Genomic DNA, 68,538 nt, shown 5'->3' with positions numbered 1-68,538 from the left:
CCCAATGGCTGTGGAGGGCACAACCCATTGGCCACGGGCTGGGTTGTCCCAATGGCCATGCCTGGACTGCCCCATGGGTGTTGTCACCCCCATGGCCATGGCTGGGCCCATTGGCCGTGCCCAGGCCTCTCTGTGTCATGGTGTCCCCGCAGTGGTGGAGTGGATCCCCACGTCCCACCGCGCCATCACCGTGGCCATCACCGGCTTCGCCTACACCCTGGGGCAGATCCTGCTGGCAGGGGTGGCCTTTGCCGTGCCCCACTGGCGCAGCCTCCAGCTCACCGTGTCCCTGCCCTTCTTCGGCTTCCTCCTCTATTCCTGGTAGGACACTGGTGGTCACAGGGATGAGGTGGGGTGAGGTGGGATGAGGTGGGATCTGGTGAGACGTGGTGGGATGCGGTGGGATGAGGTGGGATGAAGTGGGATGAAGTGGGATGTGGTGGGATCAGGTGATGCTGTAGGATGAGGTGGGATGAAGTGGGATGTGGTGGGATGGGGTGATGCTGTGGGATGAGGTGGGATGGGGTGGAATGTGATGGGATGAGGTGGGATGGGGTGGGATGCGGTGGGATGGGGTGGGATGGGGTGGAATGTGATGGGATGCAGTGGGACGCGGTGATGCTGTGGGATGAGGTGGGATGCAGTGGTGATGCTGTGGGATGGGGTGGAATGTGGTGGAATGTGGTGGAATGTGGTGGGATGAGGTGGGATGTGGTGGGATGAGGTGGGATTTGATGGGATGAGGTGGGATGTGGTGGGACGTGATGCTGTGGGATGAGGTGGGATGTGGTGGAATGTGGTGGGATGTGATGGGATGAGGTGGGATGCAGTGGGATGAGGTGGGATGCAGTGGGATGAGGTGGGATGTGGGAATGTGGTGGGATGCAGTGGGATGTGGTGGGATGAGGTGCGATGCAGTGGGATGAGGTGGGATGTGGTGGGATGTGATGGGATGTGATGGGATGAGGTGGGATGGGGTGGGATCCAGTGGGATGTGATGGGATGTGATGGGATGAGGTGGGACATGGTGGAATGGGATGGGATTAGGTGGGATGCAGTGGGATGAGGTGGGATGTAGGAGGTGGTGGGATGAGGTGGGATGGCATGGGATGAGGTGGGATGCAGTGGGATGAGGTGGGATGTGGTGGGAGGCCATGGGATGGGTGAGGTGTGGTGGTATGAGGCAGGATGCAATTGGATGAGGTGGGATGTGGTGGGATACAGTGGAATGTGGTGGGATGCACTGGGATGCGCTGGGCTGCAGTAGGGTGCGGTGGGCTGCAGTGGGCTGCAGTAGGGATGCAGTGCGATGCAGTAGGGACGCAGTGGGATGCGCTGGGATGCAGTAGGGATGCAGTGGGATGCAGTAGGGATGCAGTGGGGACGCAGTGACGGCTCCAGGGCCCCATCATCCCCTCCCACTGCAGGTGGCTGGCGGAGTCCGCGCGCTGGTTGGTGCTCTCGGGCAAGGCTGAGGCGGCCGTGAAGGTCCTGCAGCGCGTGGCCGGGATCAACGGGAGGAAGGAGGAAGGGGAGAAGATCACGGTGGAGGTTTGGTGGCCCCATGGTGGGGGGGGGGGGGGGGGGGGCGGTTTCCCACCCCTGTCCCCACCAATGTGTCCCATTGTGCAACCCCCACCTCCAGATCCTGAGGTCCCACATGAAGGAGGAGCTGGCTGGGCTCAAGGCCTCCTACACCATCTCTGACCTGGTCCGGACGCCCGTCATCCGCCGCATCTTCTTCTGCCTCTCCATCGTGTGGTGGGGCTGGGGAAGGAGGAGGAGGGAGGGATGGGGTCGCGAGGGAAGATGGGTGATGGATGGTGGATGATGGATGGATGGATGGATGGATGGATGGATGGATGGATGGATGGATAGATGATTGATGTATGATAAATTGGATGGATGGATGGATGGATGGATGGATGGATGGATGGATGGATGATGGATGGATGATGGATGGGTGATGGATGGATGGATGGTGGATACATGATTGATGTATGATAGATTGGATGGATGGATGGATGGATGGATGGTTGGATGGATGGATGGATGGATGGATGGATGGATGGTGGATGGATGGATGGAGGGTGGATGATGGATGGAGATGGATGGATGGATGGATGGATGGATGATGGATGGATGGATGATGATGGATGATGATGGATGGATGGATGGATGGATGGATGGATGGATGGATGGATGGGTGATGGATGGATGGATGATGGATAGATGATGGATGATAGATGGATGGATGGATGGATGGGATGGTTGGAAGGATGGATGGATGGATGATGGATGGATGATGGATGGTTGGAAGGATGGATGGATGATAGATGGATGATGGATGATGGATGGCAGATGATGGATGGATGATGGATGGATGATGGATAGATGATGGATGGTGTATGATAGATAGATTGGATGGATGGATGGTTGGAAGGATGGATGATGGATGGATGGATGGATGATGGATGAATGATGGATGGATGGGTGATGGATGGATGAATGGATGATGGATGAATGGATGGATGGATGGATGATGGATGATGGATAGATGATTGATGAATGATGGATAGATGATGAATGGATGATGGATGGCAGAAGATAGATGGATGGTTGGATGGATGGATGGATGATGGATAATGAATGATGGATGGATGATGGATAGATGATGGATGGATGATGATGGATAGATGATTCATGAATGATGGATAGATGATGGATAGTTGATGAATGGATGATGGATGGCAGAGGATGGATGGATGGATTGATGGATGGATGGATGGATGATGGATAAAGGATGATGGATAATGGATGATGGATGGATGAACAGTTGGACAATCAGTGAATCCAGCCATCCAATGGCACCACCACCCTCATCTCCCCCACCTCAGCTCCCACCCCACAGTAACACCCCAGGTTGGTGCTACCAGCTCAAGGTCCATCCCACTGCCCCGCTCCAGGTTCTCCATCAGTTTCTCCTATTATGGGCTGGCCATGGACCTGCAGAACTTCGGGGTCAGCATTTACCTCATCCAGGTGATCTTCGGCGCCGTGGACTTCCCAGCCAAGGTGGTGGTGACCATCTCACTGAGCTACGTGGGCCGGCGCCTGTCCCTTGCCGTCGCGCTCTTCCTGGCAGGCTTGGCCATCATTGCCAACATCTTCGTGCCCACAGGTGAGTGCTGGGGCCAATGGGACCTTCTGCAGGGCCTGGTCCAGCCCCTGATGTCCCCACCTGTGGGTCACACAACTGTCGTATGCTCCTCACCCATCGCTCCCTTCTCCAGCCATTGGATTAAGCACCATCTCCATCCAGCCATCCACCCATCCATCATCCTTCCATCATTCGTTCGTCCATCATCCATCCTCCATCCATCCATCCATCATCCATCCATCATCCATCATCCATCATCCGTCAATCCATCATCCATCATCCATCCATCCATCATCCATCATTCATCCATTCATCCATCATCCATCATCCACAATCAATTTTCCATCCATCATCCATCATCCATCCATTCATCATCCATCCATCATCCATCATCCATCCATCATCCATACATCCATCATCCATCCATCCTCCATACATTCATCATCCATCCATCATCCATCATCCATCCATCATCCATACATTCATCATCCATCCATCATCCATCCATTCATCATCCATCCATCATCCATCATCCATCATCCATCCATCCTCCATACATTCATCATCCATCCATCCATCATCCATCATCCATCCATCCTCCATACATCCATCATCCATCCATCATCCATCCATTCATCATCCATCCATCACCCATCATCCATCCATCACCCATCATCCATCCATCACCCATCCATCCTCCATCCACTATCCATCCATGTCCGTGTCCCACAGAGCTGCAGACGCTGCGCACGGCGCTGGCAGTGCTGGGCAAGGGCTGCCTCTCAGCCTCCTTCAACTGCGTGTTCCTCTACACCACCGAGCTCTACCCCACCCCTATCAGGTACCAGCACCCATGGGTGACACCGGGCGTCCCTGTCCCATCTCCTATGGGTGACCCTGGTGTCCTTGTCCCATGGTGGCTGCAGGCAGACGGGGCTGGGCTTTGGCAGCACCATGGCGCGCGTCGGTGGCATAGTGGCACCGCTGGTGAAGATGCTGGATGAGTCCTACCCCCTCCTGCCCCCTGCGGTCTATGGGGTGTTCCCAGTGGTGGCAGCCGTGGTGGCCGCGTTCCTTCCGGAGACACTCAACATGCCCCTTCCAGACACCATCCAGGAGGTGGAGAGCAGGTGAGGGGGGATGAGGGGTGGATGGATGGTGGATAGGTGATGGATGGATGATGGATGGAAGAATAGGTGATGGATGGATGGATGATGGATGATGATGAATGATGGATAGATGATGGATAGATGGATGATGGATGGATGATGGATAGATGATGGATAGATGGATGATGGATGGATGATGATGGATGATAGATGATGCATGGATGATGATGGATGATGGATGATGCATGGATGGATAGGTGATTGATGGATGGATGGATGGATGATGGATAGATGGATGATGATGAATGATGGATGATGGATGATGATGAATGATTGATAGATGATGGATAGATGGATGATGGATGGATGATAATGGATAATGGATGATGCATGAATGGATAGGTGATGGATGGATGATGGATGATGTATAGATGGATAGGTGATGGATGGATGGTGGATGGATGGTGGATGGATGATGGATGAATGATGGATGGATGGATGATGACAGATGATGAATGATGGATAGATGATGGGTAGATGGATGATGGATGGATGATGATAGATGATGAATGATGGTTGATGGATGGATGATGATGGATGAATGATGGGTGATGGATTGATGGTTGATGGATGATGGATGGATGGTGATGGATGATGAATGTATGGATGACGGATGATGGATGGATGATGAGTGGATGGATGATGGATGGATGATGGATGATGAATGGATGGATGATGGATGAATGATGGATGATGGGTTGATGAATGAATGGATGATGGATGGATGATGAATGGATGGATGACAGATGGATAGATGGATGATGGACTGATGATGAAAGTATGGATGACAGATGGATGGATGATGGATGAATGATGGATGGTGGGTTGATGAATGTATGGATGATGGATGGAAGGATGGATGGAAGGATGGATGGATAGATGGATGATGGATGGACGGATGATGGATGGAAGGATGGATGGATAAATGGATGATGGATTGATGATGAATGTAGGGATAATGGATGGATGATGGATGGAAGGATGGATGGATGGATAGATGGATGATGGATGGATGATGGATGGAAGGATGGATGGATAGATGGATGATGGATGGATGATGGATGGAAGGATGGATGGATAGATGGATGATGGATTGATGATGAATGTAGGGATGATGGATGGATGATGGATGGCAGGATGGATGGATAGACGGATGATGGATTGCTGATGAATGTATGGATGATTGATGGATGCACGGATGACGGATGGACACACATCTGTGTTGATGCTCACTGGATGGCTGAATTGGCAGAAGCCCCAGTGCCAGGAGCTCCTGATGGGCAGGCACTGGACTTGGCCCCTGTCATGTCCATGGAGCCTCCTCCTCCCCCAGGGCCAAGCGGAAGCCCAAGGAAGACCCCAAGGAAAAGATCCCACTGGAGCCGCAGGAGAAGACACCGCAGAAGGAGCCCTGAGGGCCCATGGTGGGTGGTGGGACACAGTGCCCTGCACCCCCCAATGGGCCCCCCCATCCTCACCTGGGGACGGGGACGGAGGAGTCCTGGGAGTAATAAAGCAGCTCTGGTGGGGACAATGGCTCGGGGTGTTTCTGAGGTCACCTCCACTTGGATGACACCTGGTGACCCTCTTTGAGGTCACCTCCAATGGGACAGTGCCCAAGAGCTGTGTCCCTGAGGTCACCTCCAAGAAGATGGTGCCCCAGAACCCTCTTGTTGGGGGTCACCTTCCACAGCACCTCGTCATCTTCTCCCTGAAGTCACCTCCGACTGGCCAATGATGAAGAACCGTGTCCCTGAGGCCACCTCCAACAGGACAATGCCCAAGAACCACGTCCCTCCTGCTAACCACCACCACATTGGAGATCACCTCCATCAATTCAACACCCAAGAGCCCCAAACCCCCCCAACTCTTGTCCCATTCGAGGGTCCCCAACCCCTTGAGAAGTTCTCAGACCTCTCGAGTGCCACCACCCCCCTCCAGCCACCCCCATGGTGCCCCTTCCCCTATTGCCCCCCACTGGCCCTTGCTCCCATCTCCAATGTGTCCCTTGGCCCCACCAAAGCCTTGCTTGGGTTGAGCCCATCAAAGATTAACCCAGTGCCCACGCGCTGACCCATGCCGGGGCCACCTCCTGCCCACAGCCCTGGCTGAACATTAACCCAATGGAGGTCACCCCATGGCCAACACAAGCAGCTCCCCCCCCCCCCCCCCCCCCATCTCCTTCAAGGCACCCACTTGAAGGTTGGGTCTTCTCCAAAAGCTGCTTCTCCCCCTCCACAACGCGACCCTGCAGAAGAACAAACCCAACAAAGGTTTGCCCCAATCCTGCCCCATTTTGGGTGGTTCTTTGGGGTCCTCATGAGTGGTGGGATGTTCTGCCGATGGATTAGGTTCTAGATACCCTTTTGGTGGTGCTTGGTGGCCCCAGTGTCCCCCTCGACCACCTTTGTCCTCTCCCTGCCTGCACTTTGTCCTCTGGAGTCTTCTGGAAGCCATCCCAAAACCCCACTCCAGATGTCAACCATTGAACCCACCCATTGACCCAACCATTAACCCACCCATTGACCCAACCATTAACCTACCCATTGACCCACCCATTGACCCACCCGTTAACCCACCCATTGACGCACCCATTAACCCACCCATTGACCCACCCATTGACCCACCCACTGACCCACCCGTTAACCCACCCATTAACCCACCCGTTGACCCACCCATTAACCCACCCGTTAACCCACCCATTGACCCACCCATTAACCCACCATTGACCCACCCATTGACCCACCCATTAACCCACCCGTTGACCCATCCGTTGACCCACCCATTGACCCACCCGTTAACCCACCCATTGTCCCACCCATTGACCCGCCCCTTAACCCACCCATTGACCCACGCATTGACACACCCATTGACCTACCCATTGACACACCCATTGACCCAACCATTGACCCACCCATTGACACACCCATAGACCCACCCATTAACCCAACCATTGATCCACCCATTAACCCATCCATTCACCCACCCACTGACTCACCCATTAACCCAACCGTTAACCCACCCATTGACCCGAGCATTGACCCAGCCATAGACCCAATCATTAACGCAACCATAGACCCAACCATTAACCCAATCATCAACCCACCCATTGACCCAACCATTAACCCAACCATTGACCTACCCATTAACCCAACCATAGACCCAGCCATTAACCCAATCATCAACCCACCCATTGACCCACCCATTAACCCACCCATTGACCAAACCATAGACCCAATAATTGACCCAACCATTGACTCAAACATTAACTCCAACCCAGAGGTGGCTGGGCTACGTGCCGCTGGGGTGAGAAGCCTGAGGGGATGGTGAGGAGCAGTTTTGGGGTGGGATCCATCCCCTCCATGGTTCTCCTGGTGGCATTGTGGCCTCTGGATCATGTGGGGACCTCGTGATGGGTGGATGGACGGACGGATGGATGGATGGATGGATGGATGATGGAGGATGGATGGGTGGATGGGTGATGGATGATGGATGCAAAATAGACGGATGGATGATGTATGGATGAATGGATGGATGGATGATGGATGGATGATGGATGGATGGGTGATGGATGATGGATGGATAATGGATGGATGATGGATGGATGGGTGATGGATGATAGATGGATAATAGATGGATGGATGATGGATGGATGGGTGATGGATGATGGATGGATAATGGATGGATGATGGATGGATAATGGATGGATAAATGGATGGATGATGGATGGATGAATGGATAGATGGATGATGGATGGATGATGGATGGATAAGTGGATGGATGATGGATGGATGGGTGGATGGATGGATGATGGATGATGGATGGATGGATGATGGATGGATGATGGGTCGATGGATGGATGATGGATCGATGGATCGATGAATGGATGGAAGGATGGATGGATGGATGGATGGATGGATGGATGGATGGATGGATAGATGGATGGATGATGGATGGATGATGGATCGATGGATGGATGATGGATCGATGGATCGATGAATGGATGGAAGGATGGATGGATGGATGGATGGATGGATGGATGGATGGATGGATGGATGATGCTCAGGAATCCAGGCACTGGGATGCCCAGATGTCCCAAGAACCCAGGAATCCAGGTGCCCAGCGATCCCAGGAATCCAGATGGTGTCCAGACATCCCAAAGACCCAGGAATCCAGATGTCTAAGGACCAAAGGATCCCAAGGACCTAAGCATCTGGACCCCCAGACATCCTGATACCCTGATGTCCTGGTGCCAGGCATTTGGGTATCCCAAGGACCCAGGTTTCCAGAAATCCATGTGACCAGGATCCAGGCATCCCAAGCACCACCCATCCCAGCTCCTCTCCTGGCTCGTTTCCCTGCTCACTGACCCATACCGTTACGTTCCACTGCTTCCCACTGCCTCCGGTCCAAGGGGCTCCCAGGATCTGGTTCAGGAATGTGGCCCTATCAATCACCCCCCACCCTGGATGGTGACAGCAACCAGAGGGGCCGGGGGGGGGGGGGTCCCATCCATCTGGGATCAGAGGGAGAGGATGGTGATGCCCCAGGGAGCCGCTGGACATGCCTGGATGATGGTTTCCAGTGACCCATAGCGGGGTCTGATCCTGACGGAGTCAAACGTTAACCAGGAATGGAGGTGGATTTAAATAGGAGCAGGGAGAAGGGCAGGGGCAGGGACGGGCCATGGGGCAGTAGGGGCCAGCAGACGGCTCCGGGAAGTGGGATCAGGTGCTGGGAGAAGGTCAGGGATAGTGGGAGCAACGGAAAGGTGAGTGGTGGCTGGGAGAGAGGCCAATGGGGATCAATAGATCAAGCAGTGGAGGGAAAGGCTGATCAATGGGAGGTTAAACCTCAGCTGATCAATCAATGGGAGGTTAAACCTCAGCTGATCGATCAATGGAAGGATTAAACCTCAGCTGATCGATCAATGGGAGGTTAAACCTCAGCTGATCGATCAATGGAAGGATTAAACCTCAGCTGATCGATCAATGGAAGGATTAAACTTCAGCTGATCGATCAATGGAAGGATTAAACCTCAGCTGATCGATCAATGGCAGGATTAAACTTCAGCTGATCGATCAATGGAAGGATTAAACCTCATCTGATCGATCAATAGCAGGATTAAACCTCAACTGATCAATCAATAAAGACACTAAAGAGATTGTTCAATCAAGAGACGAAGGGTGATACATGGATCAATAGAGACCAATAGGGCTGGCAATAGATAGAGGAAGGTCACTGATCAATAGATTCTCTTGATCAATACAGAGAGGATGAGAGATGGATCAGCAGATTAAAGGTCAATCAATCAATTGATTAAAGGCCAATAGCCTGCTCAATGAGCGATACATGCTGATCCATTGATCAATAGGCAGATGATAAAGCAATAAATGGATGAATGGATGATTGATCAACGGAAAGGTTATTGATCAGTTTGTCAGTTATAGATACCTGGATGGATCAATAGAGATGCTGGAGAATGATTGATGGGGAAAAATAGAAGAAAGAGTCACTAAGAGGTGATGGAGCAATTGAGGAGTCAATGAGGGGGGTGTGAAACATTGATCCATTGATCCATTCACTGATCCGTTGATTGATCCATTGATCCATTGATTGATCCATTGATTGACCGGGGGGGAAGGATGGAGGAGTAAAGGGAAGGACATGGGGACACAGGGACAGGGATGGAGCCAGACACTAGGAGAGGGCAGAGATGGGAGCCCAGTGCCAGGGGGGTGTGATTGATGGAGAGGGGATGGGAGATGGGATGGGGAGGGGATGGATCGATTGATGATTGATGATAGATGATTGATGATTAATGATTGGTTGGTGATTGGTGATTGATTGATGATCGATTGATGATGAATGATTGGTTGGTGATTGGTTGATGATTGGTTGCTAATGGGAGGAGCAGCAAGGGCCTGAACTGATAGCAAGCAATAGCCAGGGATGGATTGGTCAACAGAAGCTGGGATTGACCAATTGGATTCATTGATAGACCGATAGATGGACAGACACCCCAACAGATCAATAGTGACCGATAGAGTGAGGAATCGATCGATTGATTGACAGATCCACCCCTTGGGCCCTCTTCATCCACCCCTTGGTCCTTCCTCAGATCCATCCCTCACTTCTTCCTCCAACACCACCTCAGCCATTCCTTGCCAACCCCTCGGCCATTCCTTGACCACCCTTTGGCCATCCCTCAGCCATCCTTTCACCATCCCTTGACCATTCCAAGCCCACCCTTTGACCATCAGTTGACCATTCCAAACCCATCCCTTGACCACCCCAAACCCATCCCTTGACCATCCCAAACCCATTCCTTGACCATCCCAAACCCATCCCTTGACCACCCCAAACCCATCCCTTGACCATCCCAAACCCATTCCTTGACCACCCCAAACCCATTCCTTGACCATCCCAAACCCATCCCTTGACCACCCCAAGCCCATCCCTTGACCATCCCAAACCCATTCCTTGACCATACCAAACCCATCCTTTGACCATCCCAAACCCATCCCTTGACCATCCCAAACCCATTCCTTGACCATCCCAAACCCATCCCTTGACCACCCCAAACCCATCCCTTGACCATCCCAAACCCATTCCTTGACCATCCCAAACCCATCCCTTGACCACCCCAAACCCATCCCTTGACCATCCCAAACCCATTCCTTGACCATACCAAACCCATCCCTTGACCATCCCAAACCCATCCCTTGAACCCCCTCCACCTCTCCCCCCCCTACCTCCACCTGACCCGGCCTCCCCCCGTTATCCCAGCGCATCCCACCATGTCCTTCGCCGCGCTGCTGGCCCGCCTGGGCGGGATGGGTCGCTTCCAGGTGAGCTACGTGGCGGCGTTGGCCGTGCCGCTGCTCCTCTTGGCCAGCCACAACCTGCTGCAGAACTTCACCGCCGGCGTCCCCGACCACCACTGCAGCACCGGGGGCCTCCCCGTCCTCGTCTCCATCCCCACCGACGGCCACCGGCAGCCCCAGCGCTGCCGCCGCTACGTGGAGCCCCAATGGCACCTCCTGGAGGCCAACGGCACGGCCAACGGCAGCGCGGCGCCCACCGAGCCCTGTCGCGACGGTTGGACCTATCGCGACGGGGCCTTCGCTCACACCATCGTGACTGAGGTGACGCCCCCATCCCCCCCCACTTCCCCCTCCACCCACTCAAGGGGATGGGGAGGTGGGGAGGAGCCATGGGGCTGGGTGGTGACCCCCGTGTCCTCTCCTGGTGGCAGTGGGACCTGGTGTGTGAGTCCAAGACCTTGAAGCAAGTGGCTCAATCCATTTACATGGCCGGGATCCTCTTGGGCTCCTGCCTCTTTGGGATCCTCTCTGATAAGTAGGTGGCCACCACTGGGCTGTACTGGGAGGAACTGGGAGGAACTGGGATGTGCATTCTCAGGGGTGTCCTCTCCTCCCTTTGGCCCTGGTGTCCCCCTCTGTCCTCCTGTCAATAAGACCCTCATGCCCGTATTCCCAGTGCCCACATTCCCCATCCCAGTGTTCCAAATGCCTCGTGTCACCTTCCCAGTGGTCCCACCAGTCCGCAAACGCCATCCCAGCACCTCCAGTGCCCCATGTCCCCCATCCCAGTGTCCTCATCACCCTATGTCCCCCATCCCAGTGTCCTCATCACCCCATGTCCCCCATCCCCGTATCTCCACCACCCCACAAACTCCATCCAAACATCTCCAGTGCCCCATGTCCCCATGTCAGTATCCCCATCACTGATGTCCCATCCTGGTGTTCCCATCACCTGTGTCCCCATCACCCATGTCTCCATACTTGTGTCCTCATCCCAGTGTCCCCATCACCCCTGTCCACATCCTGGTGTCCCCATCACCCATGTCCCCATACTCGCATCCCCATCCTGGTGTCCCCATCACCCATGTCCCCATCTCGGTGTCCCCATCTCGGTGTCCCCATCACCCATGTCCCCATCTCAGTGTCCCCATCCCGGTGCCCGCATCCCCAGTGTCCCTGTCACCCATGTCCCCATCTCAGTGTCCCTGTCACCCATGTCCCCATCTTGGTGTCCCCATCACCCATGTCCCCATACTCACGTCCCCATCCCAACATCCCCATCACCCATGTCCCCATCTCGGTGTCCCCATCTCGGTGTCCCCATCACCCATGTCTCCATCTCGATGTCCCCATCACCCATGTCCCCATCCTGGTGCCCCCATCCCAGTGTCCCCAACCCGGTGTCCCTGTCACCCATGTCCCCATCCTGGTGTCCCCATCCCGGCACCCCCATCACCCATGTCTCCATCTCAATGTCCCCATCACCCGTGTCCCCATCCTGGTGCCCCCATCCCAGTGTCCCCATCACCCATGTCCCCATCACCCATGTCCCCATCCTGGTGCACCCATCCCAGTGTCCCCATCACCCATTTCCCCATCTCGGTGTCCCCATCACCCATGTCCCCATCCCAGTGTACCCATCACCCATGTCCCCATACTCACGTCCCCATCCCCATGTCCCCATCACCCACGTCCACACCGGTGTCCGGCAGGTTCGGGCGCCGGGCGGTGCTGACCTGGTGCTACCTGCAGCTGGGGGTGACGGGTGCCGGCACCGCGGCTGCCCCGACGCTGCTCCTCTACTGCCTGGGCCGGTTCCTGACGGGCCTGGCCATGGCCGGGGTGTCCCTCAACTCCTCCTCACTCTGTGAGCAGGGACATGGGCTGGGATGGAGCCACCGGGGACGGAGGGGACCCAGCTCCAACCCGACCCCATTGACCCAACCCTACTCCCATTGACCAGGGCCTCAAGCTCCAACCCAACCCCATTGACCCAACCCCATTGACCGAAACCTACCCCCATTGACCCAACCCTATTGACCAGTGGGAGGGTCCCAAGATCCAGCCCAGCCTCCATTGACCCAACCCTACCCCCATTGACTACCGGGAGGGCCTCAAGCTCCAACCCAACCCCATTGACCCACCTCAAGCCCTGTTGACTCAACCCAAACCACATTGACCCTTGGGAGGGCCCCAAGCTCCAACCCAACCCCATTGACCCTTGGGAAGGCTCCAAGCTCCAACCCAACCCCATTGACCCACCTCAAGCTCTATTGACTCAACCCAACCCCATTGACCCTTGGGAGGGCCCCAAGCTCCAACCCAACCCCATTGACCCACCTCAAGCTCTATTGACTCAACCCAACCCCATTGACCCTTGGGAGGGCCCCAAGCTCCAACCCAACCCCATTGACCCCAACCCCACTGACCCTTGGGAGGTCCCCAAGCTCCAACCCAACCCCATTGACCCACCTCAAGCTCTATTGACTCAACCCAACCCTATTGACCCTTGGGAGGGCCCCAAGCTCCAACCCAACCCTATTTACCCAACCCAACCCCACTGACCCTTAGGAGGGTCCCAAGCTCCAACCCAACCCCATTGACCCACCTCAAGCTTTATTGACTCAACCCAAACCCCATTAACCCTTGGGAGGGCCCCGTCTCTCCCACTCTGGTGCTATCCCATGGGATAGAGCCCTCTGCTGCCCGTAGGCATGGAGTGGATCCCGACGGAGGCGCGGGCCGTGGTGGGCACCATCAATGGTTACTGCTACACCTTGGGGCAGTTCCTGCTGGCGGCCGTGGCCTTCGCACTCCCACACTGGCGCTGGCTGCAGCTCGCTGTGTCCCTGCCCTTCGGCCTCTTCTTCCTCTACTCCTGGTATGGAGCTTCCCAGTGTCCCTGTGTCCCGGTGTCCTGTTCTCCTGGTGTCCTGGTGTCCCGTTATCCTGGTGTCCCAGTGTCCCGTTATCCTGGTGTCCCAGTGTCCCGTTATCCTGGTGTCCCAGTGTCCCCGTGTCCCGGTGTCCCGTTATCCTGGTGTCCCAGTGTCCTGTTATCCTGGTATCCCAGTATCCCGTTACCCTGGTGTCCCAGTGTCCCGTTATCCTGGTGTCCTGGTGTCCCGTTATCCTGGTGTCCCAGTGTCCCATATCCTGCTGTCCCGGTGTCCCGTTATCCTGTTATCCTGGTGTCCCATTATCAGTGTCCCGTTATCCTGGTGTCCCAGTGTCCCGTTATCCTGGTGTCCCAGTGTCCCTGTGTCCCAGTGTCCCGTGTCCCAGTATCCCGTGGTGTCCCAGTGTCCCGTTATCCTGTGTCCCGTTATCCTGGTGTCCCAGTGTCCCATTAGTCCCGTGGTGTCCCAGTGTCCCTGTGTCCCAGTCCCGTTATCCTGGTGTCCTGGTGTCCCATCCTGGTGTCCGAGTGTCCCATCCTGGTGTCCCAGTGTCCCTGTGTCCCATCCTGGTGTCCCAGTATCCCGTTATGGTGTCCCAGGGTGTCCCAGTGTCCCTGTGTCCCAGTGTCCCATTATCCTGGTGTCCCGGTGTCCCGTTATCCTGGTGTCCCAGTGTCCCTATGTCCCAGTGTCCCGTTATCCTGGTGCCCCAGTGTCCCGTTATCCTGGTGTCCCAGTGTCCCTGTGTCCTAGTGTCCCGTTATCCTGGTGCCCCAGTGTCCCGTTATCCTGTCCAAGTGTCCCGTTCTCCTGGTGTCCCAGTGTCCCATTATCCTGGTGTCCCAGTATCCCGTTATCCTGGTGTCCTGGTATCCTGTTATCCTGGTGTCCCAGTGTCCCGTCATCCTGGTGTCCCGGTATCCCGTTATCCTGGTGTCCTGGTGTCCCGTTATCCTGGTGTCCCAGTGTCCCAGTGTCTCTGTGTCCCTGTTTCCCATTATCCTGCTGTCCTTGCTTCCCTGTGTCCCATTATCCCAGTGTCCCATGTCCCATTATCCCTGTGTCCTGTTATCCCGTTATTCAATTATCCCAGTGTCCCATGTCCCATTATCCTTGTGTCCGGTTATTCCAATGTCCCATTATGCTGTTATCCAACTGTTATCCCAGTGTCCCATGTCCCATTATCCCTGTGTCCCGTTATCCCACTGTTATCCCACTGTCCCCCGTCACATTATCCCATTATCCCATTGTTATCCCAGTGTCCCACGTCCCATTACCCCTGTGTCCCATTATCCCCATGTGCCTGTATCCCATTATCCCATTGTTATCCCGTTATCCCCATGTCTCTGTATCCCCTTTCCCATTGTTATCCCATTACCCCATTCTCCCTGTAGCCCGTTATCCCATTGTTATCCTGTTATCCCATAGTTATCCCGTTATCCCCATGTCTCTGTATCACATTATCCCATTGTTACCCCGTTATCCCATTGTTATCCTGTTACCCCATTGTTATCCTGTTATCCCCATGTCCCTGTATCCCATTATCCCGTTGTTATCCCGTTACCCCATTGTTACCCCATTGTTACCCCATTGTTACCCCATTGTTGCCCCGCTGTTACCCCATTGTTACCCCGTTGTTATCCCATTGTTACCCCATTACCCCATTGTTACCCCGTTACCCCATTGTTACCCAATTGTCCCAGTGTTACCCCATTGTTGTCCCATTGTTATCCCATTGTTACCCCATTGTTACCCCGTTGTTACCCCATTGTTACCCTGTTGTTATCCCATTGTTACCCCATTGTCCCAGTGTTACCCCATTGTTATCCCATTGTTACCCCGTTGTTACCCCATTGTAAACCCATTGTTACCCCATTGTCACCCCACTGTTACTTCATTGGCACCCCACTGTTACCCCACTGTTACCCCATTGTCCCAGTGTTACCCCATTGTTACCCCATTGTTATCCCATTGTTACCCCGTTGTAACCCCATTGTTACCCCATTGTGACCCCACTGTTACCCCATTTTTACCCCACTGTTACCCCATTGTTAATCCCACTGTTACCCCATTGTTACCCCATTCTCACCCCACTGTTACCCCATTGTTACCCCACTTCTACCCCATTGTTACCCTATTGTTACCCCATTGTTACCCCATTGTCCCAGTGTTACCCCATTGTTACCCCATTGTTACCCCATTGTTACCCCATTGTCCCCCTCCCAGGCTGCTGCCGGAGTCCGCTCGCTGGCAGCTCAGCGTGGGGCGGCCCCACCAGGCCCTGGCCGGGCTGCGCCGCGTCGCCCGCCTCAACGGCCGCAGGCAGGAGGGGGAGCGCCTGGAGCCGGAGGTGAGCTCCCATCTACATCCCTTTAATCCCATCTGGATCCCTTTAATCCCATCTACATCCCTTTAATCCCATCTGGATCCCTTTAATCCCATCTACATCCCTTTAATCCCATCTGGATCCCGTTAATCCCATCTAGATCCCTTTAATCCCATCTGGATCCCGTTAATCCCATCTAGATCCCTTTAATCCCATCTAGATCCCTTTAATCCCATCTACATCCCTTTAATCCCATCTAGATCCCTCTGATCCCACCTGGATCCCTCTGATCCCACCCAGATCCCTCTGATCCCATCTAGATCCCTCTGATCCCACCATGATCCTTCCCATCCCCTCCACATCACCTGGATCCATCCCCTAGGACCACTTACATCCCATCTAGATCTCTTTAATCCCATCTAGATCCCTCTGATCCCATCTGGATCCCTCTGATCCCACCTGGATCCTTTCCATCCCCATCACATCACCTGGATCCATCCCCTAGGGCCACTTACATCCCATCTAGATCTCTTTAATCCCATCTAGATCCCTCTGATCCCACCTGGATCCCTCTGATCCCACCTGGATCCTTTCCATCCCCTCCACATCACCTGGATCCATCCCCTAGGACCACTTACATCCCATCTAGATCTCTTTAATCCCATCTAGATCCCTCTGATCCCATCTGGATCCCTCTGATCCCACCTGGATCCTTTCCATCCCCATCACATCACCTGGATCCATCCCCTAGGACCACTTACATCCCATCTAGATCCCTTTAATCCCATCTAGATCCCTCTGATCCCACCTGGATCCCTCTGATCCCACCTGGATCCTTTCCATCCCCATCACATCCCATCCATCCCCTAGGACTCATCCCATCTAGATCTCTTTAATCCCATCTAGATCCCTCTGATCCCACCTGGATCCCTCTGATCCCACCTGGATCCTTTCCATCCCCATCACATCACCTGGATCCATCCCCTAGGACCACTTACATCCCATCTAGATCCCTTTAATCCCATCTAGATCCCTCTGATCCCACCTGGATCCCTCTGATCCCACCTGGATCCCCTTGATCCCACCATGACCCTTCCCATCCCCTCCACATCACCTGGATCCCCCCCCAGGACCCCTTTGATCCCACCTTGATCCCTCCGATCCCCCCTCCCGCTCCATCCAACCCTCTCCACATCACCTGGATCCCTCCCAAGATCCCCCCCCCCTCCAATATCCCGGTACCCAGCTCCCCATCAACTTCCGAGGCCCAGATCCCTGTGGATCCCTATGGATCCCTATGGATCCCCACAGGCACTGCAGGCTCTGGGGCTCCAGGAGCCGCCGGTGCCGGGGGGAGCCGTGGCCGCGCTGTTCCGGACGCCGGGAATGAGGACGGTGTCGTGCGGAGTCTCCTTTGTCTGGCAAGTTGGGGGGGGGGGGGGGGGGCAAAAAACCACCTCTTTGGGGCAAATTCCATCTTTTTGGGGGCAAAATCCTGCTTCTTGGAGCAAAACTCACATTTTGGGGGCAAATTCCATCTTTCTGGGGGCAAATTCCATTTTGGGGGGTCAAAATCCCACTTTTTGGAGCAAACCTCACGTTTTGGGGGTAAATTCCATCTTTTGGGGGGCAAAATCCATCTTTTCGGGGGCAGAATCCCCTTTCTTGGTGCAAACCTCACGTTTTGGGGGTAAATTCCATCTTTTTGGGGGCAGAATCCCCCCTTCTTGGAGCAAAACTCACATTTTGGGTAAATTCAATCTTTTTGGGGGGCAAAATCCCCATTCTTGGAGCAAACCCCACCTTCTGGGGGGCAAATTCCGTCTTTTTGGGGGCAAAATCCCCCTTCTCGGAGCAAACCCCACCTTTTGGGGGCAAATTACATGTTTTTGGGGGCAAATTCCATCTTTTTGGGGGGCAAAATCCCTCTTCTTGGAGCAAACCCCACCTTTTGGGGGCAAACCCCACGATTCTGGGGACAAACCCCATCTTTTTGGCATCAAACCCAATCTTCCTGGGGCAAAATCCACCTTCGAGGGATGAAATCCCCCTTTCCTGGGGGCAAATCCCACTTTTTTGGGGGGGGGGGGAACCCACCTTTTTGGGGGCAAACCTCCCCTTTTTGGGGCTATAAGCACCTTTTTGGGGTCGAACGCCACCTTTTTGAGGCCAAACCCAATGGTTTTGGTGGTCTTTTGTCCCACCCGGTGAGTTTCATGGTTAGGGTGGTTGGACACTGCCATGGAGAAGCTGCCGCATCCAGGTGCATCCAGGTACATCCATGCGCATCCACGTGCATCCATGTGCATCCATGCGCATCATGCGCATCCATGTGCATCCACGTGCATCCATGTGCATCCATGCACATCCACGTGCATCATGTGCATCCATGCACATCCACGTGCATCCACGTTCATCATGTGCATCCATGCACATCCATGTGCATCATGTGCATTCATGCACATCCATGTGCATCCACGTTCATCATGTGCATCCATGCACATCCATGTGCATCCATGTGCATCCATGCACATCCAGGTGCATCATGTGCATCCATGCACATCCACGTGCATCCACGTTCATCATGTGCATCCATGCACATCCATGTGCATCATGTGCATCCATGCACATCCATGTGCATCATGTGCATCCATGCACATCCACGTGCATCATGTGCATCCATGCACATCCACGTGCATCCACGTTCATCATGTGCATCCATGCACATCCACGTTCATCATGTGCATCCATGCATATCCATGTGTATCCACGTGCATCATGTGCATCCATGCACATCCACATGCATCCATGTGCATCCATGCACATCCACGTGCATCCATGCACATCCATGCATATCCACGCGCATCCACATGCATCATGTGCATCCATGCACATCCACATGCATCATGTGCATCCATGCACATCCTCGCGCATCCACGCGCATCCATGTGCATCCATGCAGTGCCCAAGGCCAGGTTGGATGTGTCTTGGAGCAGCCTGGTCTAATGGAACCCATCCCTGCCCATGGCAGGGCTCGGAGCTGGATGAGCTTTAAGGTTGCTCCCAACCCATCCCATTCCATGACGCTTCGGCCCATTGGGTTTGGGGCAGGTTCTCCACCAGCTTTGCCTATTATGGGCTGGCCATGGACCTGCAGGGCTTCGGGGTGGATGTGTACCTGAGCCAGCTGCTCTTCGGTGCCGTGGACATCCCGGCCAAGCTGGTGTCGGCCTTGGTCATCGGCGGCCTCGGGCGAAGGGTGGCCCAAGGAGGCTCCTTGGCGTTGGCTGGGGTCTGCATCCTGGCCAACAGCGCCGTGCCCGGCGGTGAGTGGGGAGGGAGGGAGGGAGGGATGGGGGCAATGGGATGGAGAGCAATGGGATGGAGGATGATGGGATGGGGGCAATGGGATGGGGGCACTGGGGCAGGGACAATGGGGTGGAGAACGATGGGATGGAGGATGATGGGATGGAGAGCAATGGGATGGAGGACAATGGGATGGGGGCAATGGGATGGAGGATGATGGGATGGGGGCAATGGGATGGGGGCAATGGGGCAGGGACAATGGGGTGGAGAACGATGGGATGGAGGATGATGGGATGGAGAGCAATGGGATGGAGGACAATGGGATGGGGACAATGGGATGGGAACAATGGGATGGAGAGCAATGGGATGGAGGACAATGGGATGGGGACAATGGGATGGGGACAATGGGATGAAGAGCAATGGGATGGAGAGCAATGGGGTGGGGACAACGGGATGGAGGATGATGGGATGGGGGCAATGGGGTGGGGACAATGGGATGAGAACAACGGGATGGAGAGCAATGGGATGGAGGACAATGGGATGGAGAGCAATGGGATGGAGTGCAATGGGGTGGGGACAACGGGATGGAGGATGATGGGATGGGGGCAATGGGGTGGGGACAATGGGATGAGAACAATGGGATGGAGGACGATGGGATGGAGAGCAATGGGATGGGGACAGTGGGATGGAGAGCAATGGGGTGGGGACAATGGGATGGAGAGCAATGGGATGGAGAGCAAGGGGATGGAGAGCAATGGGATGGGGGCAATGGGATGGAGAGCAATGGGGTGGGGACAATGGGATGGGGACAATGGGATGGATGATGATGGTATGGGGGCAATGGGATGGAGGATGATGGGATGGGGGCAATGGGATGGAGGATAATGGGATGGGGTTAGAAGGGCAGAGAGAGAAGCTGGAGGACCAGAGGCTGCCGAGATGGAGGTGGGATGATGGGATGCAGGGATAGAGGGTGATGTGTGGATGCTGGCGCTGCAGGGGAGGTGAAGGAAGGATGGGGGGTGCTGGGGGCAGCAGAGGCAGGACCAGGGTGAACTCCCCATGGTGGAGGCTGAGACCTTCCCCCCCGTGCAGAGCTGCGGGTGCTGAGAATGGCCTTGGCTGTGCTGGGGAAGGGCTCCTTGGCCGCGTCCTTCAACTGCGCCTACATCTACACCGGAGAGCTCTTCCCCACCGTCATCAGGTGGGTGCGGACACCTGCAGGGCTGGGGGCACCGTAGACCGACCGCCAGTGGTCAGGCAGCAGCCATCATCTGTCATGCATCCATCTATCATTCATCATCCATCCATCCATCATCTGTCATCCATCCATCCATTATCCATCATCCATCCATCCATCCATCCATCCATCCATCCATCCATCCAACATCCATCCATCCATCCATTCAACATCCATCCATTATCCATCATCTGTCATCCATCCATCCAACATCCACCCATTATCTGTCATCCATCCATCCGTCATCCATCATCCCATCCACCCATCATCTGTCATCCATCCATCCATCCATCCATCCATCCATCCATCCATCCATCATCCATCCATTATCCATCATCCATCCTTCATCCATCATCCCTTATCCATCATCCATCCATCCATCCATCCATCCATCCATCCATCCATCCATCCATCACCCCTTATTCATCATCTATCCATCCATCCATCCATCCATCCATCCATCCATCCATCCATCCATCATCCATCATCTGTCCATCCATCCTTCATCCATCATCCCTTATCCATCATCCATCCATCCATCCATCCATCCATCCATCCATCCATCCATCCATCCATCCATCATCATCTATCCATCCATCCATCCATCCATCCATCCATCCATCCATCCATCCATCCATCATCCATCATCATCCATCCTTCATCCATCATCAATCCATCCATCCATCATACATCCATCATCCATCATCCATCCATCCATTCATCCATCCATCCATCCATCCATCCATCCATCCATCCATCCATCCATCCATCCATCATCATCCATCATCCATCCATCCATCCATCCATCCATCCATCCATCCATCCATCCATCCATTCATCCATCCATCCATTATCCATCATCCATCCTTCATCCATCATCCCTTATCCATCATCCATCCATCCATCCATCCATCATCCATCCATTATCCATCATCCATCCTTCATCCATCCATCATCCCTTATCCATCATCCATCCATCCATCCATCCATCCATCCATCCATCCATCCATCCATCCATCCACCCAACCACCTCTCCATCCATCCATCCACCTCTTCATCCACCCATCCACCTCTCCATCGATCACTCAACTGCTCCATCCAACCACTTCTTCATCCAACCCCCAATCCTTCCATCCATCCAACCCCAATCAACCCCTCCATCCCTCCCTCCTCCATCACTGACCCCCATCCTCCATCCCCCTGTCTCCTGGTGGCACAGGCAGACTGGGCTGGGCCTGGGGGGCACCATGGCTCGTGTCGGGGGCATGGTGGCCCCTCTCGTGCGCATGGCGGCTGACGTGAGCCCGCTCCTGCCCCTGCTCATCTATGGGGCTGCCCCCATCGTGTCGGCCGTGGCCACTCACTTCCTACCCGAGACCCGGAGCCTGCCCCTACCAGAGACCGTGGCGGATGTGGAGATGCGGTGAGGAACCACTGGGGCCTGGTCACCACCATGGGGCTGTGAGGAGGGAACCCCCCCAAGATGGGGGCAAAGAGGTTGGGGAGTGGGGGGGGATGAGACCCCATTGACCCACTTAAGCCCCATTGACGCAACCCAAACCCCACTGAGCCTTGGGAGGACCCCAAGCTCCAACCCATCCATTACCCATCCATCCCTAAAGGTTTGGGGTTGGGAAGGACAAAGGGTTTAGGATGGGAAGGGACAAAGGTGTTGGGGTGAGGAAGGGTGGGAGGTCTCAGGGTTGGAAGGGATGAAGGTTTTGGGTTCAAACCCTGAAGGTTTGGGGGCTTTCTCTCCCTCTGGTACCCCAGAGCCGGACACCTCAAGGACAAGGAGGTCACCATCCCCCTGAGCAGCCCCAGCACCAAGGACAGCGCCTGAAGGGGACCAGGATGGGCCCTGGCACCCGGACCCCGGGTGCATCATCCCGCACCCGACGCTATTTATTCATCCCAATGCTGGGGTTTGACACCAAATGAGGCCAAAGCCCCCCCCCCCCCCCCCTTTTGGCCTTTGCCCTAATTCGGGTGATTTTGCTGCACAATAAAAGCCATGGAAGGGATTGAGCTTGCTCAGAATGGGGCTGACGGAGGGGGAAGGAAACCCCAAACTGGGTGGGTTGCACCCCAAAAACACAGCAGGGGAAGGGGGGGGCACAACCTCAGTATGAGCCCTCAGAGAAGCTGCACCCCAGCACCTAAATTGGACTTAATTCACCCCAAATACAGAGAGTGGCAGCGTAATCACTGTATAAACCCTCAGAGAAGCCCCATCCCAGCACTTAAGTGGGACTTATTTCCCCCCAAAATCAAGGGGGCACAACCCCAATACAAGCCCCTGGAGATGCCCCATCCAACCACCTAAATGGGACTTATTTCACCCCCAAATCAGGGGGCACAACCCCAGTACAAGCCCCTGGAGAAGCCCCATTAAAGCACCTAAATGGGACTTAATTCATCCCAAAATCGGGGTGGGGGGGACAACCTCAGTTTGAGCCCTTGGAGAAGCCCCATCCAAGCACCTAAATGGGACTCACTGACCTCCAAGCTTACAGGGGCACAACCCCAATACAAGCTCCCGGAGAAGCCCCATCCAAGCACCTAAATGGACTTATTCACCCCCAGATGCAGAAGGGCACAACCTCAGTATGAGCCCCCAGAGAAGCCCCATCCAAGCAACTAAATGGGACTTATTTCACCCCCTAAATCAGGGAGCACAAGCCCAATACAAGCCCCTGGAGAATCCCCATTCCAGCACCTAAATGGGACTGTATTCACCCCAAAACCAGGGGGCACAACCTCAGTATAAGCCCTTAGAGAAGCCCCACGCAAGCACCTACATGGGACTCACTGACCCCAAACCCCGGGTGTCACAACCTCAATACGAGCCCTTGGAGAAGCCCCCACCACTGTTTCTCTGGTTTTATTACAAAAGCAGCCGGTTTGGTGTCGCTTTGTGGAGTTTTCCGGATCAAACCCGAGTGGGAACGCCGGGAACAGCTCCGGTGGCACTGGGGGATGTGGTGGGTGTCACCGCAACGCCATTGGTTGTCACCAAAACGTCTTGGAGATGCCACCAAATCACTGCTGGATGTCACCGGACTGCATCAGATGTCACCAAAACGCTGTGGGCTGTCACCACAATGTCTTTGGTTGTCACCAAACCACGGTGGTTGTCACCAGCACATGTTGGCTGTCACCAGGATGCCGCTGGGATGTTGCCAGAATGTTGATGGGTGTCACCAAACCATGGTTGGACGTCACCGGAATGCTGTTGGATGTCACCAAACCATGTTTAGACGTCACTGGAACGCTGTTGGATGTCATCAAACCATGGTTGAACATCACTGAAACACTGCTGGATGTCCCCAAACCATAGTTGGACATCACCGGAGTGCGACTGGATGTCACCAAACCATGGTTGGACGTCACTGGGATGCTGCTGGATGTCACCAAACCATGGTTGGACATCACCGAAACACTGCTGGATGTCACCGGAACGCTGTTGGATGTCACCAAACCATGGTTGGACGTCACCGGAACGCTGTTGGATGTCACCAAACCATGGCTGGACGTCACCGGAACACTTGGATGTCACCAAGCCATGGTTGGACGTCACCAAGCCATGGTTGGACGTCACCAAGCCATGGTTGGACGTCACTGGGACGCTGTTGGATGTCACCAAACCATGGTTGGACGTCACTGGGATGCTGCTGGATGTCACCAAACCATGGCTGGACGTCACTGGGACACTGTTGGATGTCACCAGATCACCTTCAGACATCACCAAATGCGTTGGTTGTCACCAGGAGCTGCATCACGCGTGGGGTGGGGGGAGAGGAGCCACTGTCAGAGGATTTGAGTTAAATCTGAGCAGATTTGGGGCAATTTCACTCATTTTAAGGACAATTTCAGCCATCTGGGGGCTAGTTGTCTTTTTGGGGCCACTTCAGGGCTATTCTGGTCATTTTGGGCCTATTTCAGGAACTTTGGGGGCTATTTTACTCAATTTTGGGGCCATTTCAATCATTCCTCATACTATTTCAGTCCTTTTAGGGGTTATTTTGGGGCTATTTCAGTAATTTCAGGGACTATTTCAGTCATTTGGTGGCTATTTCAGTCATTTTGGGGGGCTACTTTGGTCAATCTAGGGGCTATTTTGCCCATTTCTTAGCTATTTCAGTCAATCCAGGGGCTATTTCAGTCATTTTTAGGTTATTTCAGTCAATTTTGGGGCTATTTTGCTCATTCTGGGGCTATTTCAGCCATTTCTAGGGCTATTTCAGTCATTTTGGGGGGCTATTTTCATCCCTTTGAGCCCCTTTTCCTGCTCCCGGGGCTGGTTCTGGGGGGTTCTCTCCCCCATCCCGACTGGCTCCTCTCTGCTGGGGGGTTCCAGGGGGGCTGGAATTGGGGTGTGGGCAGTGGGGGGGGGGTGGGGGGGTGTCGGAGGTAGGTGTTTTTAAGTTGATTCTTACAAAAACCAGGCACATTCAGTCAATGGGACCCTTGGGGGGGGGGGGTTGGGGGGAGGTTTGGGGTGTCCCCACAGTGGTTTGGGGCTGAAAGCGGCTTCTCACCCCCCCCCCCCCCGGCTCAAGCCCCAGAACAAACCCTGTGTGATGGGGGGGGGTGGGGGGCACCGAACACTCCAGGTCCAGGGGTTCTGCCCCATGGTGGGGGTTGGGGGTCTAAGGCCTCGTCTGGGGGGGGGGTGGTGGTGGGAAAAATGAGGGGGAAAGGGGAAAATAAAGCAGGAAACGAAACACTGAGGGCTCCAAAATGGTCAAAAGTGAACAAACCCCACCAAAACCTGAACATAAAACCCTAAAACTGAACACCCCCCCCAAACTGAACAAAACGCCCCAAATTTAACCAAACCCCCAAGAAGTTTAACCAAGAAACCCCAAAACCGAACAAAAAATCCCCAAACCGAACGAAAAATACCCCCAAACGGAACAAAAAATACAAAATCTAATAAACCCCCCCAAATTTAACAAAAAACCCCAAAACTGAACCACCCAAAATGTAACAATCCCCTCCAAACTGAACAAAAAAGCCCCAAACCTAAGAAACCCACAAAACCCAAAACCGAATAAAAAGCCCCCAAAATGAACCCACCCCAAAGTTGTCAAAACCTTCCAAAATCCCCCCAAAATTAACCAAATCCCCCCAATTTTAACAAAGCCCTGACACTGAACAAAATCCCCCCCAAATCTTAAAAAGCCCCCCAATTTAACAAAAAAATAAGCCAAACTGAACAAAAACCCCCAAATTTAACGAAAACCTCAAAGTCTAACCAAACCCCCCAAATTTAACAAAAAAAAAATCCCCAAACTGCACAAAAAAGCCCCAAAATGAACCAAAAAAGCCCAAAACTGCACAAACAGCCCCCCCCCCCCCCCCCCCCCAGCCCTGCATGTGCAGGGACTTGATGTGTCCCTAAGGAAAGGGGGACGGGAAGGGTCTGGAACGCTGTGGGGCAGGGATGGGGCTGGAAAGCCGGGAATGGTGATGGGAAAGGCAGCCCCGTGCCATGTGCAGCAATGGGCTCCATAGGGATGGGGGGATGTCACCATGGGTCGTGTCCTGTGGGGCTGTGAGGGGGGAGATAAAGCCTCATGGGGGAAAATCCCATCAATCCCGAGCCCCTTCCCAAGGGATTGAGAGGAATAAATCCAAATGAACCGAAAACTAAAGGGAAGGTTTAAAAAAGGGGGGGGGGGGGGGGGGAAATGAAAGAGGAAAAGACCCCAAACCAAGAGGGAATCGCATGGAACGGGGGCACCGGGAAGCGCATCCTGCCGGAGCGGGATCAGGAATTGTTCTGGTTCTGGTAGATGGAGGCTTTTTCCTTCAGCAGATCCAGACACAAGTGGCAGCTCCAGCTCCCTGTGGATAGATGGACCCGAGGGTGAGGTGGGAGCATTCCCATTGGGAAGGAACCCCTCGGGAATGAACCTTCCAACCTTCCTCCTTTAACCTTCCTGGGAAGGTGGCCAGAGGAGGGGTTGATCATTAATCCTGGGGGGATTAATGATCCCTGAGGGATCATCAGGTCTCCTGATGGGAACACTAGCAGGGAATTTCTGCTTGGAAGCCCTGAGTCAGCACAAGACCAAGAGGGGAGGAAGAGAAGGAGGAGGAGGAATGATCCTGCTTGGCTTCACCAGCCCATAAGGAGATCTTGGGATGGAAGGGGTGGATTTTCCCACCCCAAAATCCACTCTTCCACCTCCAAAATCCATCCTTCCCACCTCCAAAATCCATCCTTCCCACCCCAAAATCCATCCTTCCCACCCCCAAAATCCATCCTTCCCACCCCAAAATCCACTCTTCCACCTCCAAAATCCATCCTCCTCACCCCAAAATCCATGCTTCCCACCCCAAAATCCATCCTCCCCACCCCCAAAATCCATCCTTCCCACCCCAAAATCCATCCTTCCCACCCCCAAAATCCATCCTTCTCCCCCAAAATCCATCTCTCCCACCTCCAAAATCCATCCTTCCCACCCCAAAATCCATCTCTCCCACCCCAAAATCCATCTCTCCCACCCCAAAATCCATCCTTCCCACCCCAAAATCCACTCTTCCACCTCCAAAATCCATCTTTCCCGACCGCAAAATTGATTCTTTCCCACCCCAAAATCCATCCTTCCCACCCCAAAATCCATCCTTCCCACCCCAAAATCCACTCCTCCACCTCCAAAATCCATCTCTCCCATCCCAAAATCCATCTCTCCCATCCCAAAATCCATCCTTCCCACCCCAAAATCCATCTCTCCCACCCCAAAATCCATCCTTCCCACCCCAAAATCCACTCCTCCACCTCCAAAATCCATCTCTCCCATCCCAAAATCCATCTCTCCCATCTCCAAATCCATCCTTCCCATCCCAAGGCTTCCCTCCCTGCTGGAAAAGCTTTCCTCCAGCAGAGCAGAGAAGGAATAATGGGAAGAGCTGGAATGCTGAAGCCCGTGGCATGGGACAAGTCCCTGGCTCCCCTCCCAGAGCCATGGGCAGAAGCAGGTGGGAAACCTGCACTGAATTCCCAGTGGTTTCCCCATTCCAGAATGGGAATTCCATCGGGAAGCGGCACTCACCCTCGGGAGGCTCCGACATGGGGGGGGTCAGGCAGTACATGTGGTACCCGCGGTCGCAGTCGTCGCAGAACAGCAGCTGATCCTGAGCCAAAGCAGGGGAAAAGTGGGAATATCGGGATGATTCCATGTGGCTTCGGATGAAGACAACAGGGAAGGGACAAGGATCCCTTGGGATTGGCAGCGACCCCAGACCTGAAGCCCAAAGATCCCTCCAGCAAGACTCTCCCATTGGTTTGGGGGGGGGTATTCCCTTTATTTTGGGGGCACTCCCATTGTCCTGGGAGTTATTCCAGCTGTTCCAGGGGGTTATTCCCATTGTCCCTGGGGGTATTCCCTTTGTTTCGGGGGTTACTTCCATTGTCCCAGGAGCTCTTCCTGCTCTTTCAGGGGGTTATTCCCATTGTCCTGGGGGGGGGGGGATTATTCCCACTGTCCCAGGTCAGTATTCCCATTTTCCCGGGGGGGGGGGGGCATTATTCCCACTGTCCCAGGCCAGTATTCCCATTGTCCCTGGGGATTATTCCTGTTGTCCCTAGGGATTATCCAGACTGTCTTGAGGTTCATTCCCACTGTCCCCAGTTGGTATTCCTGCTATTCCCAGAGGGTTATTCCCCCTATCCCCAGAGGTCATTCTCACTGTCCCAGGTTGGCATTCCCATTATCCCTGGGGGCTCATTCCCACTGTCCCAAAGGGGGTGATTCCCACTCTCCCAGTGGCACTCCTGCTATCCCCAGGGGATTATCCCCACTGTCCCCAGGGTTTAGGCCCCTGTCCCTGCAGGGGGGTTATTCCCACTGTCCCTGCGGAGTCATTCCCACTGTTCCCAAGCTGTATTCCCACTCTCCCGGCGGCATTCCCGGGCCTCACGTCGTTCTCGGAGGTGCCGCAGATGTTGCAGCACTTGCACTCGATGCACTGCCAGCGATAGGTCTTCACGGCTGCCATCATCACCGGCGTGAACTGGAGGCAGGACGGGTGTCCTACGGGAAGGCGACTCGGCATCAGGAATTCCCAACCTTTCCCAAGCTCCCGCCCGGATCCGTGCCCTTTCCAGCCCTACCTGAGCGCCCGCAGTCGGAGCATGACACCAGCTCCTCCGGTTGTCCCGTTTTCTTGTTGATCTTGGAATCTCCCAAGCAGAAATCGCAGTAGTTGTTGGGCAGAGCCAAACCGTCCGGACCTTTTTTAGCTGGGATAAAAAAAAAGTGGGAATACCGGAGTCAGCACAACGGATTTCCACTTGGGACAACGGGAAAACGCTTCGGCACCACCACATCCGAGCGCTTGGGGTGATGCCGATCGGGATGGGGATGCCGCTCGCTCCCAGCGCTGGCACAAGGGATTTGGCAGCTTTCCCTTGGGATTTAGGCAGGGAAAGGGGCGTTTTCCTTACATTTCTGCTCCTCGGATCGCTGGGAGACGGGAGTCGGGGGCTGCGAGTCGTCCTTGTCGTCACCTTCCTCCTCAGCCAGGTGGGAATGAGCGTAGTGGTAGCTCAATCCCGGCCGGTTCTTGTACCGCTTCCCGCAGACTAGGGATAGAACCGGGAAGGAATCAGAGCCGAATCCGGCAGGGAGCGGTATTCCCATAGATCCCAATTCATCCGGCACCCCCCCCCCCCCACCACCCTGGTCCTGTCTCCAGGCTTTGAGCACCGGGAGCTGCTCCCGTTCAGCCCCCAAAAAGCACTTGGGAGGTATTAATATCCACCTCGGAATTCCCTAAGGAAAGGGGTTGGGGGTGGAAGCTCCGGATCGGGGCTGGAGAAGCCTCCGCTGCGCATCCCGCTGGATTTAGTGGGTGTTTGGGAGCGAAGCCACACCAGGATCAATCCAAGTGGGAAAACCCTGCTTGGAATGAGGCTCCCCGGGTGCATTTCTCACCCCAAACCCCATCTCCTAAAGCAGATTCCAAGGTGAAGGAAGGGGAAACTTCCATTTTTTGGGAATCCAAGGGAACATCCCAGCTCTGCTCCCTCCTGGATCCACTCGGCTCCTCCAAACGTGGCTTGGGAAACCACACCAGGAATTGTGCACATTCCACCCCGTTCCTTGCGGAAGGAGCTTCCTTAGGGAAAGCTCTGAGCATCCATGGATTGGGAAGCACCTTCCTGACCAGGGAATAGGCTCCTAAGTTGCCAATACCGGTTTTCCAGGGCTGTTTTGGGAACTGGGAGGCTCCAAAACCCAATTCCCAGCCTGGAGAGGCTCAGGCAGGAAGACCACGGAGCCGGAGCCGGCTTTCCACAGCCGGCACGAGGATGGGATTGGGTTGAAATCCCTCTGGAAAAAGCCAGAGCGGGATTTAGGAGCAGATTTAGCAACAGATTTCCATCATGGCATCCGGGAAAACCAGGGAAAAGGTCACTTCGGGATGAGATTCCCCAAGCTTGGAGCTTTTCTGTAACATCCCAACCTTTCTGGATCCACTTCCAGGCCTGTTTGAAGCCTGGAAAAGGGCTCCCAAACTAATGGGAACCAGCCGGGAATGAGGCTGGAGCCCCATGGAAGCAGCAGCGTTGGATTTTGGGGATCAAATCCCCTTGGGGCAAAGGGATCTGCTGGATACTCGCTGTCTCCAGGGAGAAGTCCGCATGGGCAGGTCTGGAATGCCGCAGAGGAGGCCAAAAGCAGCCCAGACCCAGCAATTACAACCTTATTACATGGAATTCCAAGGCTCCGGAGCCGAGCAGGGGCACGGCTGGGTCAGGGCCCGGAGCAGCCACCCGGAGCTGGCAGGAGGCGGCTCCTTCCCAACCCCCTGCAGCTTAAAAGTGACTCTTTTCCGACCCCCAAATCCAGGCAGGAATGCGAACACAAACCGGGATCTTTCCAACCTCTCCATGAGAAAAAGGGAGCCGTCGCCACGGCCATTCCCGGCTTTCCAAGCCCCCAATATCCCACATCCCGGAGCCGTTTTGGGAGCTTCTTTTAAGTAGGAACCGGGTGTTATTTTGGGCAAGAGAAGCAGCACTAAAGACGTTGGCAGCTCTTCAAAGGCCGCGGCGCATCCCGGGATCCAGGAGCCGGGATGGCTTTTGTGGATACTCCGTGTTTTCCCTCCCAGCCCCGCAGCAGGAGAGGGATTCATCTTTGTTTTCCCTCTCGTGCCAGCACGCACGCCCGCTCTTCCCTGCTGGAAAAGGGTCAGGAGAGGAGCAGCGAGGTCGGTGGTGGCCTTTGGCTTCCGCTGTGTCCTTCCCTCCCCCTTTCCCCATAGGGTGCAGTGAGGTTGAAAGGGGGGAGAAATCCCTGATTTTGGAGGGGAATCGTTGGGAATAGGAAAGGCAGGAAGTATAAAAGCAGACAGAGAGTGACTACCTCGGTCGGGAGGTTTCAAGGAATGCTTTTGTTTGTAACTATCTGAAACACAGAAAGAGAGTCGTGAGAACACCCCACACGCACACACGCACCCCAGGCCATGCTTCCAACAGGGGAAAAAAAAAGGCAGGAAAAACACAACTCTTCAGGATCAGGCTTAGGGAAAGGAGGGGTGGGGTGGGGGTGAGGGGAAGAAGGAGGTGGCAGCTCATGCAGGACAGGAGGAAGAAGACAGAAAGGGCATTCCAAAGCCTCACTTGCCCCTTGGGTTTGCTGCTTTCCCTATTAAATTCCTTAGTTTTCCCACCCAGTTCCTCTTGAGGAAGCATTGGGAAGCTTGGGCTCGCGGAGGAGTGGGACTGGGAAGCGAATTCCCACCCCTGGAGCTGAGGAGGGATTCGAACCAGAGCGGGAGCATTGCGTTTCACAGCTACAACCTTGGGAAGTGGCTTTAAGGAGGGATGAGAGGCCAAGGGTGGGATAACGGGATCTGAGCCGGCTCCAGACCGGGTTGAGGGACACGGATCCCAGTGGGAAGCCAGCGTAGGGGGCAGGGGGGGGCTGCTTCCCACCTTTCCAGGGCTGTTTGCAACACCAGGAGAGGTTTATCCTCATTTTTCCATGCACAGCCCTTCAGTGGGGGCGAGATGCCGGCATTCCCGGTGGGAAAACTCCAGCCATCTCCACCCACCAAAGAATGGAGAGTCCGAGGGGTCTAAAAACGCCCTCCCCCCAGGATGTGTCAAATTCCCTGGGTTTTGGGGATTTCAATCCCAAATCCCAATGGAAACCCCAATGGATTCCCCCCCCCCAAAGAGCACTCCTGGCGTTCCGTACTCACTGTCGCAAGCGTAGGGTTTATCCCGGTCTTCCAAGATCGCCGCATCCAGCTTCTTCCGAGCCCCACTGACGCCTTTGCCCTGGGGTGGGGGGGGGGAGGAAGAGGGGAAAAAGTGGGAACAAGCCAAATTTGAGGGAAACTTGCGCCCCAAAAAGCTCCTGGATTGAGGACACGGACAAGGCGTGATCCGACACTGCCACACAGTGGGAATAGTCGGGAATTGCCACCGGGTGTGCGTGGAACACAAAGTATCCCTTGGGATCCTCAGTGACTCTGCCACACTTTGGGAAGGGGCAGGAGCACCAACACCCCCCTAACCAGGTGGATTCCAGGGCGTTGGAAGTGGGTTTTCCATGCCCAACATTCCTTAGTGGCAGAGGGACACGAGTTATCCCAATCCAAGGGGGTTTTTCCCCTTATCCCACCCACAGGCTCGAGCACATCCCAAAGTTTTCCCTCAAAACACGGGCGCAGAGGAGCCCTGGGTGGTGTCGGGGCTGCTTTGGCATCGGCAAAGGCTTGGATTCACTGGAATTGCCACCAAAAGGCCGGGATCCAGCCCAAGCCCACCTTGGCCTTCCCCTTCCCTCGTCGCTTTGGCGTATCCTCCTCATAGTCTTCATCATCCAAATCATCCAGGAAATCATCCGGCTCCAGGATCCGCTAGGAAAGAGGAGAGGACATTGCGGATAACCCCTTGGGATTGAGGGGAAAGGGGGGGGGAAAGTGGGATCTGGGATACTCCAGCATGGGCCCGGCAGCCAAATCCATTCCAACGCCTGCGGAAGTGATCAGTGGGAAAAACCAAAATCCCTTGGGAGCACTGGGATGGGAAAAGTGGGATTTGGTGGTGGTGGCCTCCAGCCTGGCATGATCCGTACCAGGCTGGGCTGGAGCCGCTAAACCAAGCGCTTCCCACCCCATGGATCGTGATGGGATTTAAGTCCCACGCGTGGCTTCGAAGGGAAAAGGGGAACTTCTGAATCCCAACGTCCATTAATAACATTCCCTTGGGATTAAATCCTCTGGGAGGGAACTGCAACAGGAAAAGGCCAAAGCATCAGCGGAATCTGCATCCCTATGGTTTTCAGGACTGGAAATTTCCTTTCCCTTTAATTCTGATGCTGGAATCTCCCTTTCCCTAAATTCTGGGCCCAAAATCCCTCGTTCCTTGAATTTCAGGACCAGAATCCCCCTTTCCCTGAATTTTCGGACCAGAATCTCCGTTTCCCTGAATTCTGTGCCTAGAATCCCCCCTTCCTGAATTTCAGGACCAGAATCCCCCTTTCCCTAGGTTTTTGGACCAAAATCCCCTTTTCCCTGAATTTTCAGAGGAGAATCCCTCTTCCCATGAATTTTGGGAACAGAATCCCCCCTTCCCTAGGTTTTTGGACCAAAATCCCCTTTTCCCTGAATTTTCAGACCAGAATGTCTCTCTCCCTGAATTTTGGGAACAGAAACCCCCTTTCCCTAGATTTTTGGACTAAAATCCCCTTTTCCCTGAATCTTTGGACTAGAATCCCTCTTCCCATGAATTTTGGGACCAGAATCCCTCAATTTTCAGGACCAGAATCCCCCTTTCCCTGGATTTCGGACCAAAATCCCCTTTTCCCTGAATTTTCAGACCAGAATCTATCTCTCCCTGAATTTTGGGAACAGAGTCCCCCTTTTCCTGGTTTTTGGGACCAAAATCCCCTTTTCCCTGAATTTTTGGACTAGAAAACCTCTTCCCATGAATTTTGGAAGCAGAATCCCCCTTTCCCTAGATTTTTGGACCAAAATCCCCTTTTCCCTGAATTTTCAGAAGAGAATCCCTCTTCCCATGAATTCTGGGAACAGAATCCCTCAATTTTCAGGACCAGAATCCCCTTTTCCCTAGGTTTTTGGACCAAAATCCCCTTTTCCCTGAATTTTCGGAAGAGAATCCCTCTTCCCATGAATTCTGGGAACAGAATCCCTCAATTTTCAGGACCAGAATCCCCCTTTCCCTAGGTTTTTGGACTAAAATCCCCTTTTCCCTGAATTTTCGGACCAGAATCCCTCTTCCCCCTGAATTTTGGGACCAGAATCCCCCTTTCCCTGAACTTTGGGCCCAGAATCCCCGTTCCCTGCACCCTGCCCCCCCCCCCACCCCAATCCCACCCCATTCCCAGCGCCGGGAAGCGGCACCTTCCGCGCGCGGCTGTTGGTGACCGGGAACTCGCCCAGGCTGTCGTCATCCAGGCGCGGGTCCGGGAGGCTCCGCTTCTCCAGCGGCTCGGTGCGGAGCAGCGCTTCCAGGCTGCTGCCATCCTGGGCCAGGAGCCCGTCCTTCTTCAGGCTCTGCTCCGTGTCTGCAGGGAAAGCCGGGATCAGCCGGAATCCGGTGGGATACCACGGAGAACACCCCCCCTATCTCCCAGCCCTGGCAGCGCTCAAAGGGCAGGTTGGATGGGGCTCAGAGCAAGCTGTTCTATGGAAGGTGGCCTTGCCCATGGTGGTTGGAGCTGGATGAGCTTTAAAGGTTCCAGCCAAGCCAAATCATTCCAGGCTTCCATGACCCACCTTAAAACTGCTCCAGATGGAAACCATTGACCAAGGCTATGACTAAGAGAAGATCCCGCTCCAGCTGGGCTCCATCAGGGGTTCAGGAGGTGATGGGATCCAACCTGAACCTCACAACCCAACAGGAGAACGTCCCTATTCCCAATGTTGCTCCCATTATCCATGGCTACGCTTGGATCCAGCCCCACCTCAGCTCCATTAGGAGTTTAGGAAGTGATGGGATCCAACCTGAGCCTTAAAACCCAATGGAGGGGTCTCCATCACCCTTTGGCCTCTGTGTCCAGCCCCTCCAGCTTGATGCCACCTCGATTCCCCCTTTGTGGGCATCATCCAGGAGCCAAGGGATCCAAAGCCCATGAGGAATCATTCAGCTGCTCCTGGTGAGACCTTTGGTGGTCGTGCCCTGAGGAACCCAAAACCCAACAGCCCTTCATGGGCTCTACCATCAGGAATGAAGAGGAACCGCCACAAGAGGACCATGGAGATGAGGGACGTGAGGAACCACCACAAAAGGAACGTAAGGAACCACAAAGGAATGGGGTGGTGAGGGACATGAGGAACCACAAGAGGAACATAAGGAACCATAGAGGACCATGGAGGTGAGGAATGTGAGGAATGACCACAAGAGGAACCTGGAAGTGAGGTCTGTGAGGAACCACAAGAGGAACATCAGGAACCATAGAGGACCATGGAGGTGAGGGACACGAGGAACCACCACAAGAGGACCATGGAGATGAGGAACCACCACAAGAGGAACATAAGGAACCACAAAGGAATGGGGAGGTGAGGAATGTGAGGAACCACCACAAGAGGAACATGAGGAACCACAAAGGAACAGGGAGGTGAGGGACATGAGGAACCACCACAAGAGGAACGTAAGGAACAGGAACCATAGAGGACCATGGAGGTGAGGAATGTGAGGAACCACCATAAGAGGAACACAAGGAACCACAGAGGCCCATGGAGGTGAGGGAGATGAAGAACCACCACAAGAGGCCCATGGAGGTGAGGAACACGAGGAACCACCACAAGAGGAACACAAGGAACCACAGAGGCCCACGGAGGTGAGGGAGACGAAGAACCACCACAGGAGGCCCATGGAGGTGAGGAACACGAAGAACCACCACAAGAGGCCCATGGAGGTGAGGGACACGAGGAACCACCACAAGAGGCCCATGGAGGTGAGGAACACGAAGAACCACCACAAGAGGCCCATGGAGGTGAGGGACACGAGGAACCCATGGAGATGAGGCCCATGGGGAAGCAGAGGCCTGGGCTGGCGCGGGAGGTACCTGGTTTGATGGAGGGGAAGGAGAGGCGCGGGTCCTCTGGCGGGTGAGCGCGGCGTTTCTTCCTCCAGCGCCGCGCGGGGTAGGAGTAGAGCTGCCCGGCGGCTAAACCTGGAACCCAAACCCCAAACCCGGCCCGTTGTGAGTCCACGATCCGAGGCCATGACATTCCCATTCCCAGCCCCGCTCCCACGTACCGGGCCCACGGTGCCGTTTCTCCATCCAGATGTAGCAGTTGCTCTGGGCCACGCCGGTTTGGGAGTCGAGGAAGGGGAGGCGGACGCTGCGCTCGGCGCAGAGCCGCGCGTTGTAGTTGTGGCACTGCTCCATGGCATCGCGGTAGTACTGCTCCCCCAGCCTGCAGGGCACGGCACGGAGAGCTCAGTCCCAACCCCATTCCTGACCCCATTCCCGACCCCATTCCCAGCCCTGGGATGTGTCTGCGCCCACCCAAACCCACCCTAAAGGAAGCGCAATGGGAATGGTTTGGGTTGGAAGGGGGCTTAAAGCTCATCCAGGGATACCTTCCACTGGAGCAGGATGCTCCAAGCCCCATCCAAGCTGGGCCTGGAGCACTGCTGGGAATGGGGCAGCTCCTCCATTCACCCCATGCCAGTGTCCCACCACCCTCCCAATGAAGCTCTTCCTCCCAAGATCCCATCTGACTCCTTCCCTCTTCCACATGGGAGCTGTTTCTCCTCATCCCATCCCTGCATCCCTTGTCCAAAGCCACTCTCCAGGTTCCTTGTAGCCCTTTAGGACACCCCACATCCCCCCCCCTTCCCAAACATACAGGGGGAAATTCCCACTCTTATGGGAACAAATGCATCCCATGGGATACGTAGGATGCTCCCACGGGGATATATGGGGATGAACCTCCTCTCTTGGCCTCTATAGGACCCTCTCATAGAGATATAAAGGGATAATACCCCCCTCCCAATAGGATACTTTACTGGAATGTATAGGGATAACCTTTTCCTTGACCTCTATAGGACTCTTCCACAGGGATATAAAGGGATAATTCCCCCCCATGGCCTCTATAGGACCATTCCACAGGGATATAAAGGGATAACTCACACACACACCACAACCCCCCGGCCTCTATAGGCCCCTTCCATAGGGATATGAAGGGATAATTCCCCCCCATGGCCTGTATAGGACCTTTCCACAGGGATAAAAAGGATAATTCCCCCCCCCCCATGGCTTCTATAGGTCCCTTCCATAGGAATATAAAGGGATAATTCCCCCCCATGTCCTCTACAGGACCCTTCCACCAAGATATAATGGGACAATTCCCCCCACCATGGCCTGTATAGGACCCTTCCACAGGGATAAAGGGATAATTCCCCCCCATGGCCTCTATAGGCCCCTTCCATAGGGATATAAAGGGATAATTCCCCTCCATGGCCTCTATAGGCCCCTTCCATAGGGATATAAAGGGATAACTCCCCCCCATGGCCTCTATAGACCCCTTCCATAGGGATATAAAGGGATAATTCCCCTCCATGGCCTCTATAGGCCCCTTCCATAGGGATATAAAGGGACAATTCCCCCCCATGCCCTGTATAGGCCCCTTCCAATTCCCCCCCATGCCCTGTATAGGCCCCTTCCATAGGGATATAAAGGGACAATTCCCCCCCATGCCCTCTATAGGCCCCTTCCATAGGAATATAAAGGGATAATTCCCCCCCATGCCCTCTATAGGACCCTTCCATAGGGATATAAAGGGATAATTCCTCCCCATGGCCTCTATAGGACCCTTCCATAGGGATATAAAGGGATAATTCCCCCCCATGGCTTCTATAGGCCCCTTCCATAGGAATATAAAGGGATAATTCCCCCCCATGGCCTGTATAGGACCTTTCCACAGGGATAAAGGGATAATGCCCCCCTCCCCATGGCCTGCATAGACCCCTTCCATAGGGATATAAAGGGATAATTCCCCTCCATGGCCTCTATAGGCCCCTTCCATAGGAATATAAAGGGACAATTCCCCCCCATGGCCTGTATAGGCCTCTTCCATAGGGATATAAAGGAATAATTCCCCCCCCCATGGCCTCTATAGGCCCCTTCCACCGGGATATAAAGGGACAATTCCCCCCTATGGCCTGTATAGGCCCCTTCCATAGGGATATAAAGGGACAATTCCCCCCATGGCCTGTATAGGACCTTTCCACAGGGATAAAGGGACAATTCCCCCCCATGGCCTGTACAGGACCCTTCCACCGGGATATAGAGGGACAATTCCCCCCTTACCTCCACAGCACACCCCTCCCCGTCCATACCCCCCCTCACGGCCCCATTTTGAGGTCTCCCCTCACGGCCCCCCATGTTTTACCTCAGCAAAGTTCACCCCGAACAATGACCGCTCCCCCCCCCGGCACCCCCCCAACCCCGCCGCGCACTTGGTCCCGCCCGCGGCACATGCGGGGTGCGGGAGGTGGGGGAGCCCCGTTTTCAGCGCTGGACCGAACCATTCCCTGCCCCGGGGGGGGGAACACGACACCCGTCGGGCGCCGCACTCACAGCTTGACCACATTCTGTACCACCGCCGCCATCTTGCCTCCGCCGCCACGGCCCGGCGCCGCCCAGCGCGCATGCGCGGCTGGCGGCAGAGGGGAGGCGGGGAGGGAGCGGGTGGCGCGTGCGCGGCGGGAGGGGGATGGCGGGAAATTGAGGGAGGGGGAGTGGCGGGAAATGGGGGTGACGGGAAATGGGTGGGGGAGGAGGAAAATGGGGGGTGGCGGGAAATGAGGGGGGTGGCGGGAAATGAGGGGGGCGTGTGGCGGGAAATAGGGGGGAGTGGCGGGAAATGAGGGGGGCGTGTGGCGGGAAATAGGGGGGAGTGGCGGGAAATGAGGGGGGCGTGTAGCGGGAAATGGGGGGGTGTGGCGGGAAATGGGGGTGACGGGAAATGGGTAGGGGAGGCGGAAAATGAGGGGGGGTGGCGGGAAATGGGGGGAGAGTGGTGGGAAATGGGGGGGGAGTGTGGCGGGAAATGGGGGGGAGGGTGGCGGGAAATGGGGGTGGCGGAAAATGGGGGGGAGTGGCGGGAAATGGGGGCGTGTGGTGGGAAATGGGAGTGGCAGGAAATGAGGGGTGGTGGGAAATGGGGGGGAAGTGGCGGGAAATGGGGGGGTGGTGGGAAATGGGGGGAGAGTGGCGGGAAATAGGGGGGAGCTGCGGGAAATGAGGGGGGTGTGTGGTGGGAAATGGGGGGGAGTGGCGGGAAATGGGGGGGAGTGGCGGGAAATGGGGTGTGGTGGGAAATGGGGGGGGTGTGGCAGGAAATGGGGGGGCAGCGGGAAATGAGGAGGGGGTGGTGGGAAATGGGCGGGAAATTAAGGGGAAAATCCGGAGGGAATGGGGAGGGGATGAGGATGGAGGTGAAGGGAGGAAGGAGGAGGAGGATGACGGTGAAGAGGAGGATGAAGGATGCTGGGAAGAGGATGAGGATGGAATGAGGGATGGATGAAGGTGGGGTTGGGGGGTCCTCAATGTCAAATCTCCGCCCCTCCCCATAGAGGTTCCTCGTGGGAACCCATCCTTATCCCTACACATCCATGTGGAAACCCCAAGTTTTGGGGCTCTTTTCCTTTCCCAGCAAACCGGAATTACCCTGAGATCCCAAACCTCATCCCATGGGATGCAGCCCCAGGAACAGGGGGGATTCCTGTGGGGTTTTCCTGCTCACTCCCACTTCCCAAGGTCATTTTTCCCTGTTTGCTGGGAAATTAGGGGTTATTTCACCTGGGATTATCCAAGCGCTCCCAGTGTCCCCATTGCTCCCAGTGTCCTCATACCCCAACACCCCCCAGTGCTCACATTCCCCATTCCCAATCAGTGAGTCCCCCATTGACTGAGCCATGGCATTCCCAATCCCATTCCCACTTCCTGGAACCATGATGGGATAAAGCAGGAATTAACGGGTTAAGCAAAGGGGTGGGAGGAGCCAGGGGCAGGAGAATCCACAGGGATTTTATTGCTAATAATTAAAGATTAATTCCAGAAATGGAGTTTTGTGTAGCTCAAATGAAGAATTACACCTGGAAAAATGGGGGAAAAACCGGGATTAGGATAATTTGGTATCATTTGGTATCAAATAGAGCCGAAAAGGGGGAGCAGGGAAGTGCCAAATCCATGCCCCAAATCCAGCATCTTGGAGCAAACCTGGGGTGAAAAAAGGGGATTTGGGGCTGTTACCTGCATGGGATTATCTCAGAATTCCCAATCCAGGCAGCAACTTTCAGGATTGCTGCTGGGAATCATGAGGAAGTTGGGCCAAAGGGGAACATCCCCATCCCAATCTAGGGTGAAATCCATGAGATTTGGTGTTGTCCAACCACACGAAGACATTGGAATACCAAAACTCCTACAAAACACTCGGAAAACCACCCAGAATCATCGAATCCCAGGGTTTTTCCCTTCAAATTGGTTGATAAACCAACTGGGAGGAAAGAGGGGATTTGGGAATGCTGCTGGATCTCCCAGTGGAGCTTGGATTGGGTGAGAACAGAGCTGGAAGAGCCTCAAATGAAACTGAAGCTCCACCCAGTGCCTAGAGCCGGCTTAATGGAAAGTTGGAATTCGGGTGGAATTCCAGGTTTTGGGATGTTGCCACCCAAAAGTGGCCAAAATTCCCAGAAAGGGTGGAAAATGATGGGAGTTTAGTGCTGGAGTCCAGGAGATGAGGCCACGCTTGCTCCATAGCCAGAATTACAGCGGTTCCATGCGGATTATCCCATAAAAGCAGCAGAGCTTGGAATTCCGAAGCCTCTCACCTCTCATCCCTCCATCCAACGGGGATGAATGGCGCCGGTGAGGATGGATCCCACTTCCCAGCATGGGAATGGGGCCTGGTGGTCACTCCTTGGTTGGGTTTCTTTTTGCCTTCCAATTCCACCCCCAAAACTCCAACCATGGCTTTTATTCCCAGAATCCATCCCAGGAGGGATTTTCACTTCCGGTGAAGCCACCTTTGCCATGGAAACGTTGGGATTTGGGTGATGTTCCAAGGGTGCCGCCACCACCACCTCCAGGACTTAGGTGCTTGGTTGAACTTCACCATGGCCAAGCTCCAACCATGGCCTCTCTTCAAGCACAAATCCCCCCCCAGTCCCCCCCCCCAACGAGTGTCAACGGCGCCGTGTCCATGCTCTGGAGGTGGAGAATCCATAGGGATCGTTGAGGAACCAACTTCACCCCAAAGAACAACCACCCCCCCCCCCCCAATCAACCATTGCCCAACATCTACCCCCATGGGTGCCTTCACGTCAAGCTCTCCTGCAGGCCTGAAGCTGGTGGAGATCCACGGCCCCCCTCTGCTTGGTGCTTCTCCATCACCTGCAGGACATCCTCCAGGATGGATGGTCCCAAATCCACGTGGAGGGAGAGGAGGGATCCCGCGTGCGACAAGAAGGGCTCCGCGCTGCCGGCCTCCTCCTCGCGGCGGAAGCCGTTGGCTGGGATGGTGCCCATCGTCTCCTCCTCTTCCTCATCCCTCTTCCCGAGCTCCTCCAGGTGGAGCCGAGGGGGTTTGGGAGGCGCCGGTGCCGACGGGAGGGTGATGGCCTGAGGACCACCGATGGTGGGCAAGGAGATGGCGTTCTTCAAGAGCGGGGATGGCATTCCCGGTGTTTCGTGCCCGGATACGGTGGAGGTCCTGGAGAAGGAGAAGCTGGGCTGGGAACGGGGCAGGAGATGGAGCTTGCCCTGGAGGAAGGAGATGTCCCCAAAGGTGTCCCCTTGGCCGGCGCTGCCGATGTGGATCGTGTGCCGGAAGTCACCCAAGGGGGGGCTGATCATATCCGAGGAGAGGATATCCCGGAGCTTCTCCTTCTTCCCCTTCCTGCTGCCCCTCTTGAGGTAGATGGGGGCCTTGGTGGACATCTCAATGGCTTCCAGAGCAATTCCAGTGTTGGCTCCGGGCCCGGTGGCTTCCCTGCATGAAACAATGGGAAAAAGAAGGAAAACTCAGTGGATTCCAACCCCTCGGATGGGGATCTTCCAGGAAACTCATTCCAGACGTTCCCCAGCTCCGAGGTGATCAATAAGGAAATCACCCTAAGAATGGAATCCAGGAATTGCCCCCAGTGGGAAACCAGCTGGAAATTCCAAAGGATTTATGGGTTGATGAGGAATTGTTGGGGCTGTGGAGAGAGAGGTGGTGGGGAAGCGGTATTCCAAGCCTCAGCTTGGAGGAGGTTTGGACGCTTGGATTCCTTCTCCTCTTGGCCACGCAGCATCCAACCCCACCCGGCAATGAGCTACAGCACAAATCCATCGGGATGGAGGTGGGAGGGGGAAGGAAGTTGGAGTTTTTCCCTGGATTTAGTCATATTCCCTCAACTCTTGGCAATTCCCACCTCAGTTCCAGGCTCATTCTTCAACTGGGGGGGGGGGGGGAATGAGGGGAAAAAGGGGTTTTTTAGGGGGGATAACAATGATGCGCCCGACTCGGATCCATGCCAGTGGGACAGGAAAAGGGATGGAAACAGGTTTGGGAAGCAGCAGCAAAGGGGAAGCTGTTTGGAATGCTGCTGGAAGCGCTGCCAGCTCATCCTGAGCCTCCCCCCTGGAATCCATCCTTCCAACTGGCCCAAAGGGATGGAAAACCCCACATTCCCCTTCCACCACCCGGAAGCGGGATCATCCTGGCTGTGCTGCTCCCTTCATTCCCTCTTCCAACCCCCCCCTCCCAATTCCCTCTTGGCGCTGAGGAAACCATTCCCGTCACAAGCAGAGACCTACGCTACAGCCGGAGCCGTTCCCGGTGGGATGCCAGCAGAGTTGAGGGGATGGAGCTGGAGAGGTGGGAAATCCCTCAATGGGCTCCAAAGGAAGCACCAGCATCGGGAATGTGGCTCCAGGGAAGAACAACAGCACCGGGAGCCCGTTCCCGGCGGCTCCGGCCAGGACTGAAGTGCTGACACTGCAGAATCCAGCAGTGTTAATCCCGGATGGATTAACGCCGGCGGCGCGGTGATGCCGCTGGCGTGAAATCCAGGCGCCGGGAAAGACACCGGGAGGTGGGGCAGGGTGGGAAGATGATGGTGGAGATGTTGGGAATCTGGATTGGGAATGCTGCTGGGTGCGTGGCTCCAAGTGCCCCCAAGGGGGGGGAAGCATGGGAAGCTGTGGGAAAGCACCAAAATCCCTGACACCCCCCCCCTCGCAAAAAACAAGTGGATTTGTAGGAAGAATCCCCTTTAGTCACTTGGAAGTGGTTTAGGTTTCCAGGATTTGGGATGATGCTGATGGGGATGGGCATTGGGAAGCGACGTTCCCCTGGGCACTGACCTGGAATCGCTCTCCCTCATCCCAGTTTCTTCCTCCTCTTCCCAGTCTGGGCTCCAGCTGATCAACCAGAGCCCCACTGGGCTGGGAGGGCGCTGGGAATGTCTGGGAATGTGGGAAGCATCCCTCGTCCCACAAAAAAAAACACCTTGGAAAAGGCCATTTCCCTCCAGTAGGCCCCAAAGGCATTGGGAACAACCTGGTCTGGACCAGAAAATCCCTTTTCCCAGCATTTCCTAGGGCTGACAACCAAGCAGATCCATGGGGAACATGGGAGCGTTACCACTTCCTGGCCAAACAGGTGGAAAACGAGATGGAAAAGGAACAATGCTCCAAGAAACCCCTGGAGAACTCATGGATGGGTGTTTCTGGCTGCTTCCTGCCCCACTGGATGCATCCCCAGGGATTTAAGGCTTTATCCCACCACATTCCACCTCCATGTGCTGGGATGAATCCCATTGGCTTTTCATGGAGCCTCACTGAATCCCAAGAAACTGGGGGGGGGGGGGGTGGTGAAGAGAGAAAGGTGGGAATGATGTTTCCACATGGGATAAGAAGTGGGAAGCACCTCTGGAGGAGATCCAAGGACTCCAACTCCATCCATGCCCCACATTTGGCTTCTCCACAGGAAGAAATGGGCTCAAAGCGCCGGATCCCGCAGCACTCCAGTGGGATACCCACCCCCCCCCAGCCCCCATTTGCCTTTTTTCCTTCCTTATGGAGTAAAATTCCATCCTTTTCCACCCATTTCCATCACTTCCAGCATCAGCAGGTGCCATTTGAGTCATCCTCCAGCAATTTTGGCCTTTAAAACTCTGCTTCCCAACCAAATTCCAGGTTTTCCCCCCATTTCCAACTATTTGGGCTTCACTATGAGAAAATCCAGGGATGTTTTTTCACCCAATTCCAAAAATTTCACCTCTAGAATATGGAAGTTTATTTCCTTCCCACTCCATTCCAGCCATTTCTGCCTCACTCTGGGAAAACCAAGTGGGAAACAAACCCAGTTCCTTCCATTTTTCCTCCTTTTTGGGCCTTCTTGAGGAAAATTTGCGCCTGGGAAGAGGTTTTGCTCTTGCATTCCCCCTGGAAAAAGGGATATTCCCATGGGAAGCGAAAACACACCCCCTTTCCTATGGGCTCGGCGAGGTGGGGTGTGGAAAAGGGCCCTGTTGGGATGTGGATGATGGATATTCTGGAGCACTGGGAAAAAAGCCTGGTGTGGATGCAGGTGTGGAGGGACTGGACCAGCGTCATCCCAGTTAACAGAAAAGCTGGAATCAACCCCAGGGAATCCCGGTGGGATCCTGGGGCTGTCCCTGTCCTACCTGGAGCAGCCGGCACCGGATTGGGATGAGGGATGGGCTGGTGCGGACACAGCAGCACAGTCAGGATTGGGTCTTCCAGGATCAGGCAAACACCAAGATCCGGGATCTTTGCCAATAAGGAAAAGCCTGGGATGAGGAAACGCTGGGACACGGGTGGAAAACGCGGCCGAACCCTTCCCGTGCCTCAGTTCCCCCCTCCCCGCGGTGACCAACGGAAGGGGGGAAAACGCACCCAAACCCAACTTAAATCCCGGGAAAACAACTTAAATCCCGGGAAAACAGCTCCGAGCCCCACCCGCTGCCGGGGGGGGGGGGGGGGGGGGCGCCGGGAATTCCCGGGAAGGGAGGGCGGTGCCGGAATTCGGGTGGGATCAGGGCACAGGTCGCTTCTCTTTCCTTGGAATAAGGGTGGGAGCCCGCTCCGGCTGCCCCAGCAGCAACTTGAGCCCTGGGTTTAAAGGATCGTCATCCATGAATCCAGGGAAAAGCCTCCCTGGATAAAGCCCGGAGCAGGATCCGGCCCTGGCTATTCTGGGGATCCTATTTTGGGGATCCATCGGCTAATCTGATCCGGGAGCAGCTGGTGGCGGCAGGGAGGGGGGATCCGGGGCTGTTCCCTTGGGAAAAGGAGGGAATCCCCCCCCCCCCGTGAACTGAGGGATCCGGGATGCGACAGGGACACAAAAACATCCCGAATCATGGAAAAGAACCACACCCCCCCCCCCCCCCCCCTCGCTTCATCCTCAGCATCCCAATGCAGGGCCCGGATTCGGAAGCTGGGAAGAGACCTCCCTCCCCCTAAATGTTCCGCTGTCTCCATCCCCTTCCCCAGCCCCACATTCCATGGGGAATGGTGGTTGGGATCTCACCGGAAAAACACCCTCGGAGCCTCCCGGCGTCTTCCTGCGGAGCCGGAGCCGAGCGCGGCCGTTCCGATCCGATGCTCCCAGCGCCGGCGCAGCCCCAACGCCCCACCCCGGGGGCCTCCGCTTTTCCTTCCTGCTCCCTTCTCCTTCCCAAAACATGGAATTGCCGCCGTTGGCTTCTCACCGGGATGAAGAGCCGGGTGGGTTTATCCCTGTTATCCTTCCATTTCCCAGCTCCGGGATGAAGCGCTTGGATACAGACAAGATCCCTAGGGAAAGAGAGAGAAAGGTGGAAAAATCCCTGCTGGCTCCAGAGGGGGATTCCCTATGGAGCAGAGCAGCTCTCCACCACCCCCCCCACCTCCCCAAATGGCCAACTGGGAATGCTGGAGCTGACGCTCATTTAAATCCCAAATGAGCCTCGTCCTCAAGGAGCATTTAATTAAGAGGGAAACAAGATTCCGGCTGCGTCGCTCACGATGAGGTTGGATTGGAATTCCCGATGCTGCTCCTGTTGGAACCAAATCCGGTGGGTTTATGAGGGAAACTGAGGCAGGGATAGGAATTGGGGGGGGGGGAAGCTGGAAAATGAGCTAAAACCTGGGAATAAAGCAGCTTTTTAACCACGTTGGGAAAAATCAGTGTGGAATTTGGGGTGAAAAGCACCAAAATGGGAAAAAAAATCGGAATTGTGAGCGTTGAGGGAATGGCGATGATCCTGTTGCCTCCGCACTGGGATGTGGGGAGAAAACAGGGATTTTCTGGCACATCCCAGAGTTCTGCAGGGAAATCATGTGGGAATCCCCCTCCCCAGATCCCATTTTCCCTCTTCCCCCCCCCCCCCTTAAATCCACCCCGATGGGATTGGAAGATTGAGACGGCGCTTCCAGAGGGAGCCTGGAATGAAGCCTGGAATGAGGGTGATCACGTGGAAAATGGGAGACACCTGATGAGGCTGTTTTCCAGCTTCCTGACGCCTGGAATCACCCCGCGGCGGAGACAGTTACAAAACCTCCTCTTTCATCCCATTGGATTTAGTTTTATTCTGGCCAAAAAAGCCTTTTCCCACCCTGGGATTGGAGCTTAAGGAATGTCGGGAGAACACTCAGGGGATTTGAATTCACTTTCAGCTTCCTCCTCAGGGGTTGGAGGGGAAAAGGAAGGAAAACTGCTTCAAGCCCAATCCCGTGCCGGGATATTCCCAGTGTCATTCCCTGGCGCCGGTGGATTGTTTTCCAGCTGATTAAACTCCATATCCCATAATGAGGAAGCTCGACACAAACAACATCACCCAAGGGGTGAATCCAGGATGGCCGAAGATTCCAGCCTCTTTTCCATGCCAGGATTCCCCTTTTCCATGGGGAAAGCCAGCTGGAGCATCCCTCTTTGTCAGCCTAAGGAGTGGGACAACGTAACCAGCCCATGAACAGCCCCACAAGACACCAACAGCCGCTGTGCTGAGGGTTCATCGATCCCTCAGGGATGAACAGGCGAAGCAGAGCCCCGGCTGTGTCTGGGTGTTGCGGGAAGAGGGTGGGCTCCGCACAATGGGAGCGGTTGGGGTGTTGTTGAGCACAGTTCCAGGTGTGTTTGACCAGTCTCGGTGTAGCAGTCGGGTTGTAGGTGGTCGGATTAAGGAACTCCATCCTGGTCACTTAGATCTTCACAACCTGAGCGGCGACACAGGGGCTCTTGCGCTCGCCCCCGGTGTTGTCCCGCTGTAGGTACAGGCGGCCGTAGGTACCCCCGACTGTCCCCTTCGTCAGCCGCCCGGGGTTGATGCAGACACAGCCCAGCACTTCCTGTGGGAATACCAAAGCTGGGTGCTGAGGGCTGTAACTACAGCTGATCCAATGCCAACAACCATCCGGCTACAGCCAATCCGGGTGCTGATGGCCACAACCCACTGGCTACAGTCAAGCTGGATGCTGACAGCCACCCAGCTACAGCCCATCCTGATGCCAACAGCCACCTGGCTACAGCTGACTGGGTGCTGATGGCCACAGCCCACTGGCTACAGTTGACCTGGATGCCAAGGGCTGTGACTTACCAGCTACAGCCCATCCAACAGCAACCCAGTTAGAGCTGATTGGGTGCCGACAGCCAGGACCCCCCAGCTACAGCCCATCCAGATGCTGAGGGCTGTGACCTATTGGTTACAGCCAATCTGGATGCAACAGCCACCAGGTACAGCTGAGAACTGTCATCCATCAGCTACAGTCTGCGCCGTGCCTGAGCCTGTGCTTTGTTCCGGCTGTAACCTGGGGTTTGCCCAAGCCTGCTGGGTTTTGGGGGTACTTGAGCAGGTGTTCGTGCTCCGCCTGACCTTAACGAAGTACCGCAGCTCCGAGGGGGTGACGAGGACATCCGGGGTGACCGGTAACGACGCGTAGTGGTAGAAACTCTCGTAGTCAATGCTCAGCTCCTCGGAGGGGGGGTACAACGGGTAGTAACTACCAATGGAGGGAGGGGGAAGAGGTTACCACCATCAGGAACATCCACCTCCGCCTGTAGCAACAGGCCTGGGACACACCAGTGGGGGAATTTGGGGTGGAAGAGTTGTTTGTGGTTCTTTTGGCTGTCCCTGAAGCAACCTGGGGCTGGCTGACATACACCATGCCGGAGGATTTAGGATGAAACCTTTGGAATCCGGTTGTTAATGGGGAACAAACCCCCAAAAAGGAATGTTTTAGGGTCAAAAAGAGACGTCCAAGGAGAAGATGGTGGGAATGACATAGGAGACCCCTCTTTTGGCCCCGAAAAAGCCCTTTTAGAGGTCTGAGTGGTTGTAGCAAGGCCTCACCTCCTCTGTGTCAGGATATGCTTCAGGATCCGCGTGAACCGGTCCGAGATTCCGGAGGAGCTGTAAAACCATTCGGGAAAGGGTGGGAAAGGCCAAAGAACAGACTGTGAGTAACGAGACACGAGGCCATTTACAACCAGGAGCTGCTGTGCCGGGCACCGGGCTTTGTCTCTGCGTCACCAAGTGGGAACAACCCCGGATCCTGTGGATCTGGGGCTGGATCCATCCACCAGCAGGAGATTCCCCAATCCCGGCTTCCAGCTGGCACCCACCTGCTGATCTCCTCAGCTCCCATGTGGAAGAGCAGGTCGGTGGAGGTGAGGCCCAGCACGATGCCATCCACCTCCAGGGTGCAGGGGTCCGATACGAAGTGCACACGCTGTGGAGAGAGGGGTGGGCTGTGGCTGAACCCACCCCAACCAGCCCTAAACCAGTCCTAAACCACCCAAACCTGACCTAAACCTGCCCTAAACCACCCAAATCTACCCTAAACCAGCCCTAAACCACCCAAACCTGACCTAAACCAGCCCTAAACTGCCCAAACCTGAACTAAACCTGTCCTAAACCACCCAAATCTACCCTCAACCAGCCCTAAGCCACCCAAACCTGACCTAAAACAGACCTAAACCAGCCCTAAACTGACCAAACCAGACCTAAACCAGTCCTAAACCACCCAAACCTGCCCTGAACAGGTCTTAAACCACCCAAACCTGCCCTAAACCTGTCCTAAACCACCCAAATCTACCCTAAACCAGTCCTAAACCACCCCAAACCTATTTTAAAGCACCACAATCATGCTGAGCTTTGCTTAAATGCCCTAAACCAGTACTAAACCACCCCAAACCCAGCCTAAATTGCCCCAAACCTGCCCTTTAAATGCTGTAATCACTGTTGAGTTATCCTTCAACACCCCTGAAGTACTCTTAAACTGCCCCAAACCTGACCTAAAACATCACAATCATGTGGGAATTTCTTTAAACACCCCAAACCCCATCCTAAAATGCCCCAAATCTGCCCCCAAACCCACCACAATCGGTCTGAGCTTTCCTTAAACTAATCCCAAACCACTACAAATGCATCCCAAAATACCCTAAACCTGCCCCCAGACGCTGCCATCACACTCAAGGCTTCCTTAAACATCCTTAAACCAGTCCTAAACCATCCCAAACTTATCCTAAAACCCCTTTAAACACCCAAAATACTCCCCCCCCCCAAGCCCACCCAGCAGCATGGCTGGATTCCAAACAGGAGCAATAAAAGCTGTCCCCTTGGCATAAAATGAGTTAAATCAAGGAATTTTAACCCAAAACGGGTTGGGGGGGGCAGGTTTCCTAGAGTTCCATTCCCTGCTTGCCAGGTTTCTGCTTCCAAATCCCTTTTCCCTGAGGAAATGAGGATTTTGCTCCCAAAGGGAATATTGTGGGGGCAAGAAATCACTGCCGGGTGGGAAACAAGAGCGGGGAAACTCAAAGAAAAGAGGGATTTCAGCCCAAACTTCAGGACTGAAAGGATCTGATGGAAAACCACTGGGTTTTTTGGGATAAGAAGCATGGGAATGGGGGAAGCTGGGGGGTTGGTACCTGCTTGTCCTCCCTGGGCAGCTCTGGGTAGTGGAACGGGGGCTGTGGGTAGACGCAGTCGTGGTGGACGTCACGTGCCGAGGGCACGAACACGAGCTGGGAGCCGGCGCTGTCGGAAAACCAGGGATGGGAACAGGCAATTCCTCACCAAGCACAGGAACAGCCTCAAAAGCAGCCCCTTCAGGGGAATTCCAGCAGGGAAAAAGCCCCCAAATTGGTTGAAATCCCCCCCAAAACACGCTCAGGTGGTGTGGCAAAGGTGTTGCATCCCCGCATCAAGAGGGTTTGGGGTGATATGAGGTGGTCTGAGCTATTTTGAGGGGTGAAATGAGGTGTTCTGGGGTGACAGGAGGTGTTCTGGGGGTGACAAGAGTTTTGGGGCATAATGAGGTGGGTTTGGGTGTTTTTAGGGGTGACAGGAGGCATTTTGGAGCATGAAAAGGTGTTTTGGGGGTGACATGAGGTGGTTTTGGGGTATAATGAGTAGGTTTGGGTGTTTTTAGGGGTGACAGGAGATGTTTTGGGGATGGCATGAGGTGGTTTTGGGGCATAAAGAGGTGGGTTTGGGTGTTTTGGGGGTGACAGGAGGCATTTTGGAGCATGAAGAGGTGTTTTGGGGGTGACAAGAGGTGGTTTTGGGGCATAATGAGGTGTTTTGGGGATGACATGAGGTATTCTGGAGCAGGATGGGACATTTAGGGGTGTTTTGGGGGGTGACACAAGGTGTTTTGGGGTGTCCCCCACTCCTCAGCATGAGGCTGTGTTGTTGCCTCCTTGCTCCTCATCCATGCTGTCCCCTCACACGGCAGGGACAACACTTGTCACCAACCATTCCCAGTTCTTTTCCCCTTGGATTTGTCCCCAGATCCCATAGGAATGTCCCTACCTTCTCGTCCCTTCGATGATCATCTTCAGGCAGAGCTTGAAGACGTCAGGGAAGGACCCCAAGAGTTGGCAGTTCTGGGGAAAACAATGAGATTTGCCCAATTCCATTGTCTTTTGGGGTGCACCTGGGGGATCCCCCTCCAAAATCCTCCCTCACCTCCACTTGCTCGTGTTTGGCATCCAGGAATGGCCCAAACTGGAAAGAAACAGGGAAAAATGAGGAAAATCCCAACCAGTGGGGACCCCAAGGTGGGGTCTGTTATTTCAACCTCCAGTTTTATCCTGTAATCCCAAAGGATTCAGGGGAAAGTGAGTCTGGGTGGGAAGATGGATGAAAGAAACATGGTTTTCCCAAGCAGGAACTCAAGCCTTGACTCATGGGGTGCCCAAACAGCCAAATTTGCTCTTAACAACAGGAGGATTGGTCATTTTAGGGTGAAAAAGTGGGTTTCTTGGTCATTTAGGGGGAAAAAACAGGGGTTTTGATCACTTTAAGGTGAAAAAAATAGGGATTTGGGGCACTTTGGGTGAGAAAGGGGATTACTTTGGTCACTTTAGGATGAAAACTGGGGTTTTTCTGGTCACTTCAGGGTGAAAATGGGGGGGGGGGTGGGTCACTTCAGGTTGAAAAACAGGGGGTTCTGGTCACTTGGGATGAGAAATGGGTTTTTTTGGTCACTTTAGGGTGGAACCTGGGGGATTTTGTTCACTATAGGGCGAAATCTGGGGGCTTTTGATAGTTTTATGGTGAAAACTGGGGGGGTTTGGTCACTTCAGGGTGAAAAAAAGGCAGTTTTGGTCACTTTAGGGTGAAAATGGGGGTAGTTTGGTCATTTTAGGGTGAAAAGTTTGGGGGTTTTGGTCACTTCAGGGTGAAAAACGGGAGTTTTGGTCACTTTAGGGTGAAAACTCTGGGCTTTTTGGTCACTTTAGGCTGACAACCAGGTGGTTTGGTCACTTTAGGGTGAAAACTCTGGGGGGATTTGGTCACTTCAGGGTGAAAATGGGTGTAATTTGGTCACTTTAGAGTGAAAAGTCTGGGGGTTTTGGTCACTTCAGGGTGACAACCAGGTGGTTTGGCCACTTTAGGGTGAAAACTGGGGGGGGGTGGGGGGTGGTCACTTTAGGGTGAAAACTGAGGGGATTTGATCACTTCAGGGTGAAAAACAGGGGTTTTGGTCACTTCAGGGTGACAACCAGGTGGTTTGGTCACTTTAGGGTGAAGACTGGGGGGGTTTGGCCACTTTAGGGTGAAAACTTGGGGGGGGGTTGGTCACTTTAGGGTGAAAACAGGTGTTTTGGGGTCACACCAAAGGCACCTCTTCCCCCCACGGCTGCTTGTGGGGGCTTTGCTGCTCAGGTACCATGTTACTGACACCAGGAGCCGGTGGGGCCTCACCAGGATGCAGACATCGGGGCGGTCGCGGGTGATGACGGTGACGAGGTCGCTGAGTGGGTCGTAGCCGATGCTGTCGGATGGGGTGTAGGGACCACAGGCCACCAGCACCATGCGCTGCTCTGGTGGGGGGGAAACAGGGGGGTGTGAGGCACCAAAGAGAGTTTAGGGGTGAGAAAAAGGGGTTGTGGGGCAAAAAGGGGGGTTGTGGGGCAAAAAAAAGGGGGGTTGAGAGATAAAAGAGGGTGTTTTGGGGATGAAAAGGGGTGGTTTGGGGCCTGGGGGGTAAGAAAAGTGAGGAATAAAATAGAAAGAGTGGGCAAAAAGAAGGTGTTTGAGGGTCTTGGGGGGGTAAAAAAGCAGGGAGTGGAGGGCAAAATAGAGGTTTGGAGGACAGAAAAGGGGGGTTGAAGGAGAGAAAGGGGCTCGAAGGGGACCAAATGGGGGGGGGGGTGGGGACAAAAAACAGGGTCTGGAGGGACAAAAGGGGGGTGGGGCCAAAAACAAGGTTTAAGGGATGCAAAAAGGGGGTTGAAGGACAGAAATGGGGCTTGAGGGGACAAAATGGAATAATATGGGGTGAAAAAGTGGGGTTTTTGGGGAAAAAGAGCATTTTGGAGGGCTAAAAAGGGGGGGTTTGGGTTCACCTGAGGCCGGCTCTGGTGGCGTGTGGAAGGGAAGAGGCACCCCCTGTGGAGAAACCATCAATTGCCTCAAAATCCCCTTTTTTCACCCCAAAACCAGGCCCATTGTGGGGATGCTGCCGTCACCTCATAGAGTTTGGAGACCACCATCATCTTCCCGGTGCTGTTGGTCCCCTCCAGCGCCACCACCTATGGGCAGGGGAGTAAGCAGGGGTGAGGAAGGCTTGGGGGGGAGTGTTTGTCCTGGCCCTTCCAAAACCCCACCTGGCCTGGGAAGAGGGAATATTCCCTCAGTTCCGATAGATCCAGGGGGATTTGGCCACCAGAGGAGTGCTCCCGGTCGCCCTCCAGCACCACGGACTTGGCGTTGAGCTTCCCGTTGGAGTCGCACCCAATCTGGCCCAGCACCGTCACTGGTTCCTGTGGGACAACATCACCCCCAAAACCAGTTGGTTTCACCCCAAGACATGCCCTTGGGTGGTGGTGATGGATCCAAGGATGCCCTTGGAATGGTGGGGATGGGATCACCTGGGCTGGAAGCAACACCGAGGTGAAGTCCTCGAGGTGATGGTGGTTCTTCAGCGCATCACCAAGCTCCTCAATCCTCCACAACAACACTATGGGGTGAGAACAACCGTCAGCTACACCCCAGCACTTCAACGGTGACATCCCACCCCAATTCCAGGCTCACGGTGTCACCTTCCCGGACATCAAGTGCTTTTTGGAACATGAATTTGTAGGCTTTGGTGAGGTTTTCCTCCGGAGAACCAAAGAGCGCCAGGGTACAACCGCGGCCACCGTGCGCGCTCCACGTGGGACCTTGGATGGAGCCGAAGGAGGCCACCACCTCGCCGCGGCTGCTGCGCGCGCTGTACTTCTGCGAGGGGGTGACGCTGTGGGGGACAACAGGCGGAGTGAGGGTGACAACCCCAATCCAGTCCTGAGCCCTGGTCCTTGGTGAAGCGGGGTTACTACCTTGGGGAGAAGCTGCTGGGGGAGAAGAGTGCGTAGGGGCTGCGGGAGGAGAGGCTCCGCTTGGGCCGCGGCGTCTCCGGGGTGGAATTGGGGCGTTTTTGGGAATTCTGAGGGGGGGAAAAGAACCATGAGAAGTTATTTTAGGGGCAGGGTTTGGAGGCAGAAAACGGTAGGTTTGGGGGTGAAGGTGTCGGTGCGCACCTTGGACGGCGTGGTGTAGGCATCCAGCAGCTCGTCCTCCTCTTCCTCATCAAGGCTACCGGGTGGTTAAGGAGCACCAAAGCTCTTGTTTAGGGGGGACATCCACCAACAACCCTCCCCCCAAGACAATTCCTCTCCTTAACCAGCACTAACAAGAGCAGGAAGCACCTTAAAGCCCTGTTTCTTTATAGGAATCACCCCCAAATCCATTGGGATACAGCTCCTGGAGAGAGTGGATGTCGTGGAGGCCACTGCAGCGGTTGTCCCTCTTCTGGGAGGCTCTGCTGCTGCGCTTCATGAGGACCTGGAGGAGGAGGAGAAGGATGAGCAACATCACCGCCCCCCCCCCTTCTCCTGGGGGTCATGGGGGTATTGGGGACCCCCCCACCTCATGCTCAAAGGAGTGGAGGCTGTCGCTGGAGAGCTCGGTGTCAAGGTCCTTGCTGGTGACGAAGGCCAAGAGCTCGTTGGCCAATGCCACCGGGCCTAGGCCGTGGGTCAGGCACAGCTCCACCACTGCAGGGATGGGGTAACGGTGTTCTGGGTGTAGCCAGAACCCCTGAACCACCCAAACCCCTCCAACACTTCCCCTGACACCCCTAAAGCCCCTTTAAACAACTCTAAACCCCTTCCAATACCTCCCAAGACACCCTCAAATCACCCAACTCCCCCATTCACCAACACCGTTAAAGTACCTGAGCACCCTCCAGCACCCCTGAACCTCACTTATGCCCTCAAATATCACCCCTGAGACACCCAAACCGCCTTCAACACCTCCCCTGACACCCCTAAAGCCCCTCAAATACCTCAATGGCACCTCTAAACCTCCAATACCCCCCCAAATACCTCAATAGCACCTTTAAACCTCCATTACACCCCCAAATACCTCAATGGCACCTCTAAACCTCCCTTACACCCCAAATACCTCAATGGCACCTCTAAACCTCCAATACCCCCCCAAATACCTCAATAGCACCTTTAAACCTCCATTACACCCCCAAACACCTCAATAGCACCTTTAAACCTCCATTACCCCCCAAATACCTCAATAGCACCTTTAAACCTCCAATACCCCCCAAATGCCTCAATAGCACCTTTAAACCTCCAATACCCCCCAAATACCTCAATAGCACCTTTAAACCTCCAATACCCCCCAAATACCTCAATACACCTTTAAACCTCCATTACCCCCCCAAATACCTCAATAGCACCTTTAAACCTCAATTAACACCCCCAATACATCAATAGCACCTTTAAACCTCTATTACCCCCACAAATACCTCAATAGCACCTTTAAACCTCCATTAACCCCCCAAATACCTCCCCTGTCACCCCACTGCCACCCAAACACGTCCCTTGACACCCCTGGAAGGTACCTGAGCCCCCTCCAACCGCTCCCCTGCCCTCCCGGCCGCCCCCCCCGGTGTCCTCACGCCTGGCGGGGACGTCCTCGTCCCGGCAGCACAGCTCGAACAACCGCAGCTCCCTCAGCACCGCCTCGGCCGACACCGGCTCCGGCTCCGGTCCCGGTTCCTCCGCTGGCTCCGGCTCCGCCATGCCCGCACCGAAACGCCCGCGCGGGCGCGACACTGCCGCGCTTGACGGCAGAAGGAGGAAAGGGGCGGGGGGGGGGGGGGGCCTTGCCTTATAAGGAAAGAGGCGGTGCCGCGCTGCGAGGGAGAGGAGGGGTTATGCAGATTAAGGGGCAAACTGACCAATCGGAGAGGGAAGGCGGGGAGGGGGCGTGGCTGGGGCAACCCCGGCTGCCCCGCTTCCGCGGGAAAGGAAGAAAAAGGCGGGAATTTCCCCATCCTCCCCGGGATTCCCTTAGCAGATCCCACAGGATCCAACCCTGATAGGATCCAACCTTATCCCTGACACGATCCACCCACACCCCTGACAGGACCCATCCCTATCCAGACAGGATCCATCCCTGACAGGACCCATCCCTATCCCGACAGGATCCATCCCTGACAGGACCCATCCCTATCCCGACAGGATCCATCCCCACCCATGCCAGGATCCACCCCTGACAGGACCCATCCCTATCCCGACAGGATCCATCCCCTTCCTTTACAGGATCCATCCCTGACAGGACCTATCCCTATCCCAACAGGATCCATCCCCATCCATGCCAGGATCCATCCTTGACAGAACCCATCCCTATCCCAAAAGAATCCATCCCTTTCCTTTACAGGATCCATCCCCATCCATGTCAGGATCCATCCCTGACAGAACCCATCCCTATCCCAACAGAATCCATTCCCCTCCTTACAGGATCCATCCGTGACAGAACCCAACCCTATCCCGACAGAATCCATCCCCTTCCTTTACAGGATCCACCCCTATCCCTGACAGGATCCCAAATATCCCTACAAAATCCCAACATAATCCCATAACAGACATTCTGGCACCTGGGTGGAAACGTGCCATTGGCTTCTCCTCAACTCCCAGTGGGTCGGAGTGGGAATGGTGGGATTCGCCCCGCGGTACAGCTGGATAAGGGGGAAGGAGCAGCAGGAAAACCACTTTAATGAACATCCCTTGGAATTTTATCCCTTGTTTTTAATTTATATTGTAAAAAACCACTATTTTGGCACCCGGGAAGCAGAAGATCCCTGTCGGAGGCGGAAGCAGGAAGCAATGGCAGTCGTGCTGGGGGGTCCCAACACCCGGTGACCCCTACTCCGGCTCCTTCCGTTATCTGAAGAAGCACCAAAACCTTGGGAATTCCCCCCAAAACCTCCATGCAGAGGCAGGGGAAGGAGCGTTTCCTTGGCAAAGCGTGACCGGGTGTCCCGGTATCCCGGTTTGGGGATGATTGTGGTGCCTCACGCACCCCACACCCCCCCAAAACACCACCCTTCTTGTGCTGGGAAACAAGGAAAAAGCCACCAAAGAGGGAAAATCCAGCGCGGTGACGCCGGTGGCTCCCGCTGGGAAGGCACTTGGGGTCTGCTCAGGCGAACATGGTGAGCTGGAGCCACTGCGAGGAAGAGGAGGGTTGAGGAGGGGGCTGGAGGGTGTTGGGGGGTGTTGAAGGGTGTTGTTGGGGGGTGTTAATGGGAGGTGTTGGTGGGGTGCTGTTGGGGGTGTTGAAGGGTGTTTGTAGGGCGGTATTGGGGTGGTGTTGGGGGTGTTGAAAGGGGTTTGTAGGGTGGTATTGGGGTGTTGTTCGGGGTGTAGTGGGGTGCTGTTGAGTGGTGGTGTTGGGGGTGTTGTGGTGCTGTGGGGAGCTGTTTGGGGTGTTGAAGGGTGTTTGTAGGGTGGTATTGGGGTGCTGGGGGGTGTTGTTTGGGGGTGTAGTGGGGCGCTATTAGGGGGTTGTTGTGGGGTGTTAAGGTGTGTTGTAGGGTGTTGTTGTGGGGTGGTGCTGTGCTGTGGGGTATCAGCACCCGACGGTACCTGCAGCAAGTCGAAGGTGACGACACCGTCCTGGTCCACGTCCATTGCTTGGAAGAACCCTGCAGGAGGGAACAGAAGGTGACTCAGTGGGAAAAGTGTGGAATGGGTTGGGATTTAATGGGAAAAGTAGGGTAAAAACAGGATTTAAGGGGAAAAATTGGGAATAAAACAAGATTTAAGGGGAAAAGTTGGGAAAACAAAGCAGGATTTGAAGGGGAAAAGTTAGAAATCAAAGCAGGATTCAAGGGGAAAAAAAAACAGGAAAATGAGGAAGGATTTAAGGGGAGAAGCTGGGAAGAAACAGGATTTAAGGGAAAATATGGGAAAACCCAGCAGGATTTAAGGGGGAAACAGAAAAATGGGAAGGATTTAAGGGGAAAAGTTGGGAAAAAAAACAGGATTTAAGGAGCTGTCAGGAAAAAAAAACACCAGAATTTAAAGGGAAATTTGGAAAAAAGCACTTTTCCTGTGGGGTTTTCTCACACTTTTCCTGTTCAATTCCATGGAAAAGTTAAGTTCTGGGAGAAGCTGGGAAAACTGCAAGGGAGCTGAAGGGGGAAACTGGAAACCTCAGACAGTTGAACAGGAAAAAGTGCAAATAACAGGGGGTTTCAGGAGGGAAAGTTGGAAAATCCACTTTTTTTCCCATTACAAAGTCCAAACCCCATCTGAGTTTAACTGGAAAAGCTGGAAAATGGGATTTAAGAGGAAATTTTTTTTTGGGGGGGGTGTCTGACTTTTGAACTTAAATCCTGCTTTTTTTTGCACTTTTCCCCACTTTCCCCTCAACTCCCATGGGGTTTTCCCATGGAATCGAATGAGAAAAGGGAATAAATCCTGTCAATCCCGTTTTTCCCTGTTCCCAGAGGGGTGGGAATGGCGCTCACGGAACATGGTCTCTAGGCGCACGAGGCAGCAGACGAAGTTGTCGAAGTCGATGGCGAGGTCAGGCTCCGCGTAGCGGGTGATGATCAACTCGTGGAGCTTCTTGCTCAATTTATACCCTTTTGGGGCATCAAATCATGCATAAAGCAAACGTAAAACCACCGGAGGGAAGGTGGGAAAGGTGGGAATTCCGTCAGGAATCCCGGGACGTACCCGCCGCTTCCAGCGCCATCCGCATCTCGTAGCTGCTCATGCTCCCGGATTTATCCAGGTCGAACTTGCGGAAGATGGTCTGTGCCCCCCCAAACACACAGCAAAGGGTCACCAGGATGGGGGACACCCCCAAATCCCAGCCTCATCCCCCTCGGAATTCCCCACTCCCCACCCCGGACCCACCAGGTAGTTGCGGATCCGGTTCCACAACACGTTGAACTCCACCAATCCCAGCTTCCCGCTGCCGTCTTTCTGCAGGGTGGAGGTGTTAAGAAAAATGGGGGATCCATGGGGAATGGGGGATCCATGAGGAATGGGGTGAGGGTGTTGCAGCCCCAAAATCAACCCCATGGCCGGGGGTGGTGGATACATCCATGAGGTTGACCATGCTGCGGCAGGACTCGGTGCTGAAGCCTTTGGTTCGGAGATCCTTATCTGGAAATCAGCCGGTGGTTACTTGAGGGAATGAGTTTGACCCCAACCGAAGAGGGTTTTCCACTCGTCTTCCCGGTGAATCCCAAAATCCCGCCCCGGCGCCTCACGTTTGCCAATGATGCGGTTGAGGATGGTCTGAAGCTCGGTGACGCTGATCTCCATGTCCTACGGGGAGGAAGGAGATGGGGTGTTCTCCATTGAACCGCATCCCAACAACCACCGGTGTCACCATCACCATCACCGCGCTTACCGGTCCAGCCAACTGCTTGAAGAGCGCCTTGAAGTTGTCATCGATTTGGCTTTCGGAGAGCACTTTCTGAGGGAGAAAAGGGCTGGCTTGGTAAAGAGGCAGCACCACGGCACCGTGCAGTGGCCGGCTCCGCTCACCTCATCCGGAAGCGTCGCTTGGATCTTGTCATCCATTTCCCTGCGGAGATAACGAAGAGGAGTTTGGCCTCCGGAGCCGGCCGGGGGCTTCGTTGGCGCTCGGGAGGCATCTCCCACTCACTCGGTGCCGGCTTTCTTCTCGGAGAAGACGCGGAGGACGAAGTCTCCTTCCTTGTTGGGCTCGAAGGTGGAGGGTACCACGATGTACTCGCCCGGCGGGAGCCGGAACCGCGTGCTCACCTCCCGCAGGTTGATGAACTGCTCCGAGCGGGCGCGCGAGGCGTTGGCCAGGAAGAAATCCCGCTTGAGATGCACGCCCGACTTCCCCACATACTGCCGGGAGGGAATGGAATGGGGTTCCCAATGCAACACCTGAAATAACACCCACCCAGCCCCCAAAAACACCCGCCGGTGCTGCCTGGTTCGGTGTTGGTAGCATTGATGTACCCACCTCGGGAGGAACCTGTAGGGAGAGGAGAGCAGAGGTTGAGGGCATGCGGTTGATGCCAGCTGTTGACACCAACTGACACTGGTGGACACCAGTTGACATCATTAGACACCAACTGACATTGGTTGACACCAGTTGACATCAACTGACATTGGCTGACACCAGTTGACACTAACTGACATTGGTTGACACCAGTTGACATCATCCAATTGACATTGGCTGACATCAGTTGACATCAGTAGACACCAACTGACACTGGTTGACACCAGTTGACATCAATAGACACCAACTGACGTTGGTTGATGTTTGTTGACACCAGGTGAAGCCAATTGATGTTATCTAACTCTGACTGATGCCAGCTGACATCATTTGATGCCGGTTGATGCCAATAGACGCCAGTTGGCTTTGGTTGACACCAGTACCTCATAGACAGCAAACCCAATGGTCTCCATGTCCTTGCCGTAGCGGCGCTCACGGCGCCGGTTCTTCTGCATCAGCGCCAGGAGGAAGCTGCAGCCAGGCTCGCGCCCACCATCCTCATCTCCAGTGTCATCCACCTCTTCCAGCTGGATCTTGAACTGTGGGTTTATCCAGAAAGTGGCTGGAAGAAGAGCCAAAAGAGGTTAAATCGATGCCAAAACCGGTGGGTCTTAGGCGTGAAACTCCTCGCCAACAGTGCCTACCGGGGTAGTTCCTACAGCCGCCGGCCGTGCTGCCGCGGCGCCATGTCCCATCATAGAGGCGCGTGTTCCACTTGCGGAATTTGCGGGATTGGAGAGCATCTGGGGTGAGGTTACAGATCTCCAGGCGGGTGAATTCCCGCAGGAAATCCCGGAAGGACATCCTAGAGGAAGAGGAAGGACCAGAGGGTGGGAGCGCAAGGTTTTCCCTCTTTTCCTGGCATGAAATGGTCAGGAAAAGGTGGCAGGGTTTTCCTTCCTCCCTCATTGCTTACCAGAATTCCCCGTCCTCCATCCTGACCATCAGCTGCTGCCGCAGCGCCGGCTCCACCGCGTTCCACTCGGATGAGCTGCCGGTGGCAAACAGAACTCATCCCCCAGGGCCAACTCATGGTGTTACCACTAACAAAGCCCTGGCCAGGTCCTCACCTATCGCTCCACGGTCCTGTCCACTCCACTTCTCCCCAGGGATTGCGCATACGGATCAGCCCCAGGGATTGCCCGCGGTAGTTGATCTGTGAATGGCACTGTCAACCCCCTTGACCCTAAAACTGCCACTTTTCACCCCAAAACAGTGCTGCCTCTCACCTGCTTGGCTCCCGTCACCGAGTACGCGTGTCCCTTCACCAGCTTCTTGAACGTCACCGCCTCCATGTCGAAGGCGCTTGTTATCTGCAGGGCAACATGGTGGTGGCGTTACTGCCTTGCTGTGCCGGTGGTGGAGGAAGGAGCCCCAAAAGATGTTGTTTTGGCCCCAGAACAAGGCCCCTCACGTCGATGGAGCAGCCAAGCAGGGAGCCACGTTCCAGCGCCTTGAGGATGATCCGGTAGAGGTCCGCGGGGGGCTTGCGGAGGTCGTACCACTCCGTCACGCCGCCAGTGAAGTCCTCAAAGCCCTCCGAAGTGCTGCCACCTGCAAGCGCCTCGTAGCAGCCGTTCACCCTGCAGGATTGCACCGTTCCAGGGGGTATTCAACCCAAAATGAGGAGGAGGAGGAGGAAGGGGACGCACTTGGCGTAGGCTTTCTCCAGCAGCGCGCTCCAGAACTCGTTGCCCTCAGCCGAGTGCACGAAGAGCAGCTTCCCGTCCTTGGTGGGCAGGTAGTCATCCACCACCACGTCCAGCCACTCGCCAAACTGCCAGATCTGCAGAGAGGAGGACGAGGGAACCCCTTTGGGGTTTGAAGCTCAGGATGGGGGGTCTGGGGGGAGAAAAGAGCACTTTTGGGGGTCCCGTAGTGTGTGGCCCTGGGAGGATGGTGCAGCAAGGAGACGGTTGAGGAGGCAAAGGTGGGGGGTGAACTTGGCGGTGGCACCAAAGAGGTGGAGGGAGACAAAATTGCAGAGGGTAAGCCCAAAAAGGTTGATTTGATCCCCAAAATAGTGCTGAGGAGCCTCAAATGTGAATTTGAGCCCCAAAATGGTGGATTTGAGCCCCCAGATGGCAGAGGGGACCCCAACATCGTTGATTTGATCCCCAAAATAGTGGTAAGGAGCCCTAAATGTGCACATGACCCCCAAACTGGTGGATGTGATCCTGAAAATGGTAGAGGGGACCCCAAATTGGTGGATTTGAGCCCCAAACGGGTGGATTGGAGCCCGAATGATGGCACTGGGGGTTGAGCCACTCACCTGGAAGTGGAAGATCCCAGCGTATCCATGCTGGAAGCTCTGCCCATGCGGAACCACGCGGTGCAGGAGAGTCTCATTGAGCGTGAGGGATGCAATGGCCGCCAGCAGCCAACAGTCCCCTGGGGGCCATGGCCACCAGTTACCAATCACGGTGTGGCCACGGCCCCCAGGTTGACCAAACCCCCCCCCCTCCCCTCCAGGGTCTGAAAGGGGCTATAAGGATGCTGGAGAAGGATTCTTCATCAGGGACTGGAGGGATAGGACAAGGGGTGATGGGTTCAAACTGAAACAGGGGAAGTTTAGGTTGGATATAAGGAAGTTCTTCCCTCTAGGGATGGTAGGACATTGGAAGGTGGTGCCCAAAAACGTGGTAAATGCTCCATCCCTTGCAGTGTTCAAGGTTGGACAGGCCTTGGGTGATATGGTCTGGTGTGAGGTGTCCCTGCCCATGGCAGGGGGTTGGAACTGGATGATCTTAAGGTCCCTTCCAACCCAAACCATTCCACGATCCCATGAAAACTGGGACAAGGCATCACGGCGGCGTTCCCTACCCAGCGCTCCCTGGCAGATGTCAGTGCGTGTGGCTCCATCCACGATGAACTGCGGGCGTGAACACAGCTCCTATGGGAAAAACCACTGGGTCCATCACCAGAACTCACCCAACCCCCCCCAAATTTGGAGGTTGAAGGGGTTTTCCAAGCACGGATCGGGAATTACATCCCAATCGGTGAAGTTGAGGAGCACCGCTACTCACTGTCGGCCTCTTCCATTGGACACCGTAGGTTTTGGAGGTGCCGGGGCCGAGCTCGCGGAAGCCGAGGGAGCCGGGTGCCGGTGGGAAGGTTGGGTCACGGAAGAGGCTTCCGGAATTCCGGCATTCCTCAAGCAAACGCCCGTAGTCCTGCCCCAGGTAGCGCACGGCGTTCTCGTGCTGGCCCAATCCCAGCGCCTTGGCCCGCTGCCGCTGGACCTGCGCCGAGACGCCGGTGCAGTACACCGGCACGATGGGCGGCTCCGCCATCCTGGGATGCGGGAATACAGAGGGAAATGGGGAAAACAGGGAAAACTGAGGGCTAGAACCACCTCTGCTGAGGGGATCCGAAGGGGAATTGGGAGTTTGGGGGAGAAATGGGAGATTTTGAGAATTTTGGGGGGGGATTTGGTGTTTATTTGGGGATGCTTGGGGTGGAATTGTGGCTTTCTTGAGGGATTTGGGGGATATTTGGGGATTTTAGTGGGAATTTGGCGATATTTGGAGGTGATCCGGGGATTCTCAAGGGATTCAGGGGGAGCTTGGGGAGATTTTGGGAGGATTTGGCTGTTTTTAGGGGATCTGGGGGGGGGATTTGAAGACTTTTGGGGGGATTTGGGGAATTTTGGAGGTAATTTGGGTTTTGGGGGGAGTTAGAGGATTTTTTAGGGGATCTGTAGATTTTTGGGGAATTTGGGAATTTGGTAGAGGGTTGGGGGCTGTTTTGGGGGGGATTTTCTAATTTTGGGGGTATTTGTGAATTTTTGGGAGTCTTGGTGGATTTAGGGGGAAATTTGTGGGGTTGGGGGTATTTTAAGGGGATCTGGAGTGGATTTAGGGATCTTTGGAGGGGGATTTGGGAATCTGTAGTCTGCTTTAGGATTCCCCAGGAGCAGCTTGGACAAAAAAGGGGGATTTTATCCCAAACTCCCCTTTTGGGTGTTACTAAACCCAACTCTGGTGATCTTGGGGAGGCCTGATTGTGGGGGGAAACCCCTCTAAAAAGGGCTGTAACTCCCCCAAACATGGGGCCCCACCTGAGCCCCATTGGGGTGATTTGGGTGAAACCAACACTGCCATTTTAGGACAAAACCCCGGAATTCCGGGGGCGGGGAATCCCTCCCCCCCCCCCCCCCCCCCCCGCAGCAGCTGCTCCCCATCTGTCACTCAGTGAGCCCCACATCCTCATGTTTCACCTCAAAACGGCCCCGCGGGGGATGAAGCAAGCCCCAGTGATGGAGATTCCAGCAGTGGGGAAGCCCCAGACGGCGCCGGATCGAAGGGGAAACGGCTCCAGGAACCGGTCCTGCCGGTCGAGGCGTGTGCCGGGGCCGCTCCCCGCGGCTCAGCCCCGGGCGCTGCTCTCGCTGCGCCCCTGAAGGCCTCAATGACACCCGGGGGAGCTTCATTAAGCACAGAGGAGTTAATGAGGTGCTCATTAGAGCGGCTCAGGGAGTGCCAGGGAGGTGACAGCAGTGCTGCCAGTGTGGGTCCCACCAACAAGGACTGGGTTGGGGGGGGGGGGGGGTGTCTGTCACCCCAAAACCCAGCCCAGCATGGGGGGGGGGGAGTCTGGGCTCCCAAAACTGAGGATTATGCCCCCAAAAAGCACTGATTATGCTCAAAATGAGGGGTGAGGAGTGGGGGAAGTCCCTAATTCACCCCCATCCCCACCCCAGAGCAGAACTGGGGAGGGTACAACAGAGGCCTAACCCATGGGGTGCTCATGGGACACTCCCCCATAGAGTGGGACCCCTCCCAAAACATACGTTTTTTGGCACAGCAGGACCAAAATCGGCTCTTTTCAGCCCGTTTCCAGGGTGCCGGTGCCCTGGCAGGTGCCGCGGGGCAGAGCCTGGGCCCGGTGACGGCGGCACTTTGGCAGCCGTGTCTCCTCCAGCAGCACTGGGGAGAAAATGAAGATAAAACAACCCCAAAATGCCTCAATTCTGAGCAAAACCACTTAAAACCACTCAAAATCCCCCATTTCTCCCCTTCCCGGGATTAACAATCCTCCAAAAAGCACTTTTTGGGGGTAAAACAACAACTGGGGGGGAACACAAGGGACCCCCAAAGCTCCCAACCCCTTCCCAGTGCTGCAAATGGAGGAAACCAGGCCCCCAAACGCTGGGATTTGCCCATTTTCCATGGGTTTTGTCCCGATCCAGAGTTGTGTAAGTTGTGGAGCAGGGAAGCAGCTCCAGCGCTGTCACCCGGCCATGGGGGAAACAGGAGACCCCCCCGCCGCTGCCCCCCCCGCACCCAGGGACATGGGGACATACCTGGCTGCAGGGGACACACACACACACACACTCCCGGCCTTGTTTTGGGGTGAAATCAAGGAAAAAGAAGCAAAATCCCTTATTCTCGGCAAGTCTTCCCCGAGGAGGAAGGAGAGACCGGGGTGAACCCGCCCCCACCCCCCGACTCCGCCCAGCACCGCACCGCCCTGGGGGGGGGGGGGATGGGGTGAAAAGGGCGGTTTTAGAGGGTGGGTTTGGGGCTGTTTCTAACGTTTTGGGGTCTCTTGTGCTCGGGGTTTTGGCTGTAGAGGGCTGGGCAGTGGCACACGTGTGTGGGATGTGTGTGCAGAGGGCAGGGACACACGTGACATGTGTAGAGGGCTAGGAGGTGTGTGTGTGGATACAGGCACATGCATGGGACACATGTGAACACCAGGACAGGCAGGGAACGTATGTAGAGAGCAGGGACACACATGTAAAGGGGTGGAACACACGTGTGCAGGGGTGGACACATGAGCACACTCATGGGATATGTGCAAAGGCCTGGGTACAAATGCCACATATACGTGGGGACACAGCTAGGACATGTGTATGGGCTGAGGACATGTGTGGAGAGCAACATGTATGAAACATACGTGTGCAGAGGGCCAGAGCACGTGTGCTGAGAGCTGGGACCCATATTCAGTGTGAACACATATGTGCAGGGGGCTTGACCCCCACTGTGTGCGAGGCTGGGGCACATATGGCATGTACCAGAACATGTATGTAACACAACACGTATGCAACATGTGTCCCTACCTGCCCCCGGGAGGGGTCCCTTATACTGGCAGCTGCTGCTGTGGGGAGAGAGGAACAGCCACAGGTTTGGGGGGCAAAGGGGAGCAACACCCCCCCCAGCCCCTCATTTTGAGGTCCCCCCAAGCAACACCCCCCCCAAGCCCCTCCCCTCCTTTTTTACCCATTTCCCCTCTTTCCCCACACATAAACCACAAAAATAATCATTACACATCATGTTTAATACCCTGTTGCCCATTTTCCCTGCTTTTTGAGTGAAAAAAGGGGTGGGGGGAATGGGTGCTGAGCCTCACATAGGAGGGAGATACATGAGTTTTGAGGCAAAACCCAAGAAAAATAGGGAAAATCATCAGGCAACAAGTACAAAACAAGCAATTGGGGGTGATTTTTATCCATTGTGGTTATAAATAAGGGGGGATATTGCCAAAATCGAGCATTAAAACCCCACGGGGGGGGGGGGGGGGGGGGAGACGACAGACAAAAAAGTGCGTTGGGGGCACGGAGAGGCCCCAGTTTTGGCTGGTTTCAGCCCAATTCAGTGCCCTTTGGGGCAGCCGAGGATGAAGCCGTTGCTTTCCTCTTCCTCCTCGCCCCGGTGGTGGGGGCGCAGGGCCCCACTGTGCTGGAGGGGCCGCTCCCGCAGCCAGGCCCAGTGCTGGGGGGCAGCTGCCATCACCTGGGGGGGGGGGGGTAGAGCTTTTGGGGTGAAACCCAGTGGTTTAGGGACTTATACTACAACACAGCTCCCTGTCCCTCCCACCCTCCCTGGGTGTTTTGGGGTGAAAATTGAGTATTTTAGGGGCAAAAAGGCCACATTTAGGGATGGGTGTCAAACCCACCACATTTGGGGCTCAAAAATGCTTCATTTGGGGGGAAGGTGTCAAACCCCCTACTTTTGGGGGAAGACTGCCTCAAAAACACCTCGTTTTGAGGCTCGAAACGACCGTATTTGGAGGGGATTGGGTCAAAACTGCCACTTTCATGGGAGATTGGCTCAAAACCACCACTTTCAGGGGGAGATCGGCTCAAAAATGCCATTTCTGGAAGGGGACCTTTGGAGGAATGAAAACCACTCCATTCCAGGGCTTGAAAGCACCATTTTGGAGGTTAAAAATGCCACTTTCATGGGAGATTGGCCTCAAAGCCACCACTTTTGGGGGCCTCAAAACCACCACATTTGGGGCCTCAAAACCACCACATTTAGAGGGAATTGGGTCAAAACCACTACTTCCAGGGGGAGATTGGCTCCAAAATGCCACTTTTGGAGGGGGACTGAGTCGAACCTGTCCCACTTCAGGGCTCAAACCCACTCCATTTCATCTCTCTTTTGGATTTTAGGAGCTCCTTAAGGCCCAGTTTCCCCTCGGGGTGGTGTCTCTGGATCATCCCTGTGATTTTGGGGCGAGTTTAGGGTGTTTCGGGGCTCTCACACCCACCTCCTCACAGGAGAGCCGGCTGACAACCGCCCGGTAGCTCATGCGGGCCCAGAGGCGGTCGCGGCGCCGGAGGAAGCGGGGGAAGAGCCGGCGCCAGCGGCGGCCCAAGGCCCATGGGAAGATGCGGTACTTGTGGTGCTCCTCATCCTCTTCCATGTCGCTCGCCAGGTACCTGCAGGGGGGAGGATGGGCTGGAATTGGTCAATGAGAAATGGAACATGAAGGGCTGTTCAGCCTGGAGACCTCAGAGCAGCTTCCAGTGTCTGAAGGGGGGGGCTACAAGGATGCTGGGGATGGATCCTTCATCAGGGATTGGAGCAATAGGACAAGGGGTGATGGGTTCAAACTGAAACAGGGGAAGTTTAAACTGGATATAAGGAACAAGTTCTTTACGGTAATGGTGCTGAGGTGCTGGAATGGGGTTGTCCAAGGAAGTTGGGGATGCTCCTTCCCTGCCAGTGTTCAAGGCCAGGCTGGATGGAACCTTAGGTGACATAGTCTAACACAAAGAGGGTTGGAACTAGATGATCTTCAGGTCCTTCCCAACCCGAGCCATTCTATGACTCTAAATCCCAGGAGTTGGGAATGATGGGAAGAGGATGAGGTGGCTCGCAGGGTACCATCATGGCTCAGGGTTGGGTTTCAACCCCATAACGGCATCATTAGAGCTTTGCTTCGTTAGTGAGCACCCTCATTAGCACCCCCAGGGCCCCATCAGCAGCTCACAGGGCAGCAAAGAGGTTGATGCGGGTGTACTCGCTGATGGGCAGCCCGGCGCGCTTGAAGTACGTCAACGCCATGGCCAACAGGTACTGGAAAAGAAGGGGGGGGAAAAAAGGGGAGTTTTAGGCAAAAAAGGGCTAAATTCAGACAAAAACAAAGGGGTGTTTTTATGTTTAAAGAAACACTAAAACGGGGGCTATTTGAAGGCCTGACCTTATCAGAGATCCTGCAGAACATGTCCATAGAGAAGAACTCCCTCACCACTGTGTCTTCTGCAAGAGAAAAACAAGCTATTCGGTAAAAAATAAGGATTTTTTTGGGGGAAACTCCCAGTTTTGGGGTTTCAGGGGGTTGGTTTTCCTGGTTTTCAGGGGATCCCTGGATCAGCTCTCACCCAAGAGACTGAAGAAGGCATCTTGCTCCTTGCAGTGCAGGCAGAGGCTGCGGGGGACTCTGGTGGGGTTGGGGGGCTCCTCACCAGACCCCCATGCTTGGGGGTGGCTTCGTGGCAGGGGGTGCTTCATGGAGGGGGGGACTTGGTCTGA

General features: G+C 54.9%; 7 protein-coding genes across 8 annotated transcripts in view; 2 read left to right on the top strand and 5 right to left on the bottom strand.

Moving 5' to 3' along the window:
• Positions 1-6,017, top strand: part of LOC130607881 (solute carrier family 22 member 6-A-like) — a 12,351-nt gene extending 6,334 nt beyond the window's left edge. Inside the window, exons 5-11 of the mRNA XM_057425373.1 lie at positions 153-321; positions 1,428-1,551; positions 1,646-1,761; positions 2,967-3,181; positions 3,893-4,001; positions 4,087-4,290; positions 5,663-6,017. Of these exons, the coding sequence (XP_057281356.1) occupies positions 153-321; positions 1,428-1,551; positions 1,646-1,761; positions 2,967-3,181; positions 3,893-4,001; positions 4,087-4,290; positions 5,663-5,744 (1,019 nt within the window). The 3' untranslated portion in view covers positions 5,745-6,017. The remainder of the gene's footprint in view (positions 1-152; positions 322-1,427; positions 1,552-1,645; positions 1,762-2,966; positions 3,182-3,892; positions 4,002-4,086; positions 4,291-5,662) is intronic.
• A 2,981-nt stretch (positions 6,018-8,998) lies between these two features.
• On the top strand, positions 8,999-22,860 carry LOC130607883 (solute carrier family 22 member 6-like). Its single transcript, XM_057425376.1, has 11 exons — positions 8,999-9,100; positions 11,119-11,477; positions 11,588-11,691; positions 12,869-13,023; positions 13,869-14,037; positions 16,283-16,406; positions 17,694-17,803; positions 19,494-19,708; positions 20,784-20,892; positions 22,148-22,351; positions 22,702-22,860. Exons 2-11 carry the CDS (start codon positions 11,130-11,132, stop codon positions 22,769-22,771), a joined length of 1,608 nt encoding a protein of 535 aa, XP_057281359.1. The 5' UTR covers positions 8,999-9,100; positions 11,119-11,129; the 3' UTR covers positions 22,772-22,860.
• A 3,761-nt stretch (positions 22,861-26,621) lies between these two features.
• DPF2 (double PHD fingers 2) lies at positions 26,622-38,618 on the bottom strand. 2 transcript variants are annotated; one of them, XM_057425378.1, is made up of 12 exons: positions 38,514-38,618; positions 36,185-36,345; positions 35,991-36,098; positions 34,324-34,487; positions 32,725-32,817; positions 32,155-32,233; positions 31,314-31,355; positions 29,387-29,524; positions 29,054-29,182; positions 28,861-28,973; positions 27,993-28,074; positions 26,622-26,781 (listed from the first exon to the last, which is right to left on the bottom strand). In XM_057425378.1, the coding sequence occupies exons 1-12, from the start codon at positions 38,543-38,545 to the stop codon at positions 26,705-26,707; spliced, it is 1,218 nt and encodes a 405-aa protein (XP_057281361.1). In that variant the 5' UTR covers positions 38,546-38,618; the 3' UTR covers positions 26,622-26,704. The 2 variants fall into 2 exon arrangements, with proteins under 2 accessions (XP_057281361.1, XP_057281362.1); XM_057425379.1 differs by lacking the exon at positions 31,314-31,355.
• A 2,594-nt stretch (positions 38,619-41,212) lies between these two features.
• CDC42EP2 (CDC42 effector protein 2) lies at positions 41,213-44,663 on the bottom strand. The gene is made up of 2 exons (XM_057425374.1): positions 44,612-44,663; positions 41,213-41,928 (listed from the first exon to the last, which is right to left on the bottom strand). The coding sequence occupies exon 2, from the start codon at positions 41,874-41,876 to the stop codon at positions 41,256-41,258; it is 621 nt and encodes a 206-aa protein (XP_057281357.1). The 5' UTR covers positions 41,877-41,928; positions 44,612-44,663; the 3' UTR covers positions 41,213-41,255.
• A 1,654-nt stretch (positions 44,664-46,317) lies between these two features.
• POLA2 (DNA polymerase alpha 2, accessory subunit) lies at positions 46,318-55,518 on the bottom strand. The gene is made up of 18 exons (XM_057425380.1): positions 55,395-55,518; positions 54,350-54,477; positions 54,180-54,265; positions 53,962-54,016; positions 53,761-53,867; positions 53,485-53,678; positions 53,314-53,402; positions 53,050-53,205; positions 52,912-52,974; positions 52,789-52,831; positions 52,145-52,263; positions 50,903-50,941; positions 50,747-50,820; positions 49,861-49,969; positions 48,553-48,659; positions 48,281-48,340; positions 47,804-47,930; positions 46,318-47,279 (listed from the first exon to the last, which is right to left on the bottom strand). The coding sequence occupies exons 1-18, from the start codon at positions 55,516-55,518 to the stop codon at positions 47,133-47,135; spliced, it is 1,827 nt and encodes a 608-aa protein (XP_057281363.1). The 3' UTR covers positions 46,318-47,132.
• Positions 55,519-56,546: 1,028 nt separating this feature from the next.
• On the bottom strand, positions 56,547-64,706 carry CAPN1 (calpain 1). The gene is made up of 22 exons (XM_057425377.1): positions 64,566-64,706; positions 62,800-63,067; positions 62,597-62,666; positions 62,046-62,164; positions 61,426-61,559; positions 61,188-61,356; positions 61,003-61,086; positions 60,844-60,929; positions 60,690-60,764; positions 60,418-60,578; positions 60,157-60,335; positions 59,738-59,749; positions 59,408-59,619; positions 59,287-59,326; positions 59,150-59,215; positions 59,007-59,064; positions 58,835-58,899; positions 58,648-58,716; positions 58,465-58,543; positions 58,254-58,370; positions 57,367-57,425; positions 56,547-56,947 (listed from the first exon to the last, which is right to left on the bottom strand). Exons 2-22 carry the CDS (start codon positions 63,064-63,066, stop codon positions 56,921-56,923), a joined length of 2,148 nt encoding a protein of 715 aa, XP_057281360.1. The 5' UTR covers position 63,067; positions 64,566-64,706; the 3' UTR covers positions 56,547-56,920.
• A 1,638-nt stretch (positions 64,707-66,344) lies between these two features.
• On the bottom strand, positions 66,345-68,534 carry LOC130607887 (speedy protein 1-B-like; the record flags this gene model as incomplete). Its single annotated transcript, XM_057425381.1, has 5 exons — positions 66,345-66,510; positions 67,271-67,442; positions 67,997-68,082; positions 68,207-68,265; positions 68,388-68,534. Coding segments are annotated over 5 exons (605 nt in total), but the record flags the coding sequence as incomplete, so codon positions are not given.
• Positions 68,535-68,538: the final 4 nt, after the last annotated feature.

The sequence above is a fragment of the Pezoporus wallicus genome, unplaced genomic scaffold, assembly GCF_028554395.1.
Source record: "Pezoporus wallicus isolate ANWC-B61680 ecotype Strahan unplaced genomic scaffold, APGP_CSIRO_Pwel_v1 contig_11311, whole genome shotgun sequence".
Taxonomy (NCBI): domain Eukaryota; kingdom Metazoa; phylum Chordata; class Aves; order Psittaciformes; family Psittacidae; genus Pezoporus; species Pezoporus wallicus.
Note: the sequence above shows the minus strand (reverse complement) of the source record. Positions and strands in the feature narration are given on the sequence as shown.

Coding starts and splice junctions, on each gene's coding strand:
- DPF2 (XM_057425378.1), bottom strand. CDS start 38,545: ATGGCGGCGGTGGTACAGAATGTGGTCAAGCT. Junction 36,099..36,184: donor GAAACGGCACCGTGGGCCCG/GTACGTGGGAGC, acceptor TTTGGGTTCCAG/GTTTAGCCGCCGGGCAGCTC. Junction 34,488..35,990: donor CTTCCCCTCCATCAAACCAG/GTACCTCCCGCG, acceptor CTTTCCCTGCAG/ACACGGAGCAGAGCCTGAAG.
- CAPN1 (XM_057425377.1), bottom strand. CDS start 63,066: ATGGCGGAGCCGCCCATCGTGCCGGTGTACTGCACCGGCGTCTCGGCG. Junction 62,667..62,799: donor TCCAATGGAAGAGGCCGACA/GTGAGTAGCGGT, acceptor TTTTTCCCATAG/GAGCTGTGTTCACGCCCGCA. Junction 61,560..62,045: donor CTGGGATCTTCCACTTCCAG/GTGAGTGGCTCA, acceptor TCCTCTCTGCAG/ATCTGGCAGTTTGGCGAGTG.
- CDC42EP2 (XM_057425374.1), bottom strand. CDS start 41,876: ATGTCCACCAAGGCCCCCATCTACCTCAAGAGGGGCAGCAGGAAGGGG.
- POLA2 (XM_057425380.1), bottom strand. CDS start 55,518: ATGGCGGAGCCGGAGCCAGCGGAGGAACCGGGACCGGAGCCGGAGCCG. Junction 53,868..53,961: donor CCTACACCACGCCGTCCAAG/GTGCGCACCGAC, acceptor TCCCCCCCTCAG/AATTCCCAAAAACGCCCCAA. Junction 53,679..53,760: donor CCCAGCAGCTTCTCCCCAAG/GTAGTAACCCCG, acceptor TGTCCCCCACAG/CGTCACCCCCTCGCAGAAGT.
- LOC130607883 (XM_057425376.1), top strand. CDS start 11,130: ATGTCCTTCGCCGCGCTGCTGGCCCGCCTGGGCGGGATGGGTCGCTTC. Junction 11,478..11,587: donor CTCACACCATCGTGACTGAG/GTGACGCCCCCA, acceptor TCCTGGTGGCAG/TGGGACCTGGTGTGTGAGTC. Junction 17,804..19,493: donor TGCGGAGTCTCCTTTGTCTG/GCAAGTTGGGGG, acceptor GGTTTGGGGCAG/GTTCTCCACCAGCTTTGCCT.